Here is a 69,587-nt window from a genome sequence, read left to right on the forward strand (position 1 = left end):
CAATGGTTGAGATTAAATAGAACAAAAACAAAAAAAAAACCAACGGTTGAGATCTGATAAAAAAGTTCCAACCAAGAGAATCTACGCCACCGCCCCATTCCCCTCCTTCTCCTTCTTCTTCTTCTTCTTCTTCTTCTTCTTCTAAAGTCTATTTCGACACAGTTAGGGTTGTTTGACCCATTGCAGATATAACTTGCAACAATGGGGGATTTGAAGATTTCGTTGAAGCCCATATGGGAGAAAATGCAGTATCTTATGTAAGGGTTGTGGAAGCAATCAAGCGATTGGTGATAATTGTGGACTTGAAATCTGGAGGTGGTTGTAAGTTGGATGATGTAAAAAGAAAGGGGTGAATGAAGATGAAATTCAAAAACTATTTTCCAGCAAAATTGCTTTGAAAGTTTTTGCCCCATTCCCCTTCTTTTTCTTTGTACAAAAAATCCCTTTCAATATTGGTTTATTTATTTATTTATTTTTGTTTTGCTTGTGGCTCTGGATGTGTTGTGGGTGATCTTCTCTAGGGTGGAAATTGGTGCTGCAGTTGAAGGTTTTAATCTAGTTGGGGTTTCTACCCCCTGGGGAAGAAAACTTGCATTGTAAATGATGTTTCATCCTCAAGAAGCTTCAAAACAATCTCGTAGTCTTCTTGCTGTGACCTGTTGGGCAAAATTCCGGAGATAAACTTAAGAAGGGTATCTCAACCGTTGGTTTCTTTTGCTTTTGTTCTTTTTAATCCCAACCATTGGTTGTTTTAACAGCACGGTGCTGTAGTTCCCTTATAAACACACCACATATCTGATTACAGGCCACCTTATTGTTGATATACAATACAACCTGATCGATTATAATTGGCCTCAACACACCTGATAATTGGCCTTATTCGTTGATAATATTAAAAGCTTCTAAACACGTACGACATATCTGATTAGTGGCCTGAATATTGTTGATAATACATGCATCTACAGAGGATCATCGACCTTAACGTTCCATGCATTGTAAGCTGCAAAAACAGTAAAAATTACACGTTACAATTAAGTAAGCTAGGATCATGAAGACCGATCAGTCGACTAGAAATCCAAAGAGAAATAGTAATAATCAAATTAAGGTGCCATGAGACATGCAGCTAATGAATAACAATGATGCCTACACTTATACTCTTCCGCCTTCTCATAATAATGATGCCTATACACTTATAATAATAATGATGATGCCCACGCACAGAACCTTTGGCCGGAGAGTGGTGACGCATCTGCATCCAATGGCGGCGATCAGGACGGATTTGAGATAACCGGCTATGGATCTACCGAACGGAGCGAAAACCACGATGATCTAACATAGGTGGAGGCACGTGGATGAGCGGCAGCAGCACATAGCGGCGAGTGGACTGACGAATAGAACCTTCTGGGTACGCATGGCGGCGCGTGGAAGTTTGGACGCTCCAAATCTTTTCGGATCTGGCCTTGGAGGCGACTGATCTGTCGTCGAAAGTGGAGCATGTAGCTCTGGCAGCGCGTGGTGGCGCTTGGAGGAGATGGCAAAAAATGCGGGAGGAGCGTGCAATGCTAAAATGGGTTGAGATTGCACAGATCCACCGATCCAAGGCCGAGACACCACTTTCGGTGGTTATTTGGTCGAGAGGGGTCACTGTGGCGGCGCGATTGGCTCAGGTAGAAATTGCCGAAGGAAATTTTGAGCGGAAAGCCGCTTGGTGGCACACAGACAACCTAATTTGGGAGGTAACCGAAGGGAGCGCCAGAATGTGAGCAAAAGACCACTTGGCGGCGTGCCGATGACTTGAGTTGGGAGGTCGCTGGAAGGAGTGCCAGATTGTGAGAGGAAAACCGCTTGGTGGCGCGCCGACGACCAGAGTTGGGAGGTCACCAGAAGGAGCGCCGGAAAACATTAACGACGTTTATAATATATATGAAATATGTATTGGAGCGGAAGGATGATTGAGAGAAGAGAGAGAGCGGAAGCATAATTGTATTATTATCTTATATATTGATATGTTTACATAGCTCTTTATTTATAGAGAGAAAAGAAGTAGTGGATAAGAAATCCTACACTAAACCCTAGAATATGTAAATAAACATAATAAAGTAAATAGTATCAAATATTCTAAAATATATATATACACACAATCTAATAGCTAGATTGGAATGGCTTTCTAGGGGCTTGGAAATCTTTTAATTAAATGCATGAGTTGTAACTAATTACCTGCCGTTGAAAGAGTCTTGTCACTAGTGTCGCCGCCCAGATGCCATGCAAAGTAACCCATATAATACATTAATGTAAATAATCAAAGAGCACCTTTCATAATGTAAATGATCATATATTTTGCATAGGCCCATGTGGTTTGGCCCAAAAGAACACTAAAAGCCCAAGTAAAATGGCCTGGTCAAAATAAAAAAGAGAGTGCGTGCGCAGAGTGCGCCTTGCAACGCGGGGAGAGAAGAGAGAAAGAGTTGTCTTTGGCTGTGATTTTTCACAAGAAAGAACAAAGGCGGCTTTTATTATTCGAGAACAAACTTTTATTATTACACATATCATTAATTATGATGTTAATTTGGCCTTATTCTTGATAATACAAGCTCCAATCTATATCTCTATACGCTCATCCCCATGTAACTGAGGCTGCAACAACAGAAAGAATTACAGGTTAGAAGTTATAATGAAGACTACGAATCCAAATAGGAATAGCAATAATCAAACATGCCATGCATGAGACCACAACATGTATTTAGTATTTACCAAAAAGAAGGCACATGGAGACAACAAATTAAAATTTTGGTTTGTCTTTTCTCTTTGGTTGAAAGTACTCACAGGACTTATTGTTGAAACCTAGCTAACAGGCTTTATGGGTCGAGTTCGTGGCGTATTGATTTATGTGTATGATCAGAAATGTTACACACTTTCATTTCTTATATTTTCAAATGTACACTTTCTATCGTAACAGTAAAAATTACTATTAGATTTTAAATTCATCATTATTTAAATTTTGGATCCAAATGTGATTTTCACTATCACAAATCATTTAATTAATCATGACAAACCCTTCAATATTTCTATCATCACCTGATTAACTAAACAGGTGATATGACATAACTAGTTGGATTGAAAATAACATAGATAGGAATAGAATTTTAAGTGAATGAGTTGGAATATATATATATATATATATATATATATATATATATATATATATATATACACTTACCATTTCGAGAAAGAGTGAAATTTTTGTCGGCGCCGACATGCCATACAAAGTAACCAAGCAATCCGTTTCCCTCAGCATATGTAACCTTGGTATAGATGCTCTGCGTATCATCATAACCAATCCACGTCGTCCCGGCATAGCAATAGTCTGTAACAAACGTCGAATTGTACACCGCTGTGGCGTTATTATTGCTTATAAAATCCTTGATTCCGCTATAAGTTATGGACCCATCTGAGGATATGGATGTAGCCACTCCATTAGCCGGAGAAAATATTTCGTGGTTATTAGCATTTGCTAGAAGCCATGCGTAGCCATAAAATGGAACGTCGAGGACTAATTGTTTGGCTCCCACGCCCGCCTGAATCCAATTTTTAACGCCACTATTGCCGCTGACTTGGCTTGTTGGATTGTATAATGCAGCCGGCGGTCCGGTCACGTTCGGTGACCAACCGGGGCCGTAAAAGTCATAGGCCATTAGGATGATCCAGTCCATGGTGTTTGATATGGCTTGAAAGGGATAATTCAGCGTGTAATAGTTTGAATTGTAAAACAATGCTCCGGATAGAAGCAACGCCGTGTTGTTGGTGTTGTTGGATTCATTGGCGATGGCTGCTTGCCATTCTGTGAGGAGTGAGCCGAGGTTGGTCATTTCAATGGCAGAGGAAGGGTATTCCCAGTCGAGGTCAAGGCCATGGAAGCTGTAATTCCTAGCAAGCTGTATGGAGGAATCTATGAATGTTTTACGGGAGCTGTTTTGGCTAGCCATTGAAGCGAACGTTGAAGGACTAGAGCCTCCGCCACCGATGGATAAAAGGGTTTTGACTGAAGGGTTTTTTTGCTGCACAATTTGGGTGAAGGTTGAGAATTGAACTGTGTTTGTGGAAGAAATGCATATGTACAACTATGATGTTATAGATAGTTTAGCGGATATCGATACCGCAAAGCTTTCGGTTGTTGTGGAGGATTCGACCCGGGAAATGCTTGAGGACTTGTTATGAGCTTGGGCAGGTGCTCATAGTAATTAGTACGTTACGTTATGTTGTAGACTTAGCGATTTTATGCATGTCTGCATATTAAGGTATAGCATGAATCCCTTGTAAAAATGATATATATAGTATTTCAACTACTTTGATGTTCCTTGGTATATGCTCTAGTTGTAATGATTAATGTTTATAGAATTTTAATAATTTCCGCTTCTTAGTATCCTCTCTTTTCGAGGAGTAGAGGTCTCTGAGTCTTGTTTCGCGAGGGATAAGGCTGAGAAACGAACCGTGGAGTTAATTATCAGTTAATTAATTTTCAGGGCATTACAGTCGATCACCCCATGGGCTGGGGGTGGCCCCCAGATGGGCTGAGCTTCGGCGTCGGGCTGCCGGGGAGAGAGAGAGAGAGAGAGAGGGAGAGAAAGAGCACCGGTGAGGAAAAAAAATCAACCCAAATCTGCTTGGGGTGGCTTGCTGGCCACCCCATGGGCTAGAGGTGGCCCCCCAGATGGGCTGGACTCTAAACTTTCAATTGCAGTAAATTTGAACCCATCCGTCAAATTTAGCCTTTAACTTCTAACGGCGATATCTAAAAAACCAAAATATCCCTAATTTTCATTTTTTTAAAAAAGAAAAAGAAAAAAAAGACTTGTGGGTCAGGCCAGACCCATGCGGGTCTAACTGTGACCCTCGTTGGGTCTCGGCGAAAGACCAGCCGTGGGTCAACAAATCCATGACTGGCTTTGGCCAAGACCCAGCCGTGGGTCACGGCTAGACCCAAAAAAAAAAGACTTGTGGGTCAGGCTAGACCCATGCGAGTCTAGCTGTGACCCATTGGGTCTCAGCCAAAGACCCGCCGTGGGTCAACAAATCCACGACTGGCTTTGGCCAAGACCCAGCCATGGGTCACGGCCAGACCCGAGCTGTGACCCTCGTTGGGTCTCGACCAAAGACCCGCCGTGGGTCAACAAATCCACGATTGACTTTGGCCAAGACCCAGCCGTGGGTCACGGCCAGACCCACGCAGGTCGATCTTGTTGTGCGAGTCTGGCCGTGACCCACGCAAGTCGATCTTGTCGTGACCCACACTACAAAAATGGAGTGAATTTTTGACTAAGAATTTTTGACGTGTCAATGGTATTGACACGTCAAAAACCCCTTTTGACGTTTCTCAACCGTTAAAATGGAGGGTGTCAAAAATTTCGGGTTTTTGACGTGTCTACAGTGCCACGTCAAAAATTTTTGACGTGTTGAAATTCAACACGTGAAAATTTTTTTTTTAACGTGGCAGTGTTTCCACGTCAGAATTTTTTGACGTGCTAAAATTCAGCACGTCAAAAATTTTGGTCATTTTTTTTTTAATTAAAAAATTTATTAATTTAAATTATTTTTCAATTAAAATAATATATATATTTTAATTATTTTTCACCCCACCGTACATGTTTCTCCCCCAGCTCTCTCCCTCTCTTCTTTTCTTCATTTTCTCTTCTTTTCTTCATTTTCGGTACTCCCCCCCCCCCCCCCCCCCCCAGCTCTCTCCCTCTCTTATTTTCTTCATTTTCTCACTCTCTCTCTTCTTTCCTCCATTTTCAAAAACCCAAACCCAAACCCAAAAAATCTTCAAAAAATCAAAAACCAAATCAAAAAATCAACCTGAAAAATCAAAAACCCAAACGTGAAACTCAACAAATCTTCAAAAACCCAAAAAATTTTCTTATCTTCTTATCTTCTTATCTTCTTCTCTTTTTTTTTTTTTTTTTTTTTTTTTTTTTTTTTGCAGATGTGCTTCTCTTCTCCTCTTCTTTTTCTTCTTCTTCCTCTTCTTTTTCTCCTTTTTCTTCTTCCCTCTAGAGGGAGCTGGCCGGCTGCATCTGCTAGGGAGATTGAGAGAAGAGAGAGAGGAGAGCTAAGTCTGGAAATGAAAGAAAATGACCAAAGAAATTGAATATATAAAGAATTATAAAGGGAAAAGAAGAGGGAAAGAAGAGAGGGAAAAAGAGGGAAAAAGTTAAAAATCCCGCTATTTTTTTTAGTGACGTGCCAATATTTAAGACGTCAGAAATTTTTGACGTGCTAATTTTAGCACGTCAAATTTTTTTTTTTTTTTTTTTTGAAATTACTGCATTGAGAATAAAAAATTTTTTTGAAAAAAATAATTTCTGACGTGTTGGTTTTAGCACGTCAGAAATTTCTGACGTGTTACAACTTGCACGTCAGAAATAAACCAAATTAAAAAAAAAAAAAATGAAACAGAAATAATTTCTGAAGTGCCAAAACCAGCACGTCAGAAATAAATCAAATTTAAAAATAAAAAATAAAAAATAAATTTGGATCAGAAATAACTTTTGACGTGCTGGTTTTGGCACGTCAGAAATTTCCGACGTGCCAAAACCAGCACGTCAAAAACTATATATATTTTATCATTCTAATAACAACAAAATATCATCACCCCACCTCTAATCTAATCAACTCCTGCCAATCCAGTGTGGCAGTACTGTGTACCAAAGTACTGCCGATTCTCACCGAATTATTTCCCCTCTATGCCCCATGCCTCAAAGGATTATGCATTTTCTTTTGGCCGAAACAAAAAAAAATCTGAACCAAAATGCTTGCCCAACGAAAAAAGTCTGTACCAAATTTCTAACGTGCTAAATAGGATTATGCATTTTCTTTTGGCCGAAACAAACAAAATCTGAACCAAAATGCTTGCCCAACGAAAAAAGTCTGTACCATTTTCTTTTGGCCGAAACAAAAAAAATCTATTTGGCACGTCAGAAATTTGGTACAGACTTTTTTCGTTGGGCAAGCATTTTGGTTCAGATTTTTTTTGTTTCGGCCAAAAGAAAATGCATAATCCTTTGAGGCATGGGGCATAGAGGGGGAAATAAGTCGGTGAGAATCGGCAGTACTTTGGTACACAGTACTACCACACTGGATTGGCAGGAGTTGATTAGATTAGAGGTGGGGTGATGATATTTTGTTGTTATTAGAATGATAAATATATATATATATATATATAATTATAATTATAATTTTTGACGTGTTACATAGACACGTCAAAAGTTTTTGACGTGTCATTCTAACACGTCAAAACTTTTTGACGTGTTAAAATGGCACGTCAAAAAGTAAATGGCACGTCAAAAATTTTTGACGTGTTCCATTAACACGTCAAAAATTTTTGACGTGCCTGTATGATACGTCAAAAATGTTTTTTTTGACGTGTCTATTTAGACACGTCAAAATTTATTGACATGGCAAACATGAGTTACTGTTTGCCACGTCAATAAAGTGAAGTTTTTTTGTAGTGCCAGCATGGTTTTGCTAACCCACGGCTGGGTCGCAACTGTGACCCAACGCAAGTCTGCTGACCCACAGCTAGGTCGCAATAGTGACCCAGCTCGGGTCTACTGACCCACAGCTGGGTTCCGGCAGGATCCAATCGTGGGTCTGGCCTGGTGACCCACGGCTGGGTCACAGCCATGATCTAGCGTGTGTCTGGCCGTGACCCACGGCTAGGTCCCGGCCAGACCCAGCCTTGGGTCTACTGATCCACGTTGGGTCTCAGCCAGAGACCCAGCGTGGGTCACGGCCTGACCTTGAACCCTTTTTTTAACTTTATTTTTTATTTTTTAATTTGGAATTAATAGTAAATTTAAGAATTTTATAAAAAAATCAGGGGTATAAACGTCATTGTTTCACTTTTAACGTTTAAAATATGATGGGGGGTTTAAATTGACTGCAATTGAAAGTTCAATAGTTCAAATTGAGAGGTTTTGAACTTTGGGAGGATTTTCTCAGATCGCATGGTAATTTAGTGGTCTAGAGTGAAATTGCCCCAACAAATTTTATTAATGATACAACCATCAACGAAATAAGGTTAATGTGAGAGATCTATTGGGTGAAAGGAGAAAGATTATACCAAACAAGACCTATATTCATATCACGTAATTGCCTCTGTGTGAACATTGTCATGACCACCGTCGCATGAAGCGGAACTAAGTGGAGGTGTGGTCACTAGGTGTAAGGAGCATCAGACATGATGTCTGATTTGAGATGATTTAATGTTACATTCAAATGTGAAGAGTGAAGATAAGAAGAAGACGAAATGAAGAGTCGAAGCTGATTTGGGGAAAGTAAAGGGTATCATTTAACACATATTTTTAAATGACATAGCACTATCTACACATTTATGTGTAACAAAATAAAGTGTTGACCCTAAATTGGCATGGTTCATCTTCATTTGAAATGAAATGACATCTCTTTTATGCATTTATTTGGGAAAACAACGACGCTAAACACAAAATATATATTTTCAACTAAATTTGTGCTAGTTAGCCCAATGTACGTTTAGTCGAGCCACCAGTGTGAACTTTTACGTAGGGGTGAAAAGGCGCGTAGTTATTAATCATCCGCTAACTGCACTAACCGCTAACCGCTTTTAAAGGCGGTTAGAAAAAACTACTAACCGCATAGGTGGTTACGTACGGTTAGCGGTTTTAGGTTTTGAAAAAACCACTAACCGCAAACCATTAACCGCCTATATATATTATATAATATATATTATATTTATAGGGAAAATGCACTTTATCCTTCCGAAGTTTGACCCAATTTTCAATTTGAATCCCAATGTTTAAAAATTTGCAATTTGAGCAATCTGTTACTAAATTTCGTCCTTTCAGACGGAAAGTCAAACACGTGCCACGCACGTGAGGATTTTTCTCCCAATCTTCTCATATTGTCCCTAATTAAAAATAAAAACAAAAAAAAAAAAAAAAAAAAAAGACAAAAACAAAAACAAAAACAAAACAAAAAACAAAAACAAAAAAGAAAACTACTGGGGGTGGCTGCTGATACGTGCCAAATATTCCATATTTGGACTCATTTATTTACTTTAGTTAATTCTTTAGCTGTGTCTTTATTTAATGTTTTGTGTTAGCTGCCACCCCCTTTGGCCATTTGGGGGTGGCCGAGCACGGGTTGTGGGGGTGACTCGCCAACCTAGTAGTTTTTCTTTTTCTTTTCTTTTTTTAATTAAGGGCAATCTGGGAAGATTGGGAGAAAAATCCTCACGTGCGTGGCATGTGTTTGACTTTCCGTTTGAGTAGACGGAATTCAGTAACAGATTGGTCAAATTGTAAAATTTTGTTACTTTGTGAGAGTACATTGCAAATTTTTTAATATTGGGGTTCAAATTGAAAATGTGATCAAACTTCGGTGGTAAAGTGCATTTTTCCCTATATTTATATATATAAACATACATGAAATGAAGTCATTTTTGTGTTTAAATATATATATATAAAAATGTGTAAAAATCTAGAAATTGTGTCGTATGTAGTATAATATTATATTATTACCATAAAAATGAAGTTTTTTTTTTTTTGAACTTTTTTTAATTTTTTTTTTAATTCTTTCTTCAAAAAGAGTTAGCGGTTATTAGGGTTATTAACCGCATATGCAGTTATCGAAGGTTGTTGGTGGATTTTAGTAAGCGCCTTTTTACCCCTACTTTTATGGGTTATTATTGTTGATAGCACAATATTTACAAATAGAACAAATTATCTGATTATTGGCTTTATGGTTGACAATACAAGTTTCTATGGTACAAATAGCAGAACTTACATGATTATTGGCCTTATTATCAATAATACAAGCTTTTATATATATATGTCAAATAATACAACATATCTTATTATTGGCCTTACAACACACCACATGTGATAATTGGCCTTATTGTAGATAATACAAGCTTCTTAACACGACATATATCCGATTACAGGCCTTATTGTTCATAATACAAACTTCTAAGTTACAAATACACGCGCTTGATCTGATTATTGGCCTTATAACACATGATAATTGACCTTATTGTGGATGATACAAGCTTCTAAACACGACACATCTGATTATTGGCCTTATAACACATATGATAATTGGCCTTATTGTGGATGATACAAGCTTCTAAACACGACACATCTGATTATTGGCCTTAATTAATGCCAATAATATAAGCTTCTAAACAGGATTATTTGCCTTTTAGTGGATTACGGATGCTTGACGAACGTATAACACGCGTTACAGTGCAAGTGCCGGTGCATAGTGATCCCATGCTTCAGAAGCTGTGACAACAAGAAGAATTGCAAGTTAGAATGATGAAGACTTGCAAATTCAAATTGGAAGAGTCTAATTTCAATAAGAATGGGTAAAACCTGATTTTACATCGTCCAATTACATACTAACACATCAACATTTCATAGATAGCAAAAATACTCTAGCATACCCAATCATCAACTTATTAAAACATTAATAATCAACCCAAGCTGGCTATAGGAGGCGGTTGAACCACCATCAATGCCATGAGGCCTCATAATTTGCCCAAAGACCTGTAGAAGTGGTTCAACCAACTCCAGTGATGAAATATTCTTCTTTTCTTTTATTTTTTTTTTCTTCTTCTTCTTTTTACGACAATGGCAAACTATATATAGATGCATGCATGATGATTTGGGAAAGATATATAAATTAATAATTGAATTCATACTAACCTGCTTCTGAAAGTCTCCCCTGAAAGTCGCCGCCCACATGCCATGCATAGTAGCCGAGCAACGGCGTTTCCCTAGCCCTAGCATATGTAACCTTATCAGTGATCCTCTGGATACCATTATAACCAATCCAAGTATTCTCATAACTGAGATAGTCTAAAACATATCCGGCACTGTGTTCCTCATGGACGTCGTGTGTGTCTTTGAAATACTTGATTTGGTTATAAAGAATGGTCCCATCTGAGCGATCAATATCTACTCCAGCAGCCGGTCCATCAGCTGGGGCAAATATGTGAGTCCTTGTAGCGTCTTCTAGACGCCACGCAGCGCCATAAAATGGAAGGCCGAGGACTATTTGTCTGGCGGTCACCGGTGTTTGATCAATCCAAGCATTGACTCCAAGATCCCCATAATGCGGGATTATGGGGTCATTTCCTCCGTGCAATGCAGCAAAAGGTCCAGTAGCATTCCGTGAGAGAGCGGGGTTATAGAAGTCATACGCCACTAGGTTGATCCAGTTCAAGCTCCCAGCAATAGCATCAACGGGATAGTGGAACGTCCGATATGTTGGCCCGAAGTAGACCGCTGCGACTAGAAGCAACTTCTCATTGCCGGTCAATTGGGACTCTAGGTCCACGGCAGCTCGCCATTCATCGAGGAGTAAGCCAAGGTCGGTCATTTCCTCCTCCGTGGAGGGGTACAGCCAGTGCAGGCTAAGGCCATAGAAGTCGTAAGACCTGGCTAGACTTATTGAGGAATGTATGAATATTTCACGGGAATTGGGGTGGCTAGCCAATGCAGCAAAGGTGGAAGTGGTAGAGACTCCAGTTCCACCGATGGATAAAAGGGTTCTGACATTTCGGTTTCTTTGTTGCACGGTTAGGGTGAAGGTTGAGAACTGCACCCTATGTTCTTCAGGAAAGGTGACTTTTATAGGTGATGGGGTTGACCTCCGCAAAGGCAGCGAAAAGATGGGTGAAAAACTCCGAAGGTATGCTGGCCACCGGGGTTGGGAACCTATTGTCGCAATACCAGTATCCGCCTTTTACTACATGATCACCATTAGGCAAAGGGTTCGAAGCCATTGAAGGGAAGGTGAGGTAGTAGGCTCTTGCTTGCGATAGGCTTAATTATAGGCTTATAGCTATGAGAGGTATTGCTTGGAGGTTTGAGAAGAGAGTGCAAGGGTATATATAGGCTTTCCTTTTTACCCTTCCCTCTCCCTCTTTGGAGTAATTTACTAATTGCTCTTTACCAAATTTATCTGATATATATAATTTACTTGATTAATATTGTTGTTCCATGCATTAATAATGACCACCGCCATTGGAACTAGGATCGGGACGAATCTGTGGCTGCATGGCGTCAGGCTTCCATGTCATGTGCTGATGTCGTGGGTCTGGTTTAGTAGCTGAAAGCTAAAACTATATATAGCCTTTTGTTTTCCTTCTTGTTTTCCTTTCCCCATTCAAAGTCAATTATCATGCTACATCTTGATTGATAAAATATATTAGGGTAAATTACATTTTGTCTCCCCAAACTACCATCCTAATTTAACTTACACGCCTCTAAGTACAATTTATAGAAGCTTGAACTTCCAAACCAATAAAATATTTCAAGTTAACTCATGTGTCAGATTTGACCGTTAGTTTAGATGGAAAGCGTCACATGCATGTGACTAGCATGTGCATATGCCTTAGCCCTTTTTACTCTATTAATTTTCCAGTCTTTTGTATAAAAACGCATCGTTTTAGTGATGAAAAAAAAAAAAAAACTAATGCAAAAGTTAGCCACAGGCACCCCTTCTATTATGTTAGAAGCGGGGCTGTACGAACGCCCCTCTAAACAAATGTGGGTGACTGTGGTGTCACCCCTTGTTTTGTTAACAGCAAACTATTTTAGTAAGTTTTTGTTTGTTTTTATCACCATTACTAAAACGGTTTAATATATAAAAAATATAGGCATACTAGTCATTGAAAATACCTGGACAAAAGTCGCAGTTACGCGTAATCTTTTCCATACAAACTAACGGCCCAATTTACAATAAGAGATAACTTGAAATATTTTAATAGTTTGTAAGTCTGACTTGCAGGTAAAATTGGCGTGCATCAGAATAAGATAAAGAAATTTAAACCTCAAACTCATAAAGACATTTCAAAATGAGAAATGATTAGTGTCAATGTATTTTTTATATTTCTCTCATCTTATCCTACAAATTAATCATTAGATTTGTAGACTTAGATAGACTCCACATAAGTCAATGGTTAATCTATTAAACTTATAGGAGAATATGAGAAAAATATGTATGAGTTATTTACTCTTCCTTTGTCAATTATCTTACTACAAAATTGTTGATAATATATATTAGCTTTGATACCACTTGTTGGTAAGATAAACAGTTTTATGAGTTTTTACCAATAGTAGTATGGGGTGAAAAGACGGTTAGCGGTTAATAACCCTAATAATACCTAATCGTTTTTCAAAAGAAAAAGTTTTTTAAAAAAAAGTTAAAAAATAAAAAAATAAAAAAAAAATAAAAAAAAACGAAGTCGTTTCATGTACATGTATATATATAGCGGTTAGCGGGCCTTTTCACCCCTAAAGAGTATGCATATGTATATGCCACTCTAGTCCAAAAGCCTAAGCTAATGAGTTTGAGTCCACTTATGTATATAAACTACTATTTTTCTTTATATTTTATTAAAGTGAGACTCAACACTCACAACAAGAAGGAGGTTCATGACTATATACCCCTCTTTATCCAAACTAACTGCTAAATCTACACAAGAGGTAACTTGAAATAATTTAGTAGTTTGTAAGTTTGAGTTGAAATGAGTTGTAATTTAAAGTTGAAGGTGCAATTAGAAAAATGGTACGGAGAGGTAAAGTGTATTCTACCCGATATATTACAATTGGAAAGTACGTATAAAATATGGGATATATTTAGGCCTCAAACTGCGAGACATTTCAAAATTGATTGTATTGGCAAGCAGATAAATGTCTTCCTTTTTCAATACCCCAGTGTGTGCATGACATGTGTGAGGCTTTTGATCATGATGCATTGTAAATGATATGGACTCTAATTGTGTGAACAATACAAAGAAAGTCCATATATAGCATTTGTAAATATCATGTTCAAACGTCTTCCTCCTTCAACTGTATGATAATGTATGTCTGCTTAAGAGGTCTTGATTTTTAAATACATGGATGATGACTGAAATGAGCCCAATGGGTATGGAACTTAATTATGTCACACTAGTGAAAGAAATCTCCAAAATATACCAAGTAACTTTTCTACATTCAAATTAATTGTAATGTATTATTGATTTTAATTCCAAGAACAGGGTCTAAATCAATTAAATTAAATTAAACAATCTATCCAATATGATTGAAGGAGCACATGATGGTAACCCCAAAAATATTTTAAATTAAATTCCTCTTGACAATTAGTCTACTACTACAACTACCATGTTCATTTTCTGGGACACCAACGACGATGTTGTCGTTATCTACCATTAAGTACTCCACTTGTCATGGGATGAAGAGATCCAACAAAAGATCATTTGGCTGATTCTGTGGCCGTGCTTTCTAACTTGGAGTTGTGGCATAAAACATTCGGAAAAATGGATAACCAAATGCTGCTAAAAAAAAATGACCATTTGCAATTTATTCAAAAAGAACACGATCTTCAATCTCAGCTCGATCGTTCAATTACTGTAATCTTTCTTTTAATCTATAATTTTCCTACATATTCTTTTTTGACCATTTGATCTGTACGTAGCTTCGTTCCATCCCATTAGTAGTAGGTAATAAAACCCAAGCCGGATAGAAACTTTTTACCAATTGGTTTTTCGAAGGAAATTTTTATCCAAACCATGCATTATTTATTTATTTATTATTTATTTTTTTTTGAGAAATGCTAGACTTTTCAATTTTTTTTTTTTTTCAAAAATTAGTTTCCAAATGATATGTCATAATCTCATGAGTTTGTGACACATTTCATAAAATAATAAATCATTTGAGAACCAATTTTTGGAAGAAAAAAAATTGAGAGGTACTGTATCACTTCTCTATTCTTTTAAGGGGCTAGCTAGCTACATTGTCACGACGCATGCATCACGTGAATGAAGCATAATAAATGAAAGCTTTCGTATTGTTAATTAATGATATCGACAATACAACAAAAGTCCATAACATTTGCAATGCTTCCTTACTGAACATGTTGAAACTTCTTCCTCCCTTGATCGATCAATTGCATTATAGCTATGAGCTCGTATGTGTCCGTCCAAGCGTTTGGTTGTTAGAGCCTTTCATTGAATGAGTCCAAATATATAGTAGGTAGGTGTAATAATCAGTACTTGACAAGCTCAGATATATGCAGTTAACATTTACTCATGGCCAGCTCAATCACTAGGCAAATTGGGCGGTCGCCTAGGCCCCCAATTTAATAAGTCCCCAATTAATAAAAATAAATTCCATAAAAAAATCCCTTATTGCCCTCAATATTCTTTAATTATGGCACCCTAATCATGGTAAATAAGTAATTAAAAAAAGGCCCCCAATTAATAAATGCTAATAAAACAATTTCCATAAAAAAAAAAAAAAATTTTAAAGGCCTAATTGCCCTCAATATATATGCTTAAATTAAGCCCCTACTTAATTTCAAAAAGACATTAATATCATTTGATTCTCCAACATTCCGAAATAAATAAGGCTTAAAAAATTGATATCAATAAATAAGGGAATCAAATAATAATAAAGATATTCTTAAATAAAATCCTTTTTTTTTTTTTTTTTTTGATATGTCCGCACAAGAAGGAGGAGGTGGATTCGAACTAATGACCTCCGATTCATTAGACATGGTCCTAACCGATTGAGCTACCTCTTGGGGACAATAAAATCCAATTTTAAAGGTTCGATATTTCCATTCTTCAAGGTTGTGGGTAAATATTCTTTTTTTGGCCTTGTTACAATAATAAAGATATTCTTAAAGCATCACTACAAAAACAAAACAAGGTTTACTAACGCTTGGAATAGGGGCACTTTAATAAAACATCCCCTTATAGGGATGTTTTATTGTATATATAAACGACCCAAAATAGAATTAGCAACACCTGCGCAGAAAAACATCCCCTTAAAAAGGGGTATTCCAATAGGGCATGCCCCAATTTAGTTAATTAAGTGCGTCACGCCTGCACAGAAAAACATCCCCTTAAAAAGGGGCATTCCAATAGGGCATGCCCCAATTTAGTTAATTAAGTGCGTCTGACTGGCAAGCGCTCTTAATTAAGGGCGCCTGACTGCATGTATTGCTTATAGAATTTTATTGATAATACCTGTTATAGTTGATTATGCAGAAAGAAGGTTTGCAAAATTAAAATTGATAAAATACTACCTAAGATCAACAATGTCACAAGAGAGATTAAATGGATTAGCCATATTATCAATTGAAAAGAGGATGTTAGAAAATCTTGAATATAAAAACTTAATCAGTAATTTTGCATATAAAAAAGCGAGAATAATGATTTTTAAATAAAAATATAATTAATATTAAAATAAATGTTATTTAATCAATATTTAAATATTAAAAAAAACCCACACTTAAACTTTTCGTCTAAAGCATCAAAATATATCAAGCCGGCCCAATTTTACTCTACTGCATTAACAACACATGCACTTAAACACAATGAGAAAAAAATGCAACCTGAAAGTTGGATTCCATCAAGTTGAGTAAATAATTATAATTAATAATTAATACTCCCACCACATACAGCCAAAAGTGCCATAATAAGTTGATGCTATTACTCTCCTTAACACAAAACCAAAAAGTTTTCATGTGTTTTAAAACACCTATTGTTTTCTTAAGTTTTCATGTTATGGTTATTATATCCTTATGAACTGTTAGGAGCCTAGAGTGAGATTTGTTACATTCCAATTTAGAAATATGAACCTTGCATGCATTTGGACCAAACGTTTGCTACATTCCAGTTCGAATAGTATCCATAATGAAAAATTAGGATTTTGTGACATTCTATCCAGTTTGACTTCGAACTAGGATTTTATGTATTTAATATAGATTATCTAGTGTTGCTAGTAATGTTAAACTATATTTCGTTATAGTAGGAAATCAAGATGTCAGAGGATTTGAGCGAGCATACGTAAGTAAATACTTACGATTGCTTTCCATCAAAATGTGTGATATGTCAGCTGATTAAGCACCTGTATGTTATGAGCCTTACATTTCTTATTTAATTGGGCAAATGATTAAATAATTGATTAATGAGATGCATCGTATGACATGATACACCAATACGTGTGATATAATGGTCGTGGGCTTACTATATGAGCTGAAATCCAAGGTTAAATATGTGTGTGTTTATGAGCATTGGATCCAATGATTATTCGTGACCGGTATAGCCGAGTCACTACAGGACGTACATCATTAGTAGCGTAGGCCATCTGAGGTCAAAATTGGGCAGACTACTAGTGTTATGAACAGTAGCATACAACATTCAAGACACGGGTATTGTGTTACAAGTCCATCGGAACAGTGCCAACCCTACTAAGAATGGGTAATATCTTAGGTAGGCCATACAAGATAGTTATGACCTTAATAACACATTATCTTATTGCATAAAAAGCATTGGTCATTGTCGCTGGGATTATATCATATCTTTTCAAAGTCAAAACTGCATTTTTGGGGCATAATAGTAGAAGTAACACCTATTATATTTGTGAAAACTCGTGTCTATTATTCTAGCATATATAAACTCATAAGCTCATTCCATACTCAACTATGAGATTTACTTACTAAATCTTAGACTTACGCAGTAGTTGCGGCTTATCAGGTTGTCATCTATAGAAACAAGAGGATTCACTATGATGTAGATATTGGACGAATATTTCACTGTACCAGGTTTAATTGGTAATTATTACTTCTGGTTAAGAGTTCTGAGTCATTGGTTGATGATAGTGCTTTTACACCTCATGGTTATAAAAATCTCAGATCATATAATTTCACCTTCCGCTTATATTTACTTTGACTTGTTATGGGTGATCCTGTTAGTCAGTTATAAGTTAACTGCAGGCTATTTGTTGTGCAAATTTATTTAACTCGCAAGTGCACGAATCAATTGTAGTTAATGGATTGCAAGTGCGAGGTCGAACCCACAGGGAATTGTATTCTTGAAAGCAATTTTAAATCTAAATTAATTAAACCCTAGTCTAGTTCCAAATTTTTGAGAGTTTTTTTTGTTTGAATGAAAAAGCCAAAGCATGAGCAATTTAAAGTGATTGAAATCTTATGACGAAGCACTAAGGTTTCGGAATCCGCACTCACAAATTCATAACAACATAATTTCATGATCTATAATATTCTCCAAAGTTCTCACATATAAATCTTAAGTTTGTTTTACTATTGCTTCAAAGAATTAATCAAAAGATCCCATGTATCCATTCATAACCCAAATCACAAAAGAAATCCAATATTCGATCAAATCATTAACTGTATCCGTAAATCACAAGAAAATATCCAATCTTTATCAAAACATCAATTGTATCCAGAGAATAAATCACAGAGGAAATCCAATTTTTAACAAAGAAAACCAAGCAATCAATTGTATTGAATAATCTTAAATCATCAAGTGTATCCTTGAATGACAAAAGATATCCAAGAGTTATTCAATCCAATTGATTAGAAGTAAAACAATAGAGCAATTAAACCATTAAATTGGGAAATATTACATACATGAAACAAAGTTGCTAATCATAAGTGAGGCTTCATCCTCAACCTTAGTTGAAGGTTTAGCCTCTCATGTTATTGAAAGACAAAACAAAATTGATTGAATTCATAATGTAAAATCGAGTACTTACAAATAAGAATCACAAAGTAGAGATTCAAAAGTTAGGAAAACCTTAAACTCTCTTCTTTCTCCTCTGCAATCTTCAAATTCGTAGCCCCCTCAACTAATCTGATAATTCCCTATTTATAGACCTAAAACTTAGGGTTTTACAAGTTGAAATCGGATACAATTCGTCCAGGTTTGTACCATTTAATTACGGGACGATTTTGGAATAGTAAACGTCCAAATTAGGAAAATCCTATTTCACAATGAATTATAGTATTTTGAGTTAGCTTTCCAACGCCACTTGAATCACCTCAATCGGATATGTGAACGAAAAGTTATGGTCAAAATACTGAGACGTGTAGAATCTGAATTTGAATCCAATTCGAAATTTTATCCAATCTTATCCTTAATCCGATTTACCCATTTCTTGGATTTTGTTAAATTTAACCACATCAGCTAGGTCTTCTCAAAGTATGTTTTCTTCCAAAAAGTAGTTTTTCTTCAACACCTACAAAATACTAAAAACACAAAACTAACACAGAACATCAGATAATAACACAGCTAAAGGATTAACACAAGTAAATTAAGGGGTCCAAATATGCAATATTTGGCACACATCAAACACCCCCAAACTTAACTTTTGCTAGTCCCTTAGCAAAACAAAACGAAAAATAGAATGAAAACAAAACAAAACAAAACATAAATCCTCTTTCGTGGGAGAGACGATTGCATTTAGCATATGCAACAAGCCTTTTAAACCCCTAGGCATCCCTAGTGGACGAGTGAAGTCTCGTGAGGGCTTAACAGGAATGATACCCACAAACATTGTAGTACTATGTTGTTAACAAGAAAGCAGTTTCACATAAACCATGGTTCTTATTCATGAGCAAACTTAAAAAGACAAACACCATCATCACTATCAAAAGGAAATCCAGAATCAAACCACTCATAAATGAACAATTTAGACTTCATATGTTCTGAAATGTGTAAAGTGTAATTAGCATACAATCATGAAGCTTTCAGCTTAAACTCAAGGCAAGTTCCATAAAATTTGTAAGAATCCCTAACAGATGAAACAACCAAGGCAAGATATGCAATTTTTTTTTTTTTTTTTTTTTTTTTAACAGGCTTTGTAGTGTCTAACTCCCTTAAGCTTTCTAATTGACCCATGTAACAAGTGTTAGGCCAATGACTCCCAAGCCAGGTGGCTTTAGGGCACTAGATGTAAAACATCTCTAAGGGCTTAGTAACTTAAGTCAAAAAGGCTACGAAGCCAGACTAACCATATCTTAAATCAATATTGAATTTCACACCTTTTGACACGAACACTCAATGCTTAATGAGGCAAGAGGTCTGGTTACTCAGCGAAAAACTCAACATGATCTTTCTTTTCTTTTTCCTTATCTTTTTATTTATTTATTTACTTTTTTATTTTTTTATATCTTGCAAGCCAATGGTTATTCATCAATAGGTCATCCAACAAATCTCAAAGAGAACAAGCTTAAGCTCAAACATCATACCTCACAGAAAACATGCTAATGTGCTCATAAAAATTTATCTCAAAACAAGTGAAATCTCTTTTACCCAAAAATAAGTCAAAGGACTCAGACTCCAAATGACATAATGATGTGTTCAACCCTTTAAGAAAGCTAATGAAATGCAAACCACAGTCACAGTTTAACTCAAACTTGACAAATACATAGCATAATTTTTTATTTTTTTTTTAACACAAAAAGACAAATAAAACTAAACAAATAAAAACAAAAATAAATAGACAAAGATAGACAAAGTGTTTTTCCATACCCCCAAACTTGAATCACACATTGTCCTCAATGTAGGCAGAAACACAATACCAAGAGGTATAAGGAACCAGAGTGAGCAAAGAGACGACCCCCAAACTTACTCATAATAACACATGTCCTGAAAAACACAAAAATAAAACAAAAATGAAGATAGACGAAACAACACAAAAAATGACTAAAAATACCAAAGAAAAAGGAATGCCTCCCATAAGCGCTAAGTTTACAGTCTTCAGCCAGACTTTTCACCGCTGATGATTAAGTAGACGACGTAGGATCTTCCAAAGGCAATTCCTCACTCTCCGAAATTTCCAGTTCCAAGAATGGCTTCAACCGCTGACCATTGACCTTGAGAGCACTTCCATTCTTAGGATCCTGGATTTCGATGGCTCCATGAGTAGAAACTGCACGCACTATGAATGGTCCAGTCCATCGGGATTTGAGCTTTCCTGGAAACAGATGCAGACGTGAGTTGTAAAGGAGGACTTTTTGACCAACTTCAAATGATCTTCTCAAAATGTTTTGGTCATGGATCTTCTTCATCTGATCTTTGTATAGCTTGGCACAGTTGTAGGCATCATTCCTCAATTCTTCTAATTCATCTAGCTGTAACTTCCTTTGCTCACCAGCCTTGGTGAGGTTGAAATTTAGCTGCTTTATAGCCCAATAAGCCCGGTGCTCCAATTCCACAGGGAGGTGACAAGCCTTGCCATACACGAGTCGGTAGGGAGACATGCCAATTGGAGTCTTGAATGCAGTCCGGTATGCCCACAGAGCGTCATTGAGTCGAAGAGACCAGTCCTTCCTTGTCAGGTTCACCGTCTTTTCTAATATCCTCTTGATTTCTCTGTTGGATATCTCAACTTGCCCACTTGTCTGAGGATGGTAGGGAGTTGCAACTTTATGAGTAATACCATACTTCTTCATGAGTTGCTCAAAATATCGGTTGCAGAAATGCTTCCCCCCATCACTGATGATGGCACGTGGTGTCCCAAAACGTGCGAACACATTTTCCTTCAAAAATTGCAACACGACTCTGTGATCATTAGTCTTGCAGGCAATAGCCTCCACCCACTTGGAAACATAATCCACCGCCACAAGGATGAAAAGATACCCATAAGAATTAGGGAAGGGACCCATGAAATCAATGCCCCAAACATCAAACAGCTCCACAATAAGGATCGGGTTCAGCGGCATCATATTCCTTCTTCCAATGCTCCCCAACTTCTGGCATCTATCACAGGCTGAACAGTAGGCATGGGCATCACGAAAAATAGAGGGCCAATAGAATCCACTTTGAAGAATCTTCGCCGCGGTCTTTTTAGAACTAAAGTGGCCTCCACATGCATGATCATGGCAAAAAGATAGGACATTTTGCTGGTCATTTTCAGGAATGCATCTCCTTATAATCTGATCTGGGCAGTATTTGAACAGGTAAGGATCATCCCAAAAGAAGTACTTCACCCCAGCCAAGAATTTTGATTTGTCTTGCCTGGTCCAATGCGATGGTATCTGGGCAGTGACAAGGTAGTTCACTATGTCTGCGAACCATGGTGCAGAATTTTGAGAGATGTACATAAGTTGTTCATCAGGAAATGTCTCAGTAATCGGCACAGCATTTTCATTAAAGTCCACAACCAGCCTGGATAGATGATCAGCTACCACATTCTCGGAACCCTTCTTGTCCCGAATTTCAATATCAAACTCTTGTAGCAATAGAATCCACCGGATGAGACGAGATTTAGCATCTTTCTTTGACAATAGATATTTCAACGCAGCATGATTAGAGTAGACTAAGACTTTAGATCCTAGCAAGTAAGATCTAAACTTATCCAGAGCAAACACTACAGCTAACAACTCCTTTTCAGTAGTGGAGTAGTTAAGTTGTGCATCATTCAGAGTCTTGCTGGCATAGTATATGACATGTGGAATCTTCTCTACTCGCTGACCCAAAATGGCTCCCACAGCATAATCAGAGGCATCACACATTATCTCGAACGGAACCCCCCAATTAGGTGGCTGAATGATTGGTGTAGAAGTTAAGGTCTTTTTCAGAATCTCAAAGGCTGTCTGGCACTTGTCATTGAAGTCAAAAGGAACATCTTTTGCCAATAGATTACATAGAGGTCTTGCTATCTTGCTGAAGTCCTTGATGAATCTTCTGTAGAACCCAGCATGTCCCAGAAATGACCGAACCTCCTTAACTGTCCGCGGGGGCGGAAGGTTAGATATCAGATCAACCTTAGCTCTGTCAACCTCGATACCTTTGTGGGAAATTACATGCCCTAAAACAATTCCTTGTTTCACCATGAAGTGGCATTTTTCCCAATTCAGAACCAAATTCTTCTCCTTGCACCGTACCAGCACCAATGTGAGATGATGTAGACATTCCCTAAATGATGAACCAAAGACTGAGAAGTCATCCATGAAGATCTCCAGGTGACGTTCAACCATATCTGAAAAGATGCTGATCATACATCGCTGAAAAGTGGCGGGTGCATTGCACAATCCAAACGGCATACGGCGATAGGCAAACGTACCGAACGGACAAGTGAAAGTAGTCTTCTCTTGATCTTCGGGGTCCAGTGGAATTTGGTTGTAGCCGGAGTAACCATCAAGGAAACAGTAGTACTCATGGCCTGCCAATCTCTCCAACATCTGATCGATGAAAGGTAGAGGAAAATGGTCTTTTCTTGTCACGGCATTTAACTTCCTGTAGTCAATGCACACTCTCCATCCTGACTGCACACGAGTGGGGACCAACTCATTTTCCTTGTTCTTGATAACTGTAATCCCTGCCTTCTTTGGCACCACATGAATGGGACTCACCCATTTGCTGTCAGAGATTGGGTATATGATTCCCGCATCCAGAAGTTTAATTACCTCTGCTCGAACTACCTCTTGCATGGCCGGATTCAACCATCTCTGTGGCTCGCGAGAAGTTTTAGCATTTTCTTCCAGATGAATCTTATGCATCACAATTGCAGGGCTGATTCCTTTGATATCTTCTATTGACCACCCGATTGCTTCTTTATGCTCTCTCAAAACTTCTAGCAGCTCATGTTCCTGATCACTATCCAAATCGGCAGCAATGATCACAGGCAGAGATTCTATAGGATCCAAATACTTGTACTTCAGGGTGTCTGGTAGAGGCTTCAACTCCCGCTTGACAGGCTCAGCTGCTAATGAAGATGGATCAGGGGACGATGTCAAAGTAATTTCTGTAGTCTCCGTCTTTATCTCAGGAGTTGAGTCTAACAAGGCGTCAGCTTGTTCCAATAAAGTGTCCAGTGCCATGTCACTTCCCAGTGCAATCAGGCATTCTCCCAAGGGGTCTTCAATATCTGGTTCATTGACAGTTTTCTCTACTATCTCCTCAATTAAGCATGTGCTTCTGACCTCCTCATACTCAAATGGCTGCTTGCTGATATCAAAGATGTTCAGTTCCACTGTCATGTTTCCAAATGATATCTTCATGACTCCAGTTCTACAGTTGATTAGGGCATTAGCTGTTGCTAAAAAGGGACGCCCTAATATGATTGGAACTTGAATTTCTGCATTTTCCGTCTCTGTATCTAAGACAATGAAGTCCACAGGGTAGTAGAACTTATCAACTTTGATCAGCACGTCTTCAATAATTCCCCTTGGAACCTTCACAGATCTGTCAGCCAACTGAAGTGTAATTGAAGTGGATTTCAACTCTCCCAATCCCAACTGAACAAATACTGAATATGGCAGTAGATTTACACTGGCCCCCAAATCCAACAGAGCTTTCTCAACTCGATTGTCACCAATCTTGCAAGCAATGGTAGGACATCCAGGGTCCTTATACTTTACAGGCATCTTGTATTGCAAGATAGAGCTGACCTGCTCAGTCAGGAAAGCTTTCTTGGGGACGTTCGTCTTTCTCTTGATGGTGACCAAATCCTTCAGAAATTTGGCATAAGAAGGCACTTGCTGGATGGCATCTAGGAATGGAATGTTTATCTGCACTTGCTTGAACACTTCCAAAATATCATCGAACTTCGAGCTCTTCTTTGGCTGTTTCAGTCTTTCTGGATATGGAGCTTTGGGTATATACTTTTTGGAAGGATCCTCAGTAATCGGAATGGCAATGTCCGGTCCTGTGTCTTCCGCAGGCTTGTCCAGGTTTTCCTTCTCTTCTGCAACCTTAGTGGCCTCTTCAGGCATGACCACTTGATTATCCACCTGTTTGCCTGACCTCAAAGTGGTGATGGCTTGTACATGATCCTGACCATGCGTAGAGGCAGAGGAACTTCCAATCACAAATTGCCCTTTTGGGTTAGGCACAGGTTGACTAGGGAACTTCCCTCTTTCTCTTTCCCCCACTTGATTTGCTATATGGCCAACTTGTCCTTCTACCTTGATCATGGCCTGCTTAAGTTCTTGTATGTCTCTGCCATTAGCCATGTTGGAATTCCTCAGCTCCTGTACAGCTTGGTTGGTGAAACCTTTTAGCTCTTGTACAGATTGGGAGTTGGAATTCTTGAGCTCTTGTATAGCTTGGGAGTTGCTCATGGTAGCATTCTTCATATCTTGTATGTTCGTATCCATTGATTGCATGAATGCTTTCATCATGTCTTCCAGTGATGACTGTGGTGCAGGCTGTGGCCCTTGAGTGGTGGATTGATAAGCAGGAGGTTGAGTTTGGTGAGATGGCCTGAACTGATTCTGAGCTTGAATGGATGTATCTCTCTGGTTCAGTGGTTGATTCTGCTTCCAAGAGAAATTAGGGTGATTCCGCCACCCTGGATTGTAAGTTTCGGAAAACAGCCCAGTGGTGGGTTTTTTGTACTCATTGAAGGCATTGACTTGCTCAATTGGGTACTCTGTTGACAGAGTTGGGCAGTTTTGAGTGAAGTGCGTTTGACTATCACATAACCCGCATGCACCAACGTGGTAAGTATCTGCTGCATTCACTGGTTTGTTTAGGACCATAGTGTCAAACTGACGCCTGAGAACCTTGAACTCCTCCCTTAATTCAGCATCGTTCCTCACCTCATAGATGCTTCCTGTCTTGGGAGCGGGTTGTTGTCTGTCCCAACTATCTTGAAAATCCCATTGTTGCGCTCGTTCAGCCATTTCATCCAAAGTTTTATAAGCTTCATCCCCAGTAAGACTTAAGAATTCTCTACCATTCATCGTCTCAAGCGAGTTTCGCTCACTTGGTGTTAGTCCCCTGTAGAAAATTTGAACTAGCACCTCATTCTCAAACCCGTGGGGTGGGCATTTTATAGTAAGCTCTTTAAACTTCTCCCAGCTATCAGTGAATCTTTCCCCTTCTTTTTGTCTGAAATTGGTGATCTGTAGACGGAGGGCATTGATTTTGGAAATTGGGAAGAACTTGTGGTAAAACTTGCTTTGCAACATATCCCAAGAAGTGATAGATCCAGGTCTATTGTTGAGTAGCCAGGATTTCGCCCTATCATGTAGGGACAGAGGGAATAACCGAAGGCGCACCGCTTCTGCTGGGGCATTTTGTGTATTAACAATGTCGCAAATTTCCAAAAAAATCCTCACATGAACATATGGATCCTCATTCTCTAATCCTCTAAATGCAGGAAGGTGGCCTATTGTACTCGGCTTCAGCTCGAAGCGAGTAGCTGGCAACACTATACACGATGGTGTGTTGGTAATATTGGGTACGAACAGCTCCCTGAGGGATCTAGGTTGATTTCGTTCTCCCATCTTAACAGACTTTTCCGAATCAGACTCGGAACTTTGAGAATTGGTGGGTGAGTTTGGTGGCTGTCTTAGATTCTCTCTCGCCGTTCTTTCAATTTCGGGATCAAAAGTGTTTAACTCCTGATTTAAAGATCTACGACCGAACATGCAAAAAGGAACTAACAACCTAACAAACTAACAAACTAAAAACTGAAATGAATTGAACTAAATTAAATTATATTAAACTAACTAAACACAATTGCAAGCAGAAATTAATTTAAACAGAAACTAAAAACTCACAAAAAAGGACCAAAAGATTTTGGCAAAAATCTACTGAACTATTGCAGTTGCTGTCTTGGCCACAAGTGTGCTCGATCGTAGCAGGGCTGTAACGCAAACAAAACAACAACAAAAAACAAAAAGAAAAATCTTTTTTTATTTTTTTTTTATTTGTATTAGTAACACAAATAAAACAAAACAAATTGCAGAAAAATAAAATCCTAATTATAACTAGTAGAAGAATAAAACCGATCTAGAAATAAATTGGTTCCAAAAAATAAACAATTCCCCGGCAACGGCGCCAAAAACTTGTTGTGCAAATTTATTTAACTCGCAAGTGCACGAATCAATTGTAGTTAATGGATTGCAAGTGCGAGGTCGAACCCACAGGGAATTGTATTCTTGAAAGCAATTTTAAATCTAAATTAATTAAACCCTAGTCTAGTTCCAAATTTTTGAGAGTTTTTTTTGTTTGAATGAAAAAGCCAAAGCATGAGCAATTTAAAGTGATTGAAATCTTATGACGAAGCACTAAGGTTTCGGAATCCGCACTCACAAATTCATAACAACATAATTTCATGATCTATAATATTCTCCAAAGTTCTCACATATAAATCTTAAGTTTGTTTTACTATTGCTTCAAAGAATTAATCAAAAGATCCCATGTATCCATTCATAACCCAAATCACAAAAGAAATCCAATATTCGATCAAATCATTAACTGTATCCGTAAATCACAAGAAAATATCGAATCTTTATCAAAACATCAATTGTATCCAGAGAATAAATCACAGAGGAAATCCAATTTTTAACAAAGAAAACCAAGCAATCAATTGTATTGAATAATCTTAAATCATCAAGTGTATCCTTGAATCACAAAAGATATCCAAGAGTTATTCAATCCAATTGATTAGAAGTAAAACAATAGAGCAATTAAACCATTAAATTGGGAAATATTACATACATGAAACAAAGTTGCTAATCATAAGTGAGGCTTCATCCTCAACCTTAGTTGAAGGTTTAGCCTCTCATGTTATTGAAAGACAAAACAAAATTGATTGAATTCATAATGTAAAATCGAGTACTTACAAATAAGAATCACAAAGTAGAGATTCAAAAGTTAGGAAAACCTTAAACTCTCTTCTTTCTCCTCTGCAATCTTCAAATTCGTAGCCCCCTCAACTAATCTGATAATTCCCTATTTATAGACCTAAAACTTAGGGTTTTACAAGTTGAAATCGGATACAATTCGTCCAGGTTTGTACCATTTAATTACGGGACGATTTTGGAATAGTAAACGTCCAAATTAGGAAAATCCTATTTCACAATGAATTATAGTATTTTGAGTTAGCTTTCCAACGCCACTTGAATCACCTCAATCGTATATGTGACCGAAAAGTTATGGTCAAAATACTGAGACGTGTAGAATCTGAATTTGAATCCAATTCGAAATTTTATCCAATCTTATCCTTAATCCGATTTACCCATTTCTTGGATTTTGTTAAACTTAACCACATCAGCTAGGTCTTCTCAAAGTATGTTTTCTTCCAAAAAGTAGTTTTTCTTCAACACCTACAAAATACTAAAAACACAAAACTAACACAGAACATCAGATAATAACACAGCTAAAGGATTAACACAAGTAAATTAAGGGGTCCAAATATGCAATATTTGGCACACATCACTATTCTCTAGAAAGCCCACCTCGATGCTCCAAGAAAAGGATGGGGATAGAGACAAAACTAGAGGTGGCAGCTAAGGCCAAGAAGGGAGGATGGGAGGAGGACGAACTATGTAACACGTTGAGCACATTGGCGGAGTGATAAGTGCTGAATATTGTATATTGATATGTGCTAAATATTGCATATTTGAATCCCTTAATTTACATTAGTTAATCCTTTAATGGCGTTATAATCTGATGTTCTTGGTTAATTTTGTGTTTTTAATGTTTTATAGGTTGTTATGGGAAAACTAAGGGTTTTATGTGAAAGTTGCATACTTTGGACAAAAGTTGCCAACGGACATGGGATCGAGCACAAGTTTCTACACTTGAGCGAAGCTGCGCTCGCGCCCAGCACACCCGCGATTGAGTGTAGCTATGCCTAAGTTAAGTTCCAGCGCGCACGCATGCCTGTGCGGCAGTGGGCATTCTATGTGCTCGAGTGAGCTCGAGCGCAGCAAGTGTGCGATCGAGCGCACTTGTCTGACCTGGCTACAATTTTAATGCTAATGCAATTTGTAAACCCTAGTTTTAGGCCTATAAATATAGAAGTCATCAAATTAGTTGACGGGGCTACGAATTACGAAATTCCAGAGGAGAAAGAAAAGAGTTTTAGTGTTTCCTAACTTTTGGATCTCAAGTTTATGATTTCATATTTGTAAGTACTCAATTTTTCATTATGAATTCCATTAATTTTGTCTTGTCTTTCAATACTATGAGAGGCTAAACCTTCAACTAAGGTTGAGGATGAAGCCTAACTTATGATTAGCAACTTTGTTTCATGTATGTAGTGTTTCCCAATTTAATAATTTAATTGCCCTATTTTTTTACTTCAAATCAATTGTATTGAATGATTCTTGGATATCTTTTGTGATTCAAGGATATATTTGATAATTTGAGATAATTTAATACTATTGATTGCTTGGTTTTATTTTCTAAAAATTGGATTTCCTTTGTGATTTATTCTCTAGATACAATTGATGTTTTGATGAATATTGGATATCTTCTTGTGATTTACGGATACAGTTGATGATTTAATTAAAATTGGATTTCTTTTGTGATTTGGGTAATGAATGGATACATGGGATGTTTTGATTAATTATTAGAAGCAAAAGTAAAACATAACTAAGATTTATTTGTGAGAACTTTGGGAAATATTATAGGTCATGGAACTATGTTGCTATGAATTTGTGAGTGCGGATTCCGAAACCCTAGTGCTTCGTCAATAATTACTTTCAATTTAATTTTGTTCATGCTTTTAATTTTTCATTCACAGAACAATCTCTCAAATTTTGGAACTAGGTTAGGGTTCAATTGATTTAGATTTAAATTTGCTTTCAAAAACACAATTCCTTGTGGGATCAACCTCGCACTTGTAAACCCTTTCACTGCAAACGATTTGTACACTTGCGAGTAATTTAATTTGACACAACAAGTTTTTCCTACAACATATTCATTGCTGAATTGTTCTTTCCTTTCAAATTTTCAGTTTATTTGCTTATTTGTTTTTGTTTTTGTTTTGTTTTTTTTTTTTTTTTTTTTTGTCTCTTTGATAAGTGCTAAAATATTCATATTTTCAGCCCTTAACTTACATGTTTTAATCCTTTGGTTTTGGTTAATTAGGTCATTTTAATTCTTTTTTGTGTTTTTCATACTTTTGTAGGCTTTTGGAAGAAAATGAAGTAAATCTAGATGATTTGGGCTCAAAAGAGAGAAGATGGAAAATTGGGAGCTCTCTGACACTGCGATCGATCACAGGGTACCTGCAATCGAGCGCAGTACCCGAGAAGACAAAGCACAATCCAGGCCAGGAGCGATCAAGCACATGCCAGAAGAGGATCGATCGCAGACCTGCGATCGAGCGCACATGGGTTGCGATCGATTGCACCCGTGCACAGGAGACATATCAAGTGGCAGCCAGATTGCCATTCTTTCCATATTAGGGTTTTCCAACTCCAAATTGTAATAGGTTTTGAAACCCTACGAAATCCCTAGGTTTACTACTTTGTCAAGGACTTCTAAAGCCTATAAATAGACCCTTAAGCCTTTAGAATGTGTATGCTTTGTAAGGAGAGGAAGAGGAGCTCTTGAAGTTCAAGTCTCGAATTTATTCTTTTCTTTTCTTTTCTTTTATTTATGAAGATGTTTAACATCAATTTTATGTGTAGCTAATTTAATTAGAAGGGCTAGATTGAAGCCCTAGTTATGTTTAGTTAATATTTCAATATTGGCGCCCTTGTGATGATCTTGTTGTGCTATTTAACTTGATTAATGCCTACTTGCACGAATTCCTCATATGTGTGTGCCTGATCAACATATACATGTGGTATGGACTAGTTAGTTAAATCAATTTGAATAGCCGAGTCCTGGGTTTAACATAAGTAACAAAAGAATCCACACCGCGATTCTTGGGTTAATCAACATGGGGAACCGGGAGTATATGCCATGCCCTAGGCCTCATGTGTTTGTCGATTTTCATAGAACATATGCTTTCCTAAGGAACAACTTAGTATACACCATGCTAAATCCCTTAGAAAAGAAAAGAGTTAGAGTATACGCCATGCCAAACTCGTTGCTTAGGGAAATCTATAGCCTTAGAAGTATACGCCATGTCTTTAGATTTGACAAACATTAGATATGCATAGCATGATCAAAGCATTGGCATATTGTTATATTAGCTAAATATAATTAGTGGTGGATATCAAAGCCCTAACTTTTATTATCATCACTTAGACAATCAATATTTGTTTTACTTAAGGAATTTATTTTTAAACATAAATTCAGCAATCGTCGTGGGAATGATTCTGTACTTGCATCATATACTACATCTGAACCAGTTGCACTGAAGCTGCCTAACTGAAGAAGTAATTCAGTTGATGCAAGGTCCTCGATCTCAAGCCTCAACCGTTCTTCCACTCGATCCTGAAATTGAGCGGACAATTCAACAATGACTTAGAGACAAAGAAGAAGAAGAAGAAATTGATATGGAAGACTTGCAAGAGAATCCAATTGGACCAAGACCATTAGAGGCGAATCCACCACGGGTGAGGAGACCAATGATGCAGGCATACGTTCCAGCAAATCTCTATCAACCCTCATGTATAGCATATCAACCAGAGGTGGATGGCAGCTATTATATCTCCCCTCAAATCCTTAATGCATTGACTCACTTCAGAGGGCACAACTACTAAGGATCCCAACTTGCATCTTAAAGAATTCTTCGACTTATGCAAGTTGCAGCATGTCCAAGGCCTAACTCCAAAGAGACTCAGGTTAGTCCTCTTCCCTTTCTCTTTGAAAGATAATGCTAAAATATGGTACAATTCCTTGCCTGCACATTTTATCCATACTTGGGAAGAATTGACCACCAAGTTTCTGAAGAGGTTTTTCCCAGCCCAGAAGACAAAACAACTTAAAAGGGAACTTCAAATGTTCCAACAACAAAACGGAGATTTCTTCTTTGAGGCCTGGGATCACTTCAATTCCTTGTTTCTAAAGTGCCCACATCACAACATCCCTCAAGATGAGCAGGTACAAATTTTCTATGAAGGTTTAGATGATACTAACAGAGGGATGGTTGATACAGCTTGTGGAGGTATGTTGATGGAAAAGAGTAGTGAGGAAGCCATAGGGATCTTTGAGAGGTTGAGTGAACATACTCAACAATTCCCATCTAGAGGGAGGCAAGGTGTAAGGAGCAAAGGCAAGGATGAAGAAAATAGCGGAATGCAAAATTAGATGGCTGCTGTAGAAAAGAAGTTGGACATGATTGTCAAGGCCATGACTACTCAGAAAATTTCACCTCTGCAACAGGACACACCAATCCAGGTATGTGCTATTTGTTCCCATCTAGATCACACCACTGAGACGTGTCCATTATCTCCATTTGCAGAGCAAGAAGAGGTGAATTATTTGGGACAAAACAATCATCCCCACAAGAACAATCCATACTCCAACACCTACAAGCCAGGGTGGCAAAACCACCCTGATTTCTTAGGGGAAAATAGTCGAAATATTCTGAACCTTCAATGACAGAAAAGCAACCCTCAACAAGCAGTCCAACCAGCTCAAGAGCCAGAGAAGGATGACCTGAAGGATCTTGTACGACAATTGGTGACTTAACAACAACAATTTGTTCATGATCAATCCATTCTAAGACTGGAAGTGCAAATGGGGCAAATGGCTAAGGAACTGAGTGAAATAAAGTGGGGGTGAATTTCCATTCCAAACAATATCAAATTCAGGGGATCAACAGCAGATGAAAGCAGTCACAGTTCTCAGGAATGGCAAGGTCATAGGAACTGAAGAGCACCCTCAAGCATCTCCAGATGAAGCATCAACTTCCAAGGTAAATAAAATGGAGAGGGTGAATGCACCCCTCTTTCCTCAAAGGTTAGTCAAACCAAAGAAAGAAAAGCAACTCATGGATATCTTTGAGACCTTGCGTAAAGTAGAAATCAACATTCTTTTATTAGATACAATTAAACAAATTCCTTCATATGCTAAATTTTTAAAGGATTGTTGCACTAACAAAAGGAAGTCTCGGGAATATGAGACAGTGGCCTTAACAGAAGAGGTCAGTGAAGTCTTGTTAAGAAAATTACCACCAAAGCTAACAGACCTAGGTAGTTTTACCATTCCTTGCAAGATAGGAAACCATTCTTTTGAAAAGGCACTACTGGATCTAGGAGCAGGGGTGAATTTGATGCCTTACACTGTATATGAAAAGTTGGGATTGGGGGAGCTTCAACCAACCTCTATCACCTTGCAATTGGCAGACAAAAGCATCAAACGACCAAGAGGTATACTTGAGGATGTTTTTGTAAAGGTAGGCACATTTATTCTACTTGCTGATTTCATTATATTAGATGTGGAAGAATCTCATATACCATCACCTTTACCTATTATCTTAGGAAGACCCTTTATGAGAACTGCTGATACTACAATAGGTGTGAAAAAGGGTATTGTGAGCATGAAGGTAAATGGTGAGACAATAGAGTTCAAAATATTTGATGCATTGAAATTACCTCAAGAAGATGTAGAATGTTTTGATATTTGTATGATCCAAGATGTTAGTAAGACAATTTTGCCGGACCAACATAAAGATCCAGTGGAGGCCACCCTCACCCATAGTTTCACAAGGCAGGACATTGAGCCAAAACCTGAAGATGTTACTAATGACATCATTGAAATAGTGCATCATCTTGAGGCCTCTCCAAAATACTCAAGTAAGTATACTCCTCCCTTTGAGATTCTTGAGCCTACTAATACCTCTCTTGTTCCTTCTATTGTCCAGGCACCTAAGCTGGAATTGAAGCAATTGCCAGACCACCTAACATATGCCTACTTAGGAGAAAACAAGACACTACTAGTCATAATTGCAGCAAATCTGAGCTGTGACGTAGAAGAAAAGTTGCTGAGAGTGCTTAGAGAGCATAAAACTGCTTTGGGGTGGACCATTGCTGACATCAAAGGAATAAGTCCAGCCAAATGCATGCATCAAATCTTTCTTGGAGATGAAGCCAAGCCAACTAAGGATGCACAAAGAAGACTCAACCCACACATGAAGGAGGTAGTCAAGGCAGAGGTATTAAAACTACTGGATGTGGGCATCATCTATCCCATCTCAGATAGTAAATGGGTCAGTCCAGTCCAAGTAGTGCCGAAAAAGAGCGGGATCACAGTGGTGAAGAATGAAGATGATGAGTTGATACCCACAAGAGTAACCACTGAGTGGAGGGTATGCATTGATTATAGAAGACTGAACAAGGTAACCCAAAAAGACCATTTTCCATTACCCTTCTTTGACCAAATGCTAGAGAGGTTAGCTGGCCATAGCCACTATTGTTTCTTGGATGGGTACAGTGGCTATAATCAGATTGCAATAGCACCAGAGGATCAGGAAAAGACCACCTTCACATGTCCTTTTGGCACATTCGCCTACAGAAGCATGCCATTTGGCCTATGCAATGCCCCAGCCACATTCCAAAGATGCATGATGAGCATTTTTTCAGACATGGTGGAGAAAACCATTGAGGTATTTATGGATGACTTTAGTGTCTTTGGGTCTAGTTTTGATGAATGCCTCAATCATTTGAAGAGTGTCCTCAAGAGGCGTGAAGAATGCAACCTAGTGCTTAATTGGGAAAAATGCCAATCCATGGTTCAACAAGGCATCGTATTGGGTCACTCTATTTCGTGCAAGGGCATTGAGGTAGATAAGGCTAAGATTGACATCATCTCCAAACTTCCTCCGCTTCTGACAGTGAAGGGGGTGAGGAGTTTTCTTGGACATGCCGGGTTCTATAAAAGGTTCATCAAGGATTTTTCCAAGATCTCTAGACCCCTCTGTGCATTGCTAGGGAAAGAGGCCAAGTTTGAATGGACTACAAAATGTATGACTGCCGTCAACAAACTGAAAAAGCTGCTCACATCTGCACCAATAATGAGGGCACCTGATTGGAGTCTACCATTTAAGCTCATGTGCGATGCTAGTGACTTTGCTGTGGGAGCTGTCTTGGGACAAAGAATCAATAAGGTACCTCATGCCATATATTATGCTTTTAGGATATTGAATGATGCTCAGCTAAATTATTCTACAACTGAGAAAGAATTATTAGCTGTCATATTTGCTTTGGAGAAGTTTAGATCATACCTAATTGGCTCTAAGGTCATTGTATTCACTGATCATGCTGCTTTGAGATATTTGTTTGCTAAGAAGGATGCAAAGACAAGATTGATCAGATGGGTATTATTACTACAAGAGTTTGATCTTAAGATCAGAGATAAGTAAGGCAGTGAGAATGTGGTTGCAGATCACCTATCCAGACTACTTCATGAGGAAAAAGGAGATGAGCTTCCTTTGAATGAAAAGTTTCCAGATGAGTAGTTATTTGCAGTTGAGGTCCAAGTCCCATGGTATGTAGACATTGTGAATTATATAACTGCCAAGGTTTTTCCCCCAGGAATGTCTAGTCAAGAAAGGAAGAGGTTGATGTATATATCTAGACAATACCATTGGGATGACCCCTATCTATTCAAATTTTGCCCTGATCAAATCATTATAAGGTGTGTCTCAGAAGAAGAGCATTGGAGCATTCTGCAGCATTGTCATCAGTTTGCTTGTGGAGGACACCTTGGGGCCAAGAGAATAGCCCTTAAGGTACTACAATCTGGTTTCTATTGGCCTAATGTATTTAAGGATGCCTTTTTGTTTTGCAGCTCCTGTGATAAATGCCAGAGGACAGGTAACATCTCATCCAGAAATCAGATGCCGATACAAAATATTCAGGAGGTGGAGCTCTTCGATGTATGGAGTATTGATTTCATGGGTCCATTTCGTAATTCATATGGTTATTTGTATATCCTTGTGGGTGTGGATTATGTGTGCAAATAGGTCGAGGCTGTCCCCTCAAAGACTAATGATCACAAAGTGGTTGTGAAGTTTTTGCAGGACAACATATTTACTAGATTTGGGACACCACGAGCAATAATTAGTGATGGAGGCAACCACTTCAATAATTATGCCTTCGCTTCTTTGATAAAGAAGTGTGGCATCACTCATAAGGTTGGAACTCCGTACCATCCCCAAACCAGTGGCCAAGTGGAGATCAGCAGCAGAGAAATCAAAGGTATGCTTAAAAGGACATTAAACCCCAATAAGAAGGATTGGTTCCTACGCTTGAATGATGCACTATGGGCTTATAGGACTGCTTACAAGACACCTATCGGTATATCTCCATATTGGTTAGTCTTTGGGAAAGCATGTCATCTACCAGTGGAGTTGGAGCACAAAGCATACTGAGCCATCAAGCAGTTTAACTTTGATATGAAACAAGCTAGCAATAAGAGGAAGCTACAACTCAATGAACTGGAAGAATTGCGGCGAGATGCTTATGAGAACGCCAAGCTCTACAAGGAAAGGACCAAAGCATATCATGACAAACAACTAGTCAGGAAGGAGTTTCATGTAGGACAAAAGGTGCTGATTTATAATTCAAGATTGAAACTTTTCCCTGGTAAGCTTAAGTCAAGATGGTCGAGACCTTGTATTATTACAAAAATTTTCCCTCATGGAGCGTTAGAGGTTCGCAATCTAGAAAGTAATCACATATTCCAGGTTAATGGACACAAAGTAAAGCCATATCTCGAAGTGAAATTGCTACCAAGAGATGCAGATTTGGCACTCCAATCTACCCCCTTTACACCACCACCATCTGGAGCATCTACTTCTGGACAGCATTGAGATGGGACCACCGTCTGGCTGAAGACGTAAAACTTAGCGCTCATGGGAGGCACCCCATAGGTTATCCTTTTCTTTTGTTTAATGTGTTTTCAGTTCAATTTTTATTTAGTTTTAATTTTGTTCCTTTTTACTTCTTTGTGTGTTTTTTTATTTTGCAGGGACAAGTGTGCTTCACTTCAAGTTTGGGGGTGTGCTATGAGCCATGCTTTCTAAGACTATGTTGACCATCTCCCGGGTACATTCTTTCTTTTATTTAGACACATTGGGGACAATGTGTCATTTAAGTTTGGGAGTATGGGCACACATGATTGTTCACACACTTTGTCCTAATTTCAAGTTATTTGTTTTGTGTGTTGTTTGTTTATTTGAAAAAAAAAAAAAAAAAGTTTATGCATGTTCATGTTTGCTCTAAAATTTTAAGTTGATCTAGAAAGAATTGTGGCTTGAATTCATCAATGAGCTTAAAATTTTGAACACATGATTTGATGAGTGAATCTGTTAGTTTGATTACTTGTTGAGGATAGTTGAAAAATCACATGTTTGATCTGATCACACAAGTACATTAGCACATAATCTGTGAGGTATGACATGAGGTCTGATATGTGTGTTTTTGCTTCTTGGATGAAATTGGATGACTTATTAGATAACACTATGGCACATATAGTAATGAAAAAAAAAAAAAAAAAAAAAAGAAGAAGAAAGTATGAAATAAATGATCATTGATGCCTTTTCACTGAGTAACTGGACCTCTTGCCCCAAAACATTGAGTGTTCACGTCAAAAGGTGAAAAATTGTTGATTTGATCAATGTCATGGTTAGTTGATTTTGTAGCCTTTTTGACTTGAGTTAGTAGGTCCTTAGGGGTGTCTCTACACCTAATGCCCTAAAACCACCTGGTTTGGGAGTCATTGACTTAACACTCGCTACAAGGGTCAATTAGAAAGCTTAAGGGAACCAACATTGCACAACCTGACCAAAAAAAAAAGAAGAAAGAAATATGCTATCATGTCATTCTAATAGGAATTTCAGTGAATTCTGAGATAAGGAGACATTACATATTGGAAAGATTTGGAGGCCTCATAATTTTGTACTAATTCACTGTACACAAATTTCAAACTTGTGATGATTTAGCATATCCTTTGTAAGTAATTGAATTTTGAGATTCCAATTCATTGTGAAGATGGAGTTCATCTTTTTAAGCTTGCTTATGAATGAAAATCATAATCTTGAAGTGATGCTTTAATTTTTGAAATAACATGAACTGTGCATGATGTTTGTGGGTAACATTTCTGGAAAACCCTCACGAGACTTCACTCGTCTACTAGGAAATTCCTAGGGGTTTTAAAAGGCTTGTTGCATACGCTAAATGCAATCGTACATCCCACGAAATATGGATTTATCTTTTGTTTTCTGTTTTTCCATTCTTGTTTTTAGTTTTGTATTGCTAAGGGACTAGCAATATGTAAGTTTTGGGGTGTGATAAGTGCTAAAATATTCATATTTTCAGCCCTTAACTTACATGTTTTAATCCTTTGGTTTTGGTTAATTAGGTCATTTTAATTCCTTTTTGTGTTTTTCATACTTTTGTAGGCTTTTGGAAGAAAATGAAGTAAATCTAGATGATTTGGGCTCAAAAGAGAGAAGATGGAAAATTAGGAGCTCTCTGACACTGCAATCGATCACAGGGTACCTGCAATCGACTGCAGTACCCGAGAAGACAAAGCACAATCCAGGCCAGGAGCGATCAAGCGAATGCCAGAAGAGGATCGATCGCAGACTTGCGATCGAGTGCAGGAGACATATCAAGTGGCGGCTAGATTGTCATTCTTTCCATATTAGGGTTTTCCAACCCCAAATTGTAATAGGTTTTGAAACCCTACGAAATCCCTAGGTTTACTACTTTGTCAAGGACTTCTAAAGCCTATAAATAGACCCTTAAGCCTTGAGAATATGTATGCTTTGTAAGGAGAGGAAGAGGAGCTCTTGAAGTTCAAGTCTCGGGTTTATTCTTTTATTTTATTTATGAAGATGTTTAACATCAATTTTATGTGTAGCTAATTTAATTAGTAGGGCTAGATTGAAGCCCTAGTTATGTTTAGTTAATATTTCAATATTGGCGCCCTTATGATGATCTTGTTGTGCTATTTAACTTGATTAATGCCTTCTTGCATGAATTCCTCATATGTGTGTGCCTAATCAACATATGCATGTGGTATGGACTAGTTAGTTAAATCAATTTGGATGGCCGAGTCCTGGGTTTAACATAAGTAACAAAAGAATCCACACCGCAATTCTTGGGTTAATCAACATGGGGAACCGGGAGTATATGCCATACCCTAGGCCTCATGTGTTTGTCGATTTTCATAGAACATATACTTTCCTAAGGAACAACTTAGTATACACCATGCTAAATCCCTTAGAAAAGAAAAGAGTTATACGCCATGCCTAACTCGTTGCTTAGGGAAATCTATACCCTTAGGAGTATACGCCATGCCCTTAGGTTAACAAACATTAGATATGCATAACATGATCAAAGCATTGACATATTGTTATATTAGCTAAATAAAATTAGTCGTGGATATCAAAGCCCTACCTTTTATTATCATCACTTAGACAATCAATCTTTGTTTTACTTAAGGAATTTATTTTTAAACATAAATTCAGCAATCCTTGTGAGAATGATCATGTACTTGCACCATATACTACTATGTTGACCTTGCACTTGCAGGTAAAACGTACAATTATTTACCTATTAATTTAGGTAGATATTTTGCACATCACTTTTATTTTTAGCTTTTTATTATTATTTGCATGCTTGGTTGTAGATCTCTAAATTTGGAGCTAGCTACTTTTGATCCTGAGATTGAAAGAACGGCAAGAGAGAATCTGAGAATACCACCAAACTCACGTGCCGATCTTCTAAGTTTTGAGTCTAATTCGGAAAAGTCTGCTAAGATGGGAGATCAAGATCCACCCAAGATCCTCACAGAACTGTTTGCACCCATCACTACGAACACTCTATCCTGTATAGTGTTGCCTGCTACCAATGCCGCTCACTTCGACTTGAAGCCGAATGTGATTAATATTCTTCCTTCTTTCAAAGGGATAGAGAATGAAGACCCATATGTCCATGTGAAGTCTTTCTTGGAGGTGTGATACGTTCAAGTTTTAAAACTTCTCGGAGGAGTTAGTACATCTTTAGCTGTTTCCTTTCTCCCTACATGGTAGGGCGAAATCCCGGTTACACTCCAACAGACCTGGATCCATCACCTCTTGGGAAATTCTGCTGAACAAGTTCTACAACAAATTCTTTCCAATCTCCAGGATCAATGAATTTCGTCAAGAGATCAGCGGGTTCAGTTAAGAGGAGGGGGAGAATTCAGTGACAGTTGGGAGAGGTTTAAAGAGCTAATTATGAAGTGCCCACCCCATGGTTTTGAGGTTTGGAGGCTCGTACAATTTTACTACAATGGGTTGACTCCATAGGAGCGTAACCAGAACGAGTCTATGAATGGTGGAGCATTCTTGAATCTTACGGGGGAAGAGAATGCTATAAAACTTTGGATGAAATGTCCGAAAGGACATAATAGTGGGACTTTTTAAGTCATCGGGGTAAGTCTTTCGCAACCCCCAAGTAGGGAGGCCCCTATGAGGTGAAGGACAATGCTAATATAAAGGGGCAACTCAAGGATATCATTCGTAAGGTTGACGCTATTGCTCTGAACAAACCAGTGAATGCGGCAGATGCTTATCAGGTTGACATATGTTCATTATGCGCTAGTCCGATGCATTTTACCCAAAATTGCCCATCTCTGTCAACAATTGCTGAGTATCCGAAGGAACAAGTCAATGCCTTCAACGAGTACAAAAAACCCATAAGTGGGCCTTTTGCTGAGACTTACAATCGAGGGTGGTGGAATCACCCTAATTTCTGTTGGAAGCAGAATCAACCACTTAATTAGGGAGGTACCTCTACTCAGGATCAAAATCAATACCCTCTGGGATTTCATTCACAAGCTCAGAATCAATTTTGGTCATCTCACCAAGCCCAACCCCTACTTATTAGTCCACCACTCAAGTGCCACTGCCTGCAAAACAGTCATCATTTGAAGACACAGTCAAAGCATTCATGCAGTCAAATATCCAAACAGTGCAAGAGCTGAAGAATACCACGATGGAGCTAAAAAATTCCACGATGGTCAATGGCCAAAACGTACAAGAGCTCAAGAATTCCACTATGGAGCTAAAGGGTCTCACTCAGATCAACACTCAAGCCATTACCAAGATGGAAGGGCAAATTGGCCAGCTAGCCAATCACATAGGGGAGAGAGATAGAGGAAAGTTTCCCAGTCAACCAATGCCCAACCCAAAAGGGCAGTTTGTTATTGGAAGTACTTCTGCCTTTACTCATGGACAGGAGCATGTGCAAGCCATCACCACTTTGAGGTCAGGAAAACAAGTGGATAATCAAGTGGTCATGCCTGAAGAGGCCATTGAGGCTGCAGAAGAGGAGGAAAGCCAAGACAAGCCTGCTAGAGATGCTAGATCAAAGTCTGCCATTTCAATTGCTGAGGATCTCCCTAGGAAGTATGTTCTTAAAGCTCCGTTTCCAGAAGGACTGATGGTTCCAAAGAAGGGCTCGAAGTTTCATGACATTTTGGAAGTATTCAAGCAAGTGTAGATCAACATTCCATTCCTAGATGCCATCCAGCAAGTGCCTTCTTACGACAAATTTCTGAAGGATTTGGTCACCACCAAGAGAAAGACAAATGTCCCCAAGAAAGCTTTCCAGACTAAGCATGTCAGCTTTATTTTGTAGTGCAAGATCCCTGTCAAGTATAAGGACCCTGAATTTCCTACTATTTTGTGCATGATTGGTGACAACCAAGTGGAACGAGCTCTATTGGATTTGGGAGCTAGTTTGAATCTCCTATCGTATTCAGTCTATGTTCAGCTAGGATTGGGAGAGCTGCAACCCACTTTAGTGACACTGCAGTTGGCTGACCGATCTGTGAAAGTCTCGAAAGGAATCATTGAAGATGTTCTGATCAAAGTCAATAAATTCTACTACCCTGTGGATTTCATTGTCTTAGACACAGAACCAATTTTAAATTTGGAGATTCAAATTCCAATCATATTAGGGCATCCCTTTTTAGCTATGGCTAATGTCCTAGTCAACTATAGGACTGGAGTCATGAAGATATCATTTAGGAACATGACAGTGGAGCTGAATATTTTTGATATTAGCAAGCAGCCATTCGAATATGAAGGGGTCAAAAGTGTGTGCTCAATTAAGGAGATAGTCGAAGAGACTGTCAATGGACCGAATGTTGAAGACCCTTTAGGAGAGTGTCGTACTGCTTATTGCACTTGAATGCGACATGGACTTGGACACATTACTAGAGCAAGCTGACATCACCCCCTGATCCATCTTCATCAGTAGCTGATCCGGTCAAGTGGCAGTTGAAGCCTCTACCGGACACCCTGAAGTACAAGTATCTGGATCCTACTGAATCTCTGCCAGTGGTCATTGCTGCCGACCTGGATAACGATCAAGAACAGAAGCTGTTGGATGTCTTGAAAGAGCATAAAGAAGCAATTGGGTGGTCTATTGGAGACATAAAGGGAATCGCCCCTGCAATAGTGATGCACAAAACTCACCTGGAAGAAAATGCTAAACCCTCTCGTGAGCCACAGAGACGGTTGAATCCAGCCATGCAAGAGGTAGTTTGAGCTGAGGTGATCAAACTTCTAGATGCGGGAATCATATACCCGATCTTTGATAGCAAATGGGTGAGTTCCATTCATGTATTCCCTAAGAAGGCGGGGATTACAGTGATCAAGAACAAAGACAATGAGTTGGTCCCAACTCGTGTTCAGTCGGGATGGAGAGTGAGCATCGACTATAGGAAGCTAAATGCTATGTCAAGGAAAGACCACTTTCCTCTACCTTTCAATGATGAGATGGTGGAGAGATTGGCTGGCCATGATTACTACTATTTCCTTGATGGCTACTATGGTTACAATCAAGTGCCACTAGATGCCGAAGACCAAGAGAAGACCACATTCACTTGTCCTTTCGGTACGTTTGCCTATCACCGTATGCCCTCCAGGTTGTGCAATGCACTTGCTACCTTTTAGCGGTGCATGATTAGCATCTTTTCAGATATGGTTGAACGTAACCTGGAGATATTCATAGATGACTTCTCAGTATTTGGTTCTTCATTTGGTGAGTGCTCACTTTGGTGTTGGTATAGTGTAAGGAGAAGAACTTGGTTCTGAATTGGAAAAAATGCCACTTCCTGGTAAAACAATGGATTGTTTTGGGGCATGTTATTTCCCACAAAGGTATTGAGGTCAACAAAGCCAAGGTGGATCTGATCCCCAACCTTCCGCCCCCGTGGATAGTGAAAAGAGATTCGGTCTTTTCTAGGACATGCTGGGTTCTACAGAAGATTCATCAAGGACTTCATCAAGATAGCTAGACCTCTGTGCAACTTGCTGGCAAAAGACACTCCTTTTGACTTCAATGACAAGTGCCAGACAGCCTTTGAGACCACATCAATCATTCAGCCACCTAATTGGGGAGTGCCATTAGAGATAATGTGTGATGCTTCCGATTATACTATAGGAGTCGTGTTGGGGCAGAGAATGGAGAAGCTTCCTCATGTCATCTACTATGCCAACAAGACCCTGAATGACACACAACTCAACTACTCAACCACGGAAAAGTAGTTGTTGGCTGTAGTGTTTGCTTTGGATAAGTTTAGATCTTACTTGCTAGGATCTAATATCTTGGTCTACTCAGATCATGCTGCTTTGAAGTATCTTTTGTCAAAGAAAGATGCTAATCTCGTCTCATCCGGTGGATTCTGTTACTGCAAGAGTTTGACATTGAAATTTGGGACAAGATGTGTTTCAAAAATGTGGTAGCTGACCATCTATCCATGCTTGTTGTGGACTTGAATGAAGATATTGTGCCCATTGTTGAGACATTCCCTGATGAAAAACTGATGCACATCTCCTAGATTCCTCCACCTTGGCCGCAGATATCGTGAACTACCTTGTCATTGCCCAGATACCCTCACTTTGGACCCGGCAAGACGGATCAAAATTCTTGGTTGAGGCAAAATACTTCTTTTGGGATGATCCTTACCTGTTCAAATACTGCCTAGATCAGATCATAAGGAGATGCATTCTTGAAAGTGACCACCAAAGTGTCCACTCCTTTTATCTTGATCATGCATGTGTAGACCACTTCAGTTCTAAAAAGACCACGGTGAAGATTCTTCAAAGTGGATTCTATTGGCCCTCCATTTTTTATGATGCCCATGCCTATTGTTCAGCATGTGAGAGATGCCTGAAGTTGGGAAGTATTGGAAGAAGGAATATGATGCCGTTGAACCCAATCCTTATTGTGGAGCTTTTTGATGTTTGGGTCATCAACTTCATGGGACCCTTCCCTAACTCTTATGGGTTACCTCTTCATTGTTGTGGTGGTTGATTATGTTTATAAGTGGGTGGAGGCCATTGCTTGCAAGACTGATGATCATAGAGTCGTGATGATATTTCTAAAGGAAAATGTATTTGCACATTTTAGGACACCACGTGCCATCATCAGTGATGGGGGAAAGCATTTCTACAACCGATTTTTTGAGCAGATCATGAAATCAAGAGTATATTAGAGAAGAAGATGAACCCGACAAGGAAGGATTGGTCTCTGCGACTCAATGATGCTTTGTGGGCATACCAGACATCATTCAATACTTCAATTGGCATGTCTCCCTACCGACTTGTGTATGGCAAGGCGTGTCATCTTTCAGTGGAATTGGAGCACCAAGCATATTGGGCTATCAAGTACCTAAATTTCAATCTCACCAAGGTTGGCCATCAAAGGAAGCTCCAACTCATTGAGTTAGAAGAATTGAGGAATGATGCCACGACTGTGCCAAGCTGTACAAAGATCAGATGAAGAAGACTCATGACCAAAACATTTTGAGAAGACCTTTTGAAGTTGGTCAAAAAGTCCTCCTTTACAACTCACGTCTACATCTGTTTCTAGGGAAGCTCAAATCCCGATGGACTAGACCATTCATAGTGCATGCAGTTTCTACTCATGGAGCCATTGAGATCGAGGATCCCAAGAATGAAAATACTATCAAGGTCAATGGTCAGCGGTTGAAGCTGTTCCTGGAACTAGAGATTCCAAAGATTGAGGAATTGCCCTTGGAGGATCCTACTTCTTCTAAATGATCATCTGCTATGGAAAGTCTAGTTGAAGACTGTAAACTTAGCGCTTGTGGGAGGCACCAATCTTCTTTTTATTTCTTGTTATTTGTTTTTGTTTTTGTTTGTGATTGTGAGTGTTTTTGTTGTTGTGTTTTTTAGGATGGGTGTCTTCACGAGTAAGTTTGGGGGACGTCACTTTGCTCACTCCGGTTCTCTTCACCTCTCAGTATTGTATTTCTGCCCACATTGAGGACAAAGTGTATGTACGGTGTCTCCCACATATTCAAGCTTCTTAATTCACATATGTTAAGCTCTTTGTTTTGTTATAGTTTGATGTTTTGTTTTGCTTTTGTGTTTTTTTGTATATTTATGTTTTTGAAGAAAATGAAGCATTTTTGGAAAGTTCCAAGCTTAAAAGACAATTCGGGAGAAAGTTGGAAGCATGGGATCGATCGCAGGGCAAGCTAAGCTTGAGCACATTAGCTCTCGAGCGCACAAGCTACTAGGATCGAGTGCATTAGCACTCGATCGCACAAGCAGCCAAGCTAGAGCGCACAAGAGCCAAGATCGAGCAGACGTGCGCTCGAGCGCACCAATCTGGGATCGAGTGCACTCGAGCGCCCAAACCCCTTTTTCACTTCAAATTGGGTTTCAGTCTCCTTTTTAGACTAGGAGACTGACCCACGATTTTATTAGGGTTTCTAGGGCTTCTAGGTTTCTCCTGATCCTATAAATAGACCTCTAAGCATTGAGAAAAATATTCAATCTTGGAGAGAAGAATTGGAGGCTCAAGCAAGAAGCGTTTTCGGTTTCTTCTTTTCCTTTTTTAGGTTTATTTTTATTATGTGTAACTAAACCCTTGTTAGGGGCTAGATTGAAGCCCTAGCCCTGTCTTTTTAGGATTTCAATACTGGCGCCTTTGCTGCAATTATATTTGAGTGCTTAAATTGATTATTTCCTATTTAATTGAATTCCTCACATGAATGTGCCCAATTAACATATGCATGTGTTTGGATTGGTTATTTGTGTCAATTCGGATGACCAAGTCCTGGGCATAATAGAGTGACAAAAGAACCTCATCACAGGTTCTTCGATTAATCAACATGGAAAACCGAGAGTAAATACCATGCCCTAGGTTTCATGTGTTTGTCGATTTCCATAGATTTATGTTTTCTTGAACAACTTAGTAGATACCATGCTAAATTCTTTGAGAAAGATGCTGAGACACTACTTAAATGTTTTAGAGATTGGGGTATTGATAACAAAATTTGTTCAATCACTGTAGACAATGCAAAGGCTAATGATTTAGCAATGAGGTAGTTACCAGATGTTTTTAACAAAAGGAAATTGTTAGTTGTTGGAGGGAAGTTGTTTCATGTTAGATGTTGTGCACATGTAACTGATTTGATGGTTCAAGATGGCCTAGCTGAAATTCGGGAAATTGTTGATTGTGTTAGGGATGGTATTAAATACCTAGTTGCATCCGAATCGAGATTACTGAAATTTGATGAGCATGCAAAGAATTTGCAATTGTCTAAGAAAAAACTATTTTTGGATGCGCCTACCCATTGGAATGGTACCTATATGATGTTAGCAACTTCACTTGAGTTTAGGGAGGTTTTCCCTATGTATAGTTATAATGATAATATATTTACTTGGGTGCCCACACATGAGGATTGGGTTAAAGTTGAACATGTGTGTGAACTCTTGGATGTATTCAACCGGGTAACCAAGATTGTATCTTGGAGTGACTATCCGGCAGCTAACTTATTCCTTCCTGAAGTTTGGCCGATAAAGGAAGTCCTAACCAAGAAATCTGATGATGAAAATGAGTACATTAGATCTATGGCACAAAGAATGAAAGAAAAGTTTGTTAAATATTGGGGTGAGTGCAATTTGTTGATGTCAATTGCTGCAATTTTGAGGTGTAAGATGATGCTACTGCAAATATTGAGCTTTTTCTTTCTAATAATCTACAAAGAGAGTGAAGCTACTGCAAATATTGAGCTTGTTGAAAAAAGTATGAAAGAAATTTATGAAGTGTATGTCAATGAGCACAGTTCAAACCTTGTGGAACAAAATCTTCAAAAAAAGCTCTTGCTCTTCACATGGTGCTTCAAGTAGTGCTGGCTATGCTATAATTTGTTAAAAGGGTGAAGGTGGTAAGGATTTGTTCGAGTCATTCCTTAGAACTAATGATTCAGTGCAGCAACCTATTAAATCAGACTAGGACGTATACTTGGAAGAGAGTGTATGCATACTTGAGAAGGGTTTGGAATTTAATGCATTGGAATGGTGGAAAACCAATACCTTGAAGTACCATATTTTGTCTAAAGCGGCCAAAGATATCTTGTCAATCCCTATTACTACTGTGACTTCAGAGTCTACATTTAGTATTGGGGGAAGGGTTATTGATCCCCATAGAGCTTCACTATCAACTGAGACGATGAAAAAGTTATTATGTGGGGCTGATTGGGTGAAATCATTGTATAGGCTAAATAGGGGTGGTGCAGTAAGTTTCAATTTTTCCTAAATTATTTTTATTATTTTAAGTTTCTTAGTATCTTGTACTTGAACTAATTACTTTGCATTTGTTATGTTAGATGGAGGATATGGATGATTGGGAGGTGAAGATTAATATGCCAGAGAGAAAATAATTGTTATTGTTCAATGTTGCATTTTAGTTGATTCTCTATGGAATTGTGAGGTGGCGATTAATATGCTATGTTTGTTTAATGTTCTTTAGCATTTTAGTTGATTCTACATGGATGATTGTAAGGTTGGGATTAATCTGTTATGTTTGTTCAATGTTCTTTATCATTTTAGTTGATTATGTATGGATGATTGTAAGGTGGAGATTAATCTATCAAAGGCCTAGAGTGACCATAATTTTGTTTGTTAAATGTTCTTTAGCATTTTAGTTGATTCTATATTTCTGTTAGTTGATTATGTATGCTGTGAAAGAAGAAAAACCCACAATTGGAACATTTGGGGGATCAAAATTTTGGTCCAAGATCTTTGCATGTGTAACTAAACGAAATGGGAGAGAAATGAGAAAAACATATTGATATTAGTTAGAAAATCTCTCTAATTTGTATGATTGGTAATGAATAGTGATTAGTTGGGAAAAAAAAAAAGTCGAGCTCGAGCTTGAGGGCATGTGCAAAATTGATGAGCTCAAGCTCAAACAAAGTTCCAACCCTATCGACTTGAGCTCGAGCAACACTTCCAACCTCAAGCTCGAGCCTAAGCCCAAAATAAACAAGCCAAGCTCAGCTCATTTACACCCCTACTCTCATTGGTAGATCAAAAGTAAGTGCCCTCACAAGTGTCAAGGGGAAAGTGTGGGACAAAATGAATGGGTGGAAGGAGAAATTCTTGTCTCAAGCTTGTAAAGAGGTTTTTCTGAAAGCGATTATTCAGGCCATCCCAACCTATACCATGAATGTTTTCTCGATGCCCAAATCCTTGTGCAAGGACATCAATTCTATGATGTCAAGGTTCTGGCGAGGCCATTAGGAGAACGTAGCTAAAGTTGCTTGGGTGACTTGGGAGAAGTTGGGGAGGGCCAAAGATTGCGAGCGGATGGGCTTCAGAGACCTGGAATGCTTTAATTGGGCTCTATCATTAAGCAAGGATGGAGGCTAGTGCAAAACCCGGATGCTCTAGTGGCCAAAATTCTTAATGAAAAGTATCACCCGGATGACAATTTTCCTCAATCTAGATTGGGAAGGAGGCCATCATATGCATTGAGAAATATTTGAACTGCAAAGAAACTACTAAGTGAAGGAATGATGTGGAGGGTGGGCGATGGCAAATCTATTAGCATCTGGCAGGATCGTTGGATCCCGATGCCACCAACATATTCCATTCAGTCACCAAGACAAGTTCTAGACTGTGATGCAACAATGAGTGCACTCATTGACAACGAATACTAAGTGGTGGAACATACCACTATTTCAGTAGATTTTCTCTCCAGAGGAAGCAACGACTATATGCCAAATCCGTGTGTGTCCTAGACAACAATGTGATCGGAGGGTGGGAACGAAGAATGGAGACTTTTCTATCCGCAGTGCGTATCATCTGGCTAAAGGTCAAGTAGAGGAGTTTCAAGGAAGCTATTCGAATTCGGCACCAAAGTCATAGCTATGGAAGTCTGGCAAGTGAGGGTCCCGAGAGTGGTTTAGTTGTTCTTGTGGAAAGCGTGTAATAACATCCTAACTACAAAGGTCAATCTCCACAAAAGATGTATAACATAAGATACTTTATGCCCAATCTGTGGACTACAACTCGAGATGATGGAGCACATATTATAGAGTTGCCCTTCAGCTAGTGATGTATGGCTCGAATGTTCTTCGCTGGTTGAGAAGTGTCAGAGAGGAGAGGATAACTTCATGAATCTTTTTCAGATGATTCTTGACAGACTTGGGGAGGAGGAAATGCAGTTGGTTGTTTGCATGTTGATGAGTGCCAAATATTGCATATTTTGACCCCTTAATTTGCATTTACTAAGCCTTTAGCTTTATTATTTTCTGATGTTTTGGTTAGTTTTGGTGTTTTAGTGATTTGCAGGCTGTTAAGAGAAAAATGCGGCTTTAAGGTGATAGTTGCAACTCATTCTGGCGCTTAAGACACTTCATGGAGCGTTGGTAGCAAATTGGAATCGAGCGATGATTCGCACTCGACGAGTCCTACTAAAAAGGCCATATCTAAAGTTGTATGCTCGGATTGAAGCGATCTTGGTGTTATTAGAAAGCTAACTCAAAGATCTACAAAGTCATATTTCACAAAAGTAGGCTAATTCCTGCTGGAATTGCGATCGATCGCACTCGCGCCCTGTGCAGCAACAAACTTGTTGCACGAGTGCGATCGAGCGCACTCGGCCGACTTGGCAGCACTAAAACCCTAAAATTAGCTTATAAATATCATTCTTTTCCCTTGTAAACGTATGGAGACGCGCCGCGGGCGCCGTTCTTGGTCGTTTTTCGTGTTTTCTGGGTTTTTTTGTAGCTTGGAACTCGAATTCTTTTGTAAGTTTTTAATTTTAATGAAGTAATTTAGTTTCTTTATGATTTCTTTTGTCATGAAAGGCTAATTCTTCAACTAAGGTTGAAGATGAAGCCTCGCCATTGATTAGTTTTATATTTTTATGTTTTGTTCATACAAATCCGTCGTTTAATGTAATATATGTTCGTTTCAATTCAATTCTGTGACAAAATTGTGATTGATTGTTGTTTATAAATCGTGAAAACGTTGGATATTCGTTGTGTTTCATCCAAAGGATACATCGAATGATTTGATTGAGACTTATATCCGTTGTGATTTACGGATACAGTGGATGATTTGATCTCAATTGGATATTCGTTGTGATTTGTAATAGAGATGGATTCATCGAATGATTCAATTGGTTTATAAAAAAACAATAGAACATATATAGGGTTTAATTGTTTGTCGGATGCATGAATGAAAACATGAGAATGTATGATTTGATTTGGTGAGGTGAATTCTAAAACCTTAGTCGTTTATCTTTTGATTATTTTTATCTTATTTAGTTTATGTTTGTTTATTTTCAAAATCAAAATCATTTGGAACTAGGTTAAGATATATTTGATTTAGATAGAAATTCAATTTCACAAACTCAATTCCCTGTGGATCGACCTCGCACTTGCACAAACGCTATATTGCACACGACTCGTGTGTTTGCGAGTACAATTAAATTTGTACATCACATGTTTTGTTTGATTTGGATGAGACACAATTTGGTTGTGTTTGGAGGGACTTTAAGTCACCATCAGCGTTGTTCTGTAGTGCAAAGGAGTAGCTTGAGGCCTTCAACAAGGTAGAGTTTGACTGGAGAGACAAAGCTTTCAAGCGACGAGCTATAGAGGTGACTGCATGGCAGAGACTAGAACTTGGATATCTCAAAGCCAACTAGGATGTGGCTTTGGACAGGAATGGGCGAAGAATGGGAGTGGGCCTGGTTGTACGTGACCACGAGGGAAGGGTGGTTGTAGTGCTTTGTGCTCCCTGACCGTACGTTCATGACCCCACGATAGCAGAAGCTTTAGTTACTTGGCGTTTGGTGGAGCTCTGCATGCAATTGGGTCACGAAAAGATCATCTTGGAGGGCGACTCATTGGAGATAGTGCAAGCTTTTCGCAAAGAATCCAGTTGCAGTGTAAGGTATGGACATCTTGTGGATGATGCGTAAGTCCTACTTGACTCAAACACCCAGTGGGTGATCCAACATGTCAGACGAATAGCCAATGGTGCAGCCCACTAGTTGGCAAAAGCTACCTTACATGCTAATGAGGAGAGAGTTTGGATAGGCGAGTGCCCTAATTGTATTCACGATGTTGTTCTTGCTAAGTAAGGGAATTGTTGATTTTTGCAATATATGAGTTTCACTTCAAAAAAAAAAGGTGAGCGTAAAAATTCGACTACGTACCTCAAACTATTCAAGAAATAGAAATTGTGGGAAAAATGAAAGATGTTTTTGCACCATTTCTAGCATTGTCTTTCCACATCTCCCAAAAAACGAATTTGTTGATCAGGGCTTGATTCTAAAGAAAATTTTGTTGCTTAAAAATATTTGTGAGAACTCAAAGCTCAAAGGATTTTTGAAGAGATTTTGATCAATTTAATAATCTGATTTAACTGAACATGACAGTAAAAATAATGTTGCTTCACAAGACACAATTTACTAGGTTTCTCATGGGACTATGTTAGTGTTAATAAAGTAAAAAATAATGGAAATACATTGTTGGAGGTTGAACCAATAGTTAGGGCCCAGCTCGTTTTTGACACTAAAGGAAGGCTCCATCGGGGAGGCCGAACTATGATCGGGAAACATCTCCTATTGTCAATCAGATGAGGATCAGAGATTTAGAGCCGAGGTTGATCGACTAAAGGATATGGCCTTGAGCCATCCTGCACACTTCCCCAAGCCCTAACAGTGATTGGATGCACTGTTAATGCATATCTTTGAACAATTAATGAAGTGAGACGAATTTAGAGTATCGTCATACCACATAAGCCATGCAATAGTGCAAGTACGTGATAAGGGTCTTATCCCACTTGAAAAGCGAGCACAAGGCATATGTCCTAATTGGAACTCTAGGATAATCAAGTAGCGAATTTGGGCTTCACAAGTCATGTGGCTCTTGAGAGGGTAGTACTTATCGAGTCCTTGATTGTTATATCTACGATCCTTATAGTTAATGTACCATAAGTTGTAGGTCCAACACTTATGTTTTGCATTCCTCAAAGCCACTACATGTAAGAAAAGAAACATTACATCAATCATGCGCTCCACGAGCCTATCTCGAGCTCAGCAAGCCGGGTACAAACTTCTCCTAAGGACATGTAATCTGTGGCTTCTCATACACATGTCAAATTAGTCATTCATCACTTGCAGAGAATATGCATCAAGTCCCCCAATTGAGGAAAAAGAAAAATGGAAGAGCACTTGCTCAAGAATACCTAAAAGGACATAAAGATACAAAAGAGAGCTATCAAATGAGCTAAGGAAAAATAGAGAACAAAAATACCTAGTAATTCTTTCACCTAAAAAAACTCTCATGCTCACTTAAGCATTGGGGGATCTTTGGACCTGACTGAAGATATTTTGACCCCCTTTTGTGTTGTAGCAGCCTACAAGGACTTTGTCATTAGCATCTCTTTAGGATTCAATTGTCGTAGGCCATTTGGGACTTAAAGTATCACATGAAGAATTCGACACAAAAATTGCACCAATATACACCATTTAAACTGTATTCAATAATTTACTTAAACAAAAACACGTGTGATGTCAGAAGTGTGGCTTCCATTTATGAATAAACATTACATTTATTTAAACACATCATATTTAAACTTGCGCCTCATCAATTTCGTACCATCAAGCATCTTCAGGAATCATGAGTTTGTGCCTATTGACTAACATTGAAGCAAAGAAACTCTTTTTTGCTGAAGGCTGAAGCTCTCCCAATGGGAAAAAATAAAATAAAATAAAATAAAAAATACAGCAAGATAGTAACATACTAATAAGGTTTGAGTGCCTAAGCGACAATGATGTGAGCTGTAACCTGGGTCATGTTCCTCCTGGAAAAAACATTACTGGAAATGTTCGGAACGTTGGCAATCAGTTCATAGGTTCAGCCATTCAAAAACTTGACGTCAACTTACAACAAGCTGTGGTAGGGCAACGTTGATGGCTTTGCCCTTGAATGAGTGATTGAAGGTGGGCAACTAGGGCCTTCGAAGGAGATATACATAAGTAAAGGAAGTTTTTTTAGGTCAAGGTAGGGCATTGCGAGATCTACAACTTTGTATTTTACAACATATTTCCAATTCGAATATTACTAGGTAAAATTTGGCTCACAAAATTTTTTAGTTGCACCAAAACATCAGGACACCCCAAATGACATCAAGACTTATTTTCAAACAACTTAGAAATGTTAGGAATGTGATGCCCAAGTGACAAAAGTTTCTGTCCCAGAACTCGCCAGGATGTTCAAGAGACATTCATATGATGTCCAGGTGATGTCACAATGCCAAGGTGACGCTCGGGTGGCGTCTAGGTGACATTCAATGATGTCCATGTGCTAAGTCTATCTAAAACACTTTCATAGCATGTTAAGGTGATGTATAGGTGACATAACATTCATCTGTAACCAATTTCATTAGCACTTGCAGGTGACGTCCAAGTGACGAAGCCTTTTGTGACCAATTCGTCAGCATTTTCTGGTGACGTCCAAGTGACGTATGATACAGATTGTATAATACCCCAAAATAATAAAATAAGATAATAAAAAACAATTGCCCATCACAGTTTCTTTGTCATGGTGTCCTTACATTCTGTGTTGAGGTTTTTCTGAGAAGTATAATTAATGTGTTATTCCAATAGAAAATAAATAACTATTATTATAGAATAAAAAACTAACCAAATAATAAAATAACTATTCCATATTGGGGGTTTATAATGCATACCACATGTACCCCTACAAGAACAGAAAAAAAAAAAAAAAAAAAAAAAAAAAAAAAAAAGTACCCTTACAAGATATGTAAGTTAGTATCAAGTAGAATAAAATAATATAGTTAACGTTAATAAAAGCCAGTGAATTTCCATTGTTGCCCATGTTCATCAGACTTCATAATGGTGGTGATATGCCACCGACTATAGTTTTGGATATCCATGGAAATATGTGTCTTCCATAGTAATGGCAAACCACCGCTCCGCCCTACGCAATCGGCTGCAAACACACTATCGAACCCAGCTCTAAATCATATTGGGTTTCTTTTCCTTCACCAAGCAACAAAGGTTGTAAACTGTTTGAGGGTTCCCAAGCCCCGACAATTCCAGCTTAAAATACTCATATCGCCCGACGGGGTTGGGAATTAGCCGCCGCCTTCTCCACATCAGTGAATTCTTCTGTCTGCCATTTCCCACTCTTGCTATGGCTTATATGGCCATCTACACTTCCTAATTCCTCCGCCTTACATGTTCAACCTTTAGCTCTCTCCCCCGCCTGCCCCCGTGGAAGACTGCTTCCTGCCCTGGCTCGTTTCTTCCAGGTTCGGTAGTCTTCATTTGGGCTTCCGTTATTTTGCACATTCAGACCACAAGCCAACATGCCTATAACATCCTCTATATTTTTCCCCTTCATAATTTCACATTCCTCTGTGGCTGTCCTTCTCAAATTGACTATTATGCCCCTTATAGATTCATAAGAGGGAGTGGGACAAGTAGACTTCCTAGCCTCCAAGTGGTGATTTTCTTTTTGGATTTCCACGTCAGCGAATCTCCCCATACTAGGTTGACCATCCTTTCCCTTAGTGCCTGTATCCCCTCCTTTATTCGCAATTGTTCCCTTCTTTAAAGCTTCTCTTTTCGGAATGAAACCTTCCTTGCATGGTAAGTTTGACGTACCATTTAAGCTTATGTTACATGCACAAATTCCTGTTATGGAATCTTTGTGATTTTCACTCTGCATATCTCCCTTAGAGGATTGTCCCTGAATAAGGTAATGTTGCTCTTCCATCCTCCGGTGGCCATAGGTACTCCTTCTGTAATACCCCATAAAAAACACCAATTTTAAAAAGAATTAAAAACGTGATTAATGATTTCATAAAACATGGTTTTATACCAAGAGACCTAAACCCTTGTAAGTAACCCAACCTCTTGAGTCTTTTAAGGTAAAACCCAGACCCCACCCCTTTCTGACCGTACGTACGCCCAATAGTATGGTACATACGCATCTGTCTTTAGTGAGGACATACGCCGGGGGACCACCCGTACGTACGCTGACCAATCTTTGACCCAGTGGGCAATATACCAGGACATACGCCTAAACCCTTTTACCCAATGTGTAATAGTATCATACGTACGCCCCTAGTAACCATATGTAAGCTGCTTTTCAGAACAGCTTGCAGCACCACAACTTTTTCCCACCTATAAGTACCCCCTTCCCCTTGACCCTTATGCTCCATTCTCATCCCCAAGCTCTCTGAAACCCTTGTGTGAGTGTCTTTGTGAGTTTTGTGAGTTGGAGAGGAAGAAGGAAGAGAGTTTTGTGTTCTTACCACCTTCCAAGGTAATCCCCTTACCCATTCCATGATATGTTATTGTTGTTACTGGTATTTCATGTTTTGTAAATGTTTTGGTAAAGCTTTCATACATATTTCTTTGCAAAAGCAAAGTATGTTTTGAAAGGTTTTTAAATCCTTCTTTTATTGCTTTGAGTTGCGTGATAGCATGATAATTGTCTTGCATGAGTTTGCTTAGTAGCCTAGAAGGAGAGATATCAACCCTTAGATTGAATAGAAGCCTCGAAATACAGTTTGGAGCTTTTGGCTGGAATACCTAACTTACTGGCAAAACGTACGCTCTCGAGGCCGTACGTACGACCAAGAGGTCAGGTGTCTACCCTTCAGCTCCACTTGTGAAACTTAGGTTCTAGTTATAACACCCCCAAAATTAGCCTTGGCTAACCTGGTAGGGTTACTGGCAATTGCCTCAGTTAAGCCAACTTGTGGCTAAATGAGGAATCGCCCCTCTAAGCATTTCAGAGTAATGCACCGGAAGGTGAAATACAATCTGAGAAGAACTATAAATCATTATGGAACAAGTATATTCCTTGAAATTAAAGACATAGAGCAACTAATAATAATGTAAAACAAACCTGATAGCAGTATGAAGATTCTAAAGCAAGGTCCGTAGTGGCAACCGTGCCACTCCTAAGTTCTAGTGACAAACTTCCTAAAACGGTAATAACAGAGTAAGTCTAACGACTTAGTAAGTAAACCTCACAATTAGGTATGACTGAGCCTATTTAAGCAGAAATAAACGTGCAGTTTTAGTAATCATTTGAAAAGAGGTGTTGTCTCCATTAATACACCATAAAAGTATTGTTTGGTTAATAAAAAGGGTTGTGTACTCCCAGCGGCAATCGCCTAAGTATAATGCAAGAAAAACTAATGCTTTATAGGTCATAACTTTCAAGTATGGTCTACCCAGGATATTACCTATTCCCAGCAGGGTTGACGCTGTCTCGAGGGACCTGTAGTACAATGCCGGTGCCCCAGCCATTGCACGACCTACCGTACATAACATTAGTGGCACGGCCGAGTCTAACCTCGGGTGGCTCACACCACTAATAATTTTTGTCATATAGTGACCGAGTCATTTGGGAGTGACTGCGCCTGGTCACAAAACAATTGGATCCAAAGCCCACATAACAACACACACATTTGACCATAGAATGAAGTCTATATAGTAAGCCCATGACCATTATGCCGCACGTACCGATGTATGATGTCATTCAATGCATCTTGTTATTAAGTTAATAAAGCAGTTACCAAGTAGATACAAAAATGTAGACATGCTCATTGTTAAGTGCCAAAATATTCGTATTATAGCCTTTAAACTTATATGTGTTAATTCCTTAGTGTTATTAGTTTATTCCATTTTATTCCTTTTCTATATTTTATCTGTCTTTGTAGGCCTTTGGAAGAAAAGGAAGAAAACATGGAAGAATTGAGCTCAAAGCGCAAATTTGGGAAAAGCTGAAGGCTCTGGTAGTGCGATCGATCACAGGAGACCTGCAATCGAGCACACACAGTCTGTGATCGAGCACACACAGGCTACGATCGATCACACCCGTACGCTAGAGAACAAAGAGCTGCGACCAGAATGCTCTTTCCTTCCATATTAGGATTTTCCAAGTCCTACTTGTAATAGGACTAAACCCTACGAATTTTCTAGGTTTACTAGTGTAACAAGGACTTCTAAAGCCCTATAAATAGACCTCTAAACCTTGAGAATAAGGATCTGAGAAGAGACACAACTTGGGGGAGGAATTTGGAGGCTACTTCTATGAGCAGTTTTCGGTTCTTTCTTTTCATTTTCTTTTAAGTTTTATTTTCATTATATGTAACTAACTCTTTAGGAGGGCTAGATTGAAGCCCTAATTATGCTTATTTAATATTTCAATATTGGTGCATTTGTGATAATCATATTGTGTTGCTTAACTTGATTAATTTCTGTTTTCTTGAATTCCTCATATGTGTTTGTCTGATCAACATATGCATGTGGTATGAACTAGTTAATTAAATCAATTTGGATGATCGAGTCCTAGGTTTAATAAGAGTAACAAAAGAAATTCACACCAGGTTCTTGGGTTAATCAACATAGGGAACCGAGAATAGACACACATGCCCTAGGCCTCATGTGTTTGTCGATTTTCACAGATTTTTTTTTTTTTAAAGAACAACTTAGTAGACACCCATGCTAAATCCTTTAAGAAATAAAAGAATTAGAGTAGATACCCATGCCTAATTCATTGCTTAGGGAAATCAATAGCTTAAGGAGTAGACACCCATACCCTTAGGTTGTCAAACATTAAATATTCATAATATGATTGGATCATTGACATATTGTTATATTATCTAAGTATGATTAGTGGTGGATATCAAAGCCCTACCTTTACATTTACCATATCTTTATCTTTATTTATTTTCCTTAGTATCAATATCAATCTCGTGACAATTTTGGTATTTTAATTACTTCTAAAAAAAAATCAACAATCTCCGTGGGATCGATCTCGTACTTGCTGCACTATACTATCGTTTGATCTTGTGCACTTGTGAGTAAAACGTACCAAGTATTTGCTTATTAATTTAGGTGGGTATTTGGCACAAAAAGTTTTTGGTGCTGTTGCCAGAGATTGTTTGATTTTGTTTGGAATTTTGTTTTTCTTTTAATTTAATTTAATTTAATTTTTTATTTAATTTTTTTATTTTTTATTTATTTATTTATTTTTTTTATAGTTTCTTCTGCAGTTCCTGTTCTACCTTTGAAGGTGCGCTCGAGCACCCATCTAGGGTGATTGAGCGCACCAGTGCGATCAAGCGCACCTCACGATGCGATCGATCGCATATCCGGACAGTAGCACAGTTACTGCACTAATTATAGATCTGATTTTTTTTTTTTTTTTCATGTAGGGTCAGTTGAGTTTGCATCTTCGTAAGTTTTATTTTTAATTTTGTTTTTATTTCCCTTTTAATTTTAACTTCTTTTTGTTATTTTATTCTTATTTTCACACATATGGGGTGGCATTCTGACACCCCATAGACCATGTTCATGTTGCCATGACCCTTATCACCATGTTAGAGGATGTCCTACAATGAGACAAATTTCTAACAAATTTTATGGTCACATGAACACATCGTTCTCTAGACCAGGGAACGACCGCTATTTTGATTCTTGTTACCCATCATGGAGCCAACAGTCCAATCTCTCATGGCAAGCTCAAGCTCCCAAAATATATGCTCCACAATCTCATGGGCTGCAACATCACTCATATCAGCAATTCTATGATCGTGCATATTCCTCTCAATCAGTTCCACAACAGCAATATCAGGCTAAACCACCTCCTCTTGAGTTTTCTTAAAATACATTAGCTATGATCAGTTCGGCAATTGAGGAGATGAAGAACTCTCATTTGAAATCAGTTAAAAGGACGGAGGCCCACTGTACACAAAGAACTGATTTTCTCAAAGAGGAAGAGCCCCAAAGTCAATCAGTTACCACTCTTCATGGACATTATATGGAGGACGAGAGTATTTGCCAGCAAGAAAATGAGCCATCTCCACAGTTCTATGGTCAATCATATTCATGTCTTAGCCCCAGTATGCGGCAATCTATTTTCAAGATACTAGCTCATGAAGAGGAACCATCAACCATATATGATCATTCATACCAAGAGGAACCACCTCCTCCTGAGGTTTCTAAAGAGTTGCTAGATGTGATGGAGGAAAACATGAAATCATTTGAAATGATGGAGAACTCTCGCATGCAATCATTTGAAAGGATGGAGGCTCATCTCAAGCAAATATCAAATATCCTCATAGAAGAAGAGTGTGAAGGTCAGTTCATGGCAAATCCTAATGGACTATAGATGGAGGAAGAGTGCACCAACTATCATGAGCAAGCTATCACATTGAGGAGTGAAGAGGTAGTTGAAAATCAAGTGGAAGAGGGGAAGAAGGAGCAAACCGAAGTTCCGTAGGAGCCACATAAGAAAAGAGAAGAAAGCACTAAGATTTTTTCACCATTAGCTCTTATTCCTGAAATACCAAGAGGTCAGGAGAGAAGTATGTTAGAGCTACCACATGAGCAAATTGAGGAGATCAAGATAGAGAAGCTCCCTGAGTTTTCTTTCTACTTTATTCCAATTCATTATTCCCCACCGGATGAGAAACTGTTTGAGAAAACTCAAAATGATCCTCCCCGATCTATAGGCATTCAGAAGCATCTTGCAATTGGAAGAATTCATTCTCTTTGGTGCAAGAGAAGAAAAAACTGGTACTTCAAGTTTAAAGTGTCATAGTCTGGCTAAAGACATTAAACTTAGCGCTTATGAGAGGCACTCCATAGTTTATCCTATTATCTTTCTATTTGTTTATTTTTATGTTTGTCTTTAGTTTTGTTCTTTTTGTTTCCTTTTTATTTATTTTAATATTTTATTTTGCAGGGACAAGTGTGCTTCAGTTCAAGTTTGGGGGTATGCCATGAGCCATGCCATTCCAGACAATTTCGTCCATATTTCAAGTAAATTATTTCCGTGTTATAGACACATTGGGGACAATGTGTAATTTAAGTTTGAGGGTATAGGAGACACTTTATACACACTTTGTCCCGGTTTTATTTTATTTTTATTTGTTGCGAAAAAGGAAAAAAAAAATTGTCCCAGTTTTATTTTATTTTTGTTGTTGTGAAAAATATATATATATGTTCATGTTTGTCTTAAAATTTTGGTTGATCTTAAAATTGTGATTTGATTTCAATGGTGAGCGTAAAATTTTGAACACATAATCTGATAATTGAGTTTTTCAGTTTGATTACTTACTTAGGACAGTTGAGAATTCACATGTTTGATCTGATCTTACACAAGCACATTAGCACATAATCTGGGGGGTATGACATGAAGTCTGATGTGTGTGTTTCTATGTCTTGGGTGAAACTGGACGATTTATTAGATGGATACTTTGGCATATATATATGTGATAAGAAAAAAAAAATTATGATCATTGATAAGCTTTTCACTAAGGAACTGGACCTCTTGCCTCAAAGCATTGAGTGTTCACATCAAAAGGTGAAGAATTTTGATTTGGTTAATGTCATGGTAAGTTTGGTTTCGTAGCCTTTTTTGACTCGAGTTAGTAAGTCATAGGGTGTCTCTACACCTAATGCCCAAAAACCATATGGTTTGGGAGTCATTGACTTAACACACGTTACATGGGTCTATTAGAAAGCTTAAGGGAACCAAACATTGCACAACCTGACGAAGAAGAAAAAAAAAAAAAAAATATGCCATTGTTGTTCATTCTAATAGAGATTTCAGTGAACTTTGAGATATTGAGACATTGCACATTGGAAATAATTGGAAGTTTCATATTTATGTGCTAGTTCACTTTACATTGTTTTCGAACTTGCGATGCCTTAGCATGTCTATTTTAAGTGATTAAATTTTAAAATTCCAATTCATTGTAAAGATAGAGTTTATCTTTTTCAGCTTGCTAATGAGTGAAAATCATGGTTTTAAGTGATACCTTAATTTTTGGATAACATGAACTCTTGCATGATGTTTGTGGATAACATTCCTGGAAAACCCTCACGAGACTTTACTCGTCCTCTAGGGAATTCCTAAGGGTTTAAAAGGCTTGTTGCATATGCTAAATACAATCGTACATCCCACGAAAGATGGATTTATCTTTTTGTTTTCTGTATTTTTATTTTGTTTTTAGTCTTGTATTGCTAAGGGACTAGCAATATGTGAGTTTGGGTGTGTGTTAAATGCCAAAATATTAATATTTTAGCCCTTAAACTTATATGTGTTAATTCCTTAGTGTTGTTAGTTTCCATTTTATTCATTTTCTGTATTTTATGTGTCTTTGTAGGCCTTTGGAAGAAAATGAAGAAAACCTGGAAGTATTGAGCTTAAAGAGCAAATTTAGGAAAAGCTAAAGGCTCTGGTAGTGCGATAAATCGCATGAGACCTACGATCGAGCACACTGCGATCGAGCGCACATGGTCTGTGATCGAGCACACACGGGCTGCGATCGATCTCACCCGTACACTGGAGAACAAAGAGCTGCGGCCAAAATGCCCTTTCCTTCCATATTCGGGCTTTCCAAGTCCCACTTGTAATATGACTAAACCCTACGAATTTTCTAGGTTTACTAGTGTAACAAGGACTTCTAAAGCCCTATAAATAGACCTCTAAACCTTGAGAATAAGGATTCGAGAAGAGACACAACTTTGGGGGAGGAATTTGGAGGCTACTTCTAGGAGCGGTTTTCAGTTCTTTCTTTTCCTTTTCTTTTTAGTTTTATTTTCATTATGTGTAACTAACTCTTTAGGAGGGCTAGATTGAAGCCCTAATTATGCTTATTTAATATTTCAATATTGGCACCTTTGTGATAATCATATTGTGTTGCTTAACTTGATTAATTCCTGTTTTCATGAATTCCTCATATGTGTTTGTCTGATCAATATATGCATGTGGTATGAACTACTTAATTAAATCAATTTGGATAATCGAGTCCTGGGTTTAATAAGAGTAACAAAAGAAATCTACACCGGGTTCTTGGGTTAATCAACATGGGAAACCGGGAGTAGACACCCATGCCCTAGGTCTCATGTGTTTGTCGATTTTCACAGATTTATGCTTTCTTAAAGAACAGCATAGTAGACACTCATGCTAAATCCTTTAAGAAATACAAGAATTAGAGTAAACACACATGCCTAATTCGTTGCTTAGGAAAATCAATAGCTTAAGGAGTAGACACCCATACCCTTAGGTTGGCAAACATTAAGTATTCATAATATGATTGGATCATTGGCATATTGTTATATTATCTAAGTATGATTAGTGGTGGATATCAAAGCCCTACCTTTACCTTTACCTTATCTTTATCTTTATTTCTTTTCCTTAGTATCAATATCAATCTTGTGACAATTTAGGTATTTTAATTACTTCTAAAATAAAATCAACAATCTTCGTGGGATCAATCTCGTACTTGCTGCACTATACTATCGTTTGATCTTGTGCACTTGCGAGTAAAACGTACCAAGTATTTGCCTATTAATTTAGGTGAATATTTAGCACAACACTCATATCATACTCGTGGTCAGTCAACTAATATATCCCACGTTTTTAAGAAAGTATTCGTAAGTATTTACTTACCTCGTACGCTCGCTCGAATCCTCCAACATATCTAAATCCTGCTATAATGAAATACGACATGTCGTCATGCACAGTTCTAGAGGACCCTTACGAGTAAGATACTAAGCTTTATCCATTAAAAGGATCGCTAGACTTGAAAATACACGAGAGTGAGGCTTAAGGACAGATACCCGGTTTCCTGACCATACGTCCAGGTCGAGAGCATACGTCTAGTCCGTGTAACGACCTAGATTTTATTTAAATAATATTAAATAGATTAAAAGAATAATCGATAAATTAGAACAATGATATGTGGATTAATGATATTAAATAACTATTTAGTATTAAAGGTATATTACATTGATTTTTAACTTCTTTTGTATATCACTTCAATTCTAAAATTTAGCTTCACTAATATGCTTATGGGCATAACTAAACCCAATTTAGTAAATAAATTATTTATATTGGCGTTTAGTGAAGTCATAATTTAATTTGAAGCTTTTCGGTTTTTAGCCTAAGAAACAGTGTCTTAATTTTCATACTGTCTAATGAGATTAAAACTGCTAAAGAAAGATACCAAGGCTAGCCACCTTTGTTGAAAGCTTAAAGTCTTCTAGTAATGAGGGTTATGGTAAATATCATGATAATAATAATTTAGTAAGGCAAGTGGCTAAGTGGGAATGCAAGTAGTTAAAGACTAAGTTGAATTGGAAACTTTGTATAGGCCAAAAATAGACTCAAACGAATTCAGATGAAGTCGAACCAAAAATATAAAATGTTTGTCTTGGAGTCCTCTATCTACTCTCAAAATTTCATGTCAATCGAAGTACGTTTGGACATTGAAAAATGGATCGGGATACACTGCCCTCATTTTGGACGAAAATACTAATTGGTATAGAGCATGAAATATGGACTAGGTTCATTCTTTTGGTTAAATACATCTCAACCCTTATATCAAATGTGTAAAAATAAATCCTAACCATTCATTCTTTTATAAATAGAGCCTAAGCTAAGTCACTTTCACTTGAGCTTTTCATTTACAATCTTAGAACAAGTAAAATTGTTTGCTCCTCCTTTCATTTTATTTCTTAGTTCTAGTCAAATACCATATAGCCTAGATCTTTCTTGTAGTGTTCAAGTGTTCTTATTTTTCTAAACTAGCTACCTAGAGAAGATTTGGTGGAGTTTTACTTCTAAGGATTATTGGGTAAGTGTTTCTTGTATAAATATCATGATTTATTGCTTGTATCACCTGTTCTCATTTATTTGTTTAAAGACCCAATAAGCGTATAATGTAAAATAGAGTAATGGATACAAGTGAATTAATAATAATGAGTTAGTAGACAAAATCAATAAAGGGCTTATGATATTATCTATATATTATTTACTTTACAGCTTTTACATTCAGTCATTTCTTTTATTGTCATTTAAATTTTAGTTCATATTTTTGGCGGTACGGACCAATGGTCTCATCCCCGAAATATGAATTCAGTATTTACATTCAATCATTTCTTATATTATCCTTTAAATTTTGATTTATACTTTGGTAGGTACGGACCATTGGTCTCATCTCCGAAATATGAGTCATGCGTTCTATATATTATTTATAATACTAGTTTGTATTTAGTGATACTAGCCATTAGCCTCGTCATCAAAAATGAATTCAAGCATAAAGCTAGTTATAAGTGACTATCTTAGATTAATATAATAAAATGAGTAAGTAAAGATGAAGTGGCAAATAATAAATAAATATAAAAAGATGATGGTCTTTAAACAATGATATTATTGGAGAATGAACTAATATGTAAATATTGTTTGTATGTATGTATTTATATGCAGAAGTGAAGCAGAATTGTACACTAAGGAGTGTAAGTATGGATATACTTACTGAGTACTAGCTTTGTTTTATTGTTATAGGAATTCTTTATTTGTCTTAGTAATATAATTTTCCAATACAACTGCAGCATAATGTGTCTAATAAAAGGGGTTGATAAGATTGCCACCTTAAGAACAAGCTGGGTGGATTGTCGCGAGGAACTGTCGGTATCTCAGTGGATGGGGGTATATAACCGTCCAACATGCCTAATATATAACTAAGCTGGGGCGGTGTAGTTGCCAGCACCAAACAGGTAAACCTCTAAAGTGTGAAGGACATAACGGACATAAGTAGGCTGAGAGCTCATGACGAGAGGTCTGAAGAAAGATTATCATAAAACACATATTAATATGTCATTACGCTGCATTTGCAACTCATTCATTATTATATATTTTAGTATTTAATCTTACTTGTTCAAACTAGTCCTTTTAGTCTTTATCTTTAGAAAAATAGATTACTTACTTGTTTGCCTATGTAAATATGATAACGTCATCTTTACATAAACCTTGATGCAGGAATAGAAAGTGAGGACGATGGTCTTTTTATTGGTTTTGATGGTTGATAGACCATCTACTGCAGGATTGATGCTTACTCTATGGAGCAAGTCTCATTTATATTACGTATGGTGATGTGTGTGAACTTAATAAATATTACTATATTAATTTGGTGCTGTCTGTGGCATATATTTGGTACACCTAGTGTGTACATATGTTATAATGAAAACCATGTTTCTATTTTTATGAAATAAAATATCACCTCGAGGCATTTTAATCAGCTCAATTGTGTTGTGTAAGTTATTATTAGGTTATAGAAAAAATATATATACACATACTCCGCTATAAGATTGTATTTTCTAAAGTTGCAGCGTCACGACTTCAATATTTGCTAGACCAAATATTGGGGCGTTACAGTCAGTGAGTTAGGAAATTCGGCAATAAGCTTCAAACTGTGTTATAGGGCTTCTATAAAATCTATAGGCTTCTACATCTCCTCCTAGGCTAATAAACAGACACATGCAACATAAAAAAACTCAACATCATGCAATACAAAGAATCAAAGAAGCTTCTGAAACTATTTTGAAAACATTTCTTGTTTTGTAAGGAAATGACATCTTTTGAAAACTCACAATATTAATAAAGCAATAAGAACAATATTGAAAGTGTAAAACGGGCAAGGTTTTACGTCGGGAGGTGGCAAGAACACCAAGCTTCCTTCATTCTCTCTCTCAAATCAAACTCACAAATCTTTCACACAGAGGTTTCTCAGAGAGTCTGGGGCGTAAGAATGGGTTCAAGGGAGTTGGTATTTATAGGCTAGAAAAGCTGAGGGCACTACCAACTACTCTGAAAAGTAGCGGACGTCTGGTACTATTGGGGCGCATGTCCGGTACTATTACACATTGGGTAAAAGGGTTGATCGTACGTCCAGGTATTATCTAGGGGTTTTCCAAAAAGTAGCGTACGTCTGTGTGGTCCCTATTGTACTATTGTCAACATACGTCCGGGTGGTCCCCCTGCATACGTCATCTACTAAAAATAGTAACGTACGTCTGGTAACCCTGGCGTACGTCCTCTTACTAAAAGCAAGAGTGTACGTCCGGTTCCATAGGCATATGTACAGTTAGAAATGGTAGGTTTGGGTTTCACTTCAAAGGCTTCATGGCTAAGTGAGAGGGCTAGGGGTTATGCTGAGATGGCTTAGGGTTTTTTTGTTTATGACTGATTTAGAAAGCTATTAGCTCGTTGAGTAAGTGATTAAAACTCTTTTTAAAACGATTTAAAAAAATCGGGGTACTACACCAGTAACCCTTTTGTAAGATAAGGCTTAGTACCATACTTACAGAAGTCCTCTAGTCTACGCATAACAATGTGTCGTATTTTGTTATAGCAGGGTTTTTGCGATGTCAAAGGACTTGAGCGAGCGGACATGGTAAGTAAACACTTATGAACATTTTCCTTAAAAATGTGGGATATGTTAGTTGACTGACCACACGTATAATATAAGCATGTCTACTTTTTGTAATAACTTGGTAACTGCTTTAATAACTAGTTGATAAGATACATCGTATGACATGGTACACTGATACATGTAAAATATTGCCATGGGCTTACTATATAGACTTCATTTTATGGTCAATATGTGTGTATGTGGGCCTTGGATCCAGTGGTTTTTGTGATTGGCACTGCCATTGCCAAATGGTTAGTCATTATAGGACGTACATCACTAGTAGCGTGGGCCACTCGAGGTCAGACTCGGTTGGGCTACTAGTGGTGGATGGTAGCATACAATGGCCAAGGCACCGGCATTGTATTACAAATCCCTCGAGACAACGCCAACCCTGCTGAGAAGGGGTAGTATCCCGGGTAGACTATATATGAGAGTCATGACCTATAAAGCATTAGTTTTTCTGCATTAAAATAATTAGGTGATTGTACACTGGGAGTATACCACCCTTTATCAAACCAAACAATATTTTCAAGGTATTAACGGAGACAACACCTCTTTTAATATTTACCAAGGAATGCATGTTTATTTCTGCCTAATAATATGGAGCTCATGTTATACATAATTGTGAGGTTTACATATTAAGTCATTAGACTTACGTTGTTATTACTCTTATAGGAAGCATGTTACTAGGACTCATGAGTGGCATAGTTACCACTACAGCTTTATCTTATGATTCTTCATCCTGTTGTTAGGTTTGTCTATATTATTGTAGTTGTTCCATGTCTTGTAATTTGAGGATTTTACTTTCACTTATAAATGATTAATAGTTTCTCAAATTTATTTCACTTTCCTATGCATTAACTTTGATAATGCTTAGAGGGATGATTCCTCATTTAGCCACAAGTTGGTTTATCTAGGGAGATTGCCAGTAACCCTGCTAGGCTGGTCAAGGCTAGTTTTGGGGCCATTACACCTTCCCCCTGTTGCTAGAAGCCGTCGACTGCCATTCGCTCCTCCCCCTATCCATCTCCAACCATCTCTTAGGGGAGGAAACTCGCAACCATGGCCTGTACTGTGCCCCTTGTTCTTCTCCATGATAGCGCAGACTACCACTTTCAAACATCCATGTTCGCCATAGTAGATGGCTCCATACTGAAAGTAGAATTTTGAAATTTTTTTATATTGGAAAGCTATCCAAATCAAGCAATATTTTAGTTTTAGGAGTCTGCCTTGAATAAGATGTTTCATAATGTTTATAAGAATTTGCACTCGCAAAAATTCTCCCCACCCTACTCCATCTTCATCTGTATCAACTTCTTCCACCTCTCCTATAAGAAATCCCAACTTCACTCTCATCTCTTTGCCCATACATGCCAATGGAAGGTTATACATCCTTACCCAAAACACCGCCCCATTAAAATTTAGTTGGGTTGGTGGTGTAAGTTCATCAAACTCAACCATTGAGAAAATACTCCCTTCAAACACCCACGACCTCCCTTCCAATACCCAATCCTTGTCCCACATTTGCTCAAATTCAAGTAGGAATGTGTTTTTCCCTAGCAACTTGAACACCAGCGATCCCATTGGTCGCCACCCCCTTATCAATGTGGATCTGATGGTTTCTTTTCCTGCAACTCGGTCAGACATAAGCCATCCTACCAAACATGACTTGCCTTTGACTGCAATCTAAGTAATCTCCTCTTACACCTCCACCGCAGTACTTTCCTCCTTAGAAAGAAAAAATTTTCCCCACAGCTTTTCCAAATCTTTAGCCATAGTTCTAAGTAAAACAACACATGAATGCTCACACCGCTAATCCTCCAACCAAAGAACCCGTAGTTACACCCTCACAATCCAAGTATGGATCTGAAGAAAAAACTCTCTTCTTCCAAGTTTCCCTACTCAGAAGATATTTTGGCCCTCTTTTGTATTGTAGCAGCCTACAAGGATTTTGTCATTAGCATCTCTCCAGGATTCATTTGTTGAAGGCCATTTGGGACTTAGAGTATCACATTAAGAATTCTACCCAAAAATTGCACCAACATACACCATATAAACTTTATTCAATAATTTATTTAAACAAAAACGCGTGTGATATTAGATGTGTGGCTTGAATTTATGAATAAACATCACATTTATTTAAACGCATCATATTTAAACTTGCACCTCATAAGTTTCGTACCATCAGGCATCTTCGTGAATCATGAGTTTGTGACTATTGACTAACATTGAAGCGAAAAGCTCTTTTTCTTTTATACATAGCTAAAGGTTGAAGCTCTCCCAATGAAAATACACACACATACACACACACACATATATATAAAAGGCCCCACAAACTGATAGCCATTTGACTTCAATTTATGAATAAACATCATATTTATTTAAACGCATCATATTTAAACTTGCACCTTATCAGTTTCGTACCATCAGGCATCTTTGTGAATCATGAGTTTGTGACTATTGACAAATGTTAGATATTTGTGTCTCAATATCTAAGTAGTTGATTGGCTTAATTCAGTGATCAAAACTATGATAAGTTGTGTTCTTCATTTGTGGAAGTTTTTATATCACTTACTGCAGTGGCTGCTGTCCACAGGTTCTTTCACTGACTTAGGATGTTCATAATCCAATCTCCATAGTTCATAATGAGGATTCATATGTCTTGAAACTGCCTGCAAAGTTTCAGCTGCATCGAACTGCGAATGATCACCCCTCGGAGCTGTTGATCAAAGACCGACGGAACAGGAATTTTATGGATGAACAGTATTAAGGAGGTCAGTAACTTTTGTTTGACTCCCGGTCGACTGTTGCCTATTTACACTGAAGTTTTGGTCACTCAGTGTGTCGTGCGCCCAGTGTTCATCCTTCGGTCGACCGGTTACTGTTCATGGGCACTATTCACCTGATTGGACTATTTTATGATATTGTTCACGGTTACTATTCATGGCGTGCCAAGTTCAACTCTCGTTCGATTGGTAATGTTCACTTAGTGCCTCAGCGTTCAACTCCTAGTTGACCGGTACTGTTCATGTACTATTCACAGCAAGAATACTGTTCACAAGTACTGTTCACATCCAAAAAAGTTTGAGCGGTCAACCGCTATTGTTCACTGGTTGAACGGTGAGTGCTGACATCTGCGATTATGCACTTATGAATGCATTTTTCAGTGGAGCCAACCTGTCACCTACTCATTAATAGCACATACTCTTCAGGAACATTATTTACGCATGGGCTTTTGCTTAATGAAAGTATGCTAGCATGGAGGTTGAGAATGTCCTCTCTCTCTTGAGTGGAAGCATGCAATCATGGAGACACATAGAGATTCCCTCTTAATTCATGGAAGCATGAACATGCAATCATGGAACATGTGTGAGTTAGTAGATTAGTTGGTGCATGCGTGATATTATGGGAGAACATGTGAAGATGTTAATGGAAGCTTGAGCATGTATGAATGAGTACACATGGGTGATTCCCACTCTTTAGTGAAAGAATGCTAGA

General features: G+C 38.1%; 3 protein-coding genes, 1 non-coding gene and 3 pseudogenes across 4 annotated transcripts; 4 read left to right on the forward strand and 3 right to left on the reverse strand.

Annotated features, from left to right (window-relative positions):
• Positions 1-2,614: 2,614 nt before the first annotated feature.
• Positions 2,615-7,681, reverse strand: LOC148584544 (class V chitinase pseudogene; annotated as a pseudogene).
• A 2,591-nt stretch (positions 7,682-10,272) lies between these two features.
• On the reverse strand, positions 10,273-11,821 carry LOC148584545 (class V chitinase pseudogene; annotated as a pseudogene).
• An 8,819-nt stretch (positions 11,822-20,640) lies between these two features.
• On the reverse strand, positions 20,641-26,091 carry LOC148584546 (uncharacterized). The gene is made up of 4 exons (XM_088518495.1): positions 25,853-26,091; positions 25,006-25,582; positions 23,133-24,777; positions 20,641-22,667 (listed from the first exon to the last, which is right to left on the reverse strand). The coding sequence occupies exons 1-4, from the start codon at positions 26,089-26,091 to the stop codon at positions 20,641-20,643; spliced, it is 4,488 nt and encodes a 1,495-aa protein (XP_088374621.1).
• On the forward strand, positions 25,616-25,722 carry LOC132176765 (small nucleolar RNA R71). The gene has a single exon (XR_009439619.2). It is a non-coding gene; the product is annotated as a small nucleolar RNA R71 (small nucleolar RNA).
• Positions 26,092-40,485: 14,394 nt separating the features above from the next.
• LOC148584547 (uncharacterized) lies at positions 40,486-43,815 on the forward strand. Its single transcript, XM_088518496.1, has 6 exons — positions 40,486-40,974; positions 41,131-41,625; positions 41,715-42,035; positions 42,135-42,393; positions 42,478-42,540; positions 43,340-43,815. The coding sequence occupies exons 1-6, from the start codon at positions 40,486-40,488 to the stop codon at positions 43,813-43,815; spliced, it is 2,103 nt and encodes a 700-aa protein (XP_088374622.1).
• A 189-nt stretch (positions 43,816-44,004) lies between these two features.
• Positions 44,005-44,564, forward strand: LOC148584548 (uncharacterized). Its single transcript, XM_088518497.1, has 2 exons — positions 44,005-44,266; positions 44,374-44,564. The coding sequence occupies exons 1-2, from the start codon at positions 44,005-44,007 to the stop codon at positions 44,562-44,564; spliced, it is 453 nt and encodes a 150-aa protein (XP_088374623.1).
• Positions 44,565-46,127: 1,563 nt separating this feature from the next.
• LOC148584549 (zinc finger BED domain-containing protein RICESLEEPER 2-like) lies at positions 46,128-47,197 on the forward strand (annotated as a pseudogene).
• The last annotated feature ends 22,390 nt before the right edge of the window (positions 47,198-69,587 follow it).

This window comes from Corylus avellana, chromosome 7 (genome assembly GCF_965113065.1).
Source record: "Corylus avellana chromosome 7, dhCorAvel1.hap1.2, whole genome shotgun sequence".
NCBI lineage: Eukaryota > Viridiplantae > Streptophyta > Magnoliopsida > Fagales > Betulaceae > Corylus > Corylus avellana.

Bases quoted from the DNA above. Each gene is read 5' to 3' on its own strand.
- LOC148584546 (XM_088518495.1), bottom strand. From the start codon at position 26,091: ATGGGAGAACGAAATCAACCTAGATCCCTCAGGGAGCTGTTCGTACCC. The intron at 25,583-25,852 runs GTTATTCCCTCT...AATTTTCTACAG, and splicing joins GCAGAAGCGGTGCGCCTTCG to GGGACTAACACCAAGTGAGC. The intron at 22,668-23,132 runs GTGTGCAGTCAG...GAATTGTTTTAG, and splicing joins AAATGAGTTGGTCCCCACTC to GGCATGTAATTTCCCACAAA.
- LOC148584547 (XM_088518496.1), top strand. From the start codon at position 40,486: ATGGAGCTAAAAAATTCCACGATGGTCAATGGCCAAAACGTACAAGAG. The intron at 41,626-41,714 runs GTCAATGGACCG...ACACATTACTAG, and splicing joins AGGAGATAGTCGAAGAGACT to AGCAAGCTGACATCACCCCC. The intron at 42,394-42,477 runs GTACGTTTGCCT...GCATCTTTTCAG, and splicing joins CACATTCACTTGTCCTTTCG to ATATGGTTGAACGTAACCTG.
- LOC148584548 (XM_088518497.1), top strand. From the start codon at position 44,005: ATGAACCCGACAAGGAAGGATTGGTCTCTGCGACTCAATGATGCTTTG. The intron at 44,267-44,373 runs GTACAAAGATCA...ATCTGTTTCTAG, and splicing joins TGCCACGACTGTGCCAAGCT to GGAAGCTCAAATCCCGATGG.